At 39.6% G+C, this 59,404-nt stretch overlaps 5 protein-coding genes across 10 annotated transcripts; 2 read left to right on the top strand and 3 right to left on the bottom strand.

Annotated features, from left to right (window-relative positions):
• Positions 1–3,261: 3,261 nt before the first annotated feature.
• endou (endonuclease, polyU-specific) lies at positions 3,262–7,727 on the bottom strand. The gene is made up of 8 exons (XM_039796730.1): positions 7,631–7,727; positions 7,396–7,518; positions 5,324–5,495; positions 5,002–5,207; positions 4,112–4,225; positions 3,928–4,034; positions 3,695–3,837; positions 3,262–3,614 (listed from the first exon to the last, which is right to left on the bottom strand). Exons 1-8 carry the CDS (start codon positions 7,686–7,688, stop codon positions 3,500–3,502), a joined length of 1,038 nt encoding a protein of 345 aa, XP_039652664.1. The 5' UTR covers positions 7,689–7,727; the 3' UTR covers positions 3,262–3,499.
• A 3,750-nt stretch (positions 7,728–11,477) lies between these two features.
• Positions 11,478–14,202, top strand: tsfm (Ts translation elongation factor, mitochondrial). Its single transcript, XM_039796314.1, has 6 exons — positions 11,478–11,628; positions 11,927–12,079; positions 12,200–12,328; positions 12,415–12,531; positions 12,854–12,935; positions 13,531–14,202. The coding sequence occupies exons 1-6, from the start codon at positions 11,581–11,583 to the stop codon at positions 13,923–13,925; spliced, it is 924 nt and encodes a 307-aa protein (XP_039652248.1). The 5' UTR covers positions 11,478–11,580; the 3' UTR covers positions 13,926–14,202.
• Positions 14,203–15,903: 1,701 nt separating this feature from the next.
• myl6 (myosin, light chain 6, alkali, smooth muscle and non-muscle) lies at positions 15,904–20,657 on the top strand. Its single transcript, XM_039798067.1, has 6 exons — positions 15,904–16,048; positions 16,359–16,386; positions 17,618–17,761; positions 18,341–18,514; positions 18,724–18,801; positions 20,266–20,657. Exons 1-6 carry the CDS (start codon positions 16,046–16,048, stop codon positions 20,292–20,294), a joined length of 456 nt encoding a protein of 151 aa, XP_039654001.1. The 5' UTR covers positions 15,904–16,045; the 3' UTR covers positions 20,295–20,657.
• A 1,045-nt stretch (positions 20,658–21,702) lies between these two features.
• On the bottom strand, positions 21,703–33,906 carry smarcc2 (SWI/SNF related, matrix associated, actin dependent regulator of chromatin, subfamily c, member 2). Of its 2 annotated transcripts, none has more exons than XM_039798065.1 (26): positions 33,789–33,906; positions 32,957–33,076; positions 32,778–32,863; positions 32,532–32,613; positions 31,918–32,010; positions 31,720–31,789; positions 31,568–31,637; positions 31,257–31,332; positions 28,504–28,748; positions 28,280–28,404; positions 28,109–28,162; positions 27,857–27,894; positions 27,628–27,758; positions 27,378–27,449; positions 27,152–27,265; positions 26,880–27,033; positions 26,643–26,759; positions 26,484–26,546; positions 26,114–26,372; positions 25,797–25,958; positions 25,628–25,689; positions 25,404–25,524; positions 25,150–25,313; positions 24,904–25,038; positions 24,442–24,808; positions 21,703–23,855 (listed from the first exon to the last, which is right to left on the bottom strand). In XM_039798065.1, the coding sequence occupies exons 1-26, from the start codon at positions 33,897–33,899 to the stop codon at positions 23,791–23,793; spliced, it is 3,156 nt and encodes a 1,051-aa protein (XP_039653999.1). In that variant the 5' UTR covers positions 33,900–33,906; the 3' UTR covers positions 21,703–23,790. The 2 variants fall into 2 exon arrangements, with proteins under 2 accessions (XP_039653999.1, XP_039654000.1); XM_039798066.1 differs by having other exon boundaries at positions 32,532–32,607.
• Positions 33,907–39,212: 5,306 nt separating this feature from the next.
• On the bottom strand, positions 39,213–58,576 carry LOC120556683 (complement C1q-like protein 4). Of its 5 annotated transcripts, XM_039796350.1 has the most exons (4): positions 58,109–58,576; positions 57,118–57,634; positions 56,165–56,833; positions 39,213–40,353 (listed from the first exon to the last, which is right to left on the bottom strand). In XM_039796350.1, exons 3-4 carry the CDS (start codon positions 56,702–56,704, stop codon positions 40,174–40,176), a joined length of 720 nt encoding a protein of 239 aa, XP_039652284.1. In that variant the 5' UTR covers positions 56,705–56,833; positions 57,118–57,634; positions 58,109–58,576; the 3' UTR covers positions 39,213–40,173. The 5 variants fall into 5 exon arrangements, with proteins under 5 accessions (XP_039652284.1, XP_039652283.1, XP_039652285.1 ...); XM_039796349.1 differs by having other exon boundaries at positions 56,165–57,634; XM_039796351.1 differs by lacking the exon at positions 57,118–57,634.
• Positions 58,577–59,404: the final 828 nt, after the last annotated feature.

The raw sequence follows: 59,404 nt of genomic DNA, 5'->3' as shown, positions 1-59,404 counted from the left end.
CGTTTCAAACTTGTAGTCTTCAGCCCCAACCAACGCTGACTCAAGTGACATCACTTGAGGCAATTTATCAGACTTCACACAGCTCTCTCTGCAGGCACAAAAATGCTTTACACAACTTTTTTCATATATGCGGTAATAAATAATAATAAGTAATAAAAGACCTATAAACAGACTTTGACGTCTAAAAACAAGTACCGGTACAAGTGCCTCAAAATAGTGTAGTACTTAGTTACCTTCCACCACTGGTATTTTTCAACAGGCCAGAAGCTTTTTGATTTTCTTTTATTATCCTATAAGTTTGTTCTGAAAATTGAAAAACATTTAAAACAGTGGTGAAATCATCTTTATATTTTACATATGCGGACTACCAAAAGTTTACTTGTCAAAGGCTTTAAAGGCCTCTCAGATAACTTCATCATATATATATATATATATATATATATATATATATATATATATATATATATATATATATATATTGGTAACAATCTACCCCTGAACCACACTAATGTTCTGTGACAAAGACGTGAACAACAACAGGATATCGTGTTGACCCTCATCATCACTGATCGGGGAACAGAGAGGCAGATAATTTGCATGATTTAGAAACCGAGCCCCACATGCTCTAGAGAGGCTTGAGGTATGTTACAAGGTAATCTGCACACCCAAACTATGTGCTTCTTATTCCCCATTCATTCCCAGTCCAACCACCTTCCCCACTGCTCCTCCCCGTGGGTCTCTGCCTTTCCTATTCCACACCTGCAGCCTGAAATGGGAATAGCAGAGCTGGGCCTCTTGCCTCCCCAGAGTGGGACTAGCAGGGGAATATGATAGCTGAGGCCTTGTGTCCCCATTGCATACACTCATAACACTGTTCATGTTAGTAAAATTAATTAGAATTTGTATTTAATTTTGTTTTAGGGGTATGAGTTGCATCCCAACTTGTTAAATACATTTGTCATGACAAAACTGCTGTTGTTCCTTTATCATTTTTCTTTTCAGTTTGACCCACTTACTGTATATCACCCAGTCTTTATGTTCCACAAGTGGTGCCCAAGGGTAAAACTGTATGTGTGCCATAATGTCCCCAGGTCCCTCAGTTCTGACCGCACATGATGAAGTCCTGCTGCAGATGGCCTTCTCTTAAACTCAGGCCTTCTCTGGCTCAGATGCTCATCTATTCTCCACTGGCTGCTCAGCTCGCTCAGCATGTTCACATTGCTCAGAGGACACTGCCTCACCTTTTCGAGGTATGTTCATGAGATGGGAATTGAGTTAATTATAATATAAAATATGAAGGACAGATAAAACTTCACTCCAGTAGACACACAAACATGACCTTCCCATGAATCCCCAGTGTATCTGTTTGTGACAGTGGGGGAAAATGGGCTTTGTCCATCTGTCATACTGGAAGTCCTCTGAGAGATGCCAATGTCACAGCATGAAGATCGTGTGCATGTTAGTGTATGTGTGTGTGTGTGTGTGTGTATGTGTGTGTTTGTATAGTTCGTGTTTATGGAAGTGGATGGATTGCATATGCAGCAATCAAAAATCAAAATCCCTTTTCCTCCTACAAGATCAGCAGCCTTGAGAAGGTCAGTTTAGTGGATCAAGATTGTATCTCTCACTCTGCATATGTCTGAATCCACTTCAAATGACAATACGGTCATCAAATTGTTCGGAAAGCACTCAAAAAACTCCAGAGAATGAATGTTGTTCTGTATTTCATGGTCCCCAATCAACTTTAGAAATGGCCGGCATCTAAGCCAGAACTTGAACCTCCCTCCAGCCCAGCACCGACCCTGGGGAGGCAGGGTTGATGTTGACCATGTGTCCTCCACTAACCATCTCATTGATGGACCCCACTACTGGGTAAAATAGACACCCCCTCTGCCTGAACCCCTAAACCCCCTTAACCCTTCCCTAAACCCTCTGTTGGCCCCCTGTTGTGCGTGCTCATTGGCTGACCGCCTTCAGGCGTCCCTTTTCCACGGGTCCATTGTCTGGCCCCATAAGCAGCTTTGTTTCTGCATGTGCAGCTGGGCTAGCCCGCGCAGCCATTAGCCACAACACGCTAAAGGGAGAGCGGGATAATATAATTACAAAACAAAAGTCAGGTGGCTCACGAGATCTGCCAGGAGAAGCCCATTTGGGGGAGATGCGAGGACACGCTGGCGGGTGGCCAGCTATAATTCGATTATGAAGTTGTGTGAGTGACAAAAGAAACAATTGAATCTTTTTTTCTTTGCCCCACTGTGGTTTAATTTGATTCAACCGGGGCTTTAAAAAGAAGGCAGTGTGAAAAGATAGAAGATTTACTCTTCTAATTTCTAGAGTCATCAGCTCAGAAAATGTAATATGCTCTGACAGATATAGAGAGATAGAGAAATTCTTCCCTGGGCTAACTTTATTGTTGCTGCAACACTATGACTGCATGTGAGGCCCAAGACAGATGAATTGCTGAAGGCCGCAGTTTTCCTGCGAACTGACTGGTCTTGTGCGCTTGTTTTGCATGAATGCACACAGACTGGCGGACAATGGGATCAGTGGCAGATCCATCTCCTGTAATACTTTCTTCAAACAGGGCTGCAAGTGTGTCCCCCTGTTCTGTCGGCAGACCAGGATTTATCCTGTTAGTCACCCTAGATGAGTGAAAGAGTAAAATCAACCCCCATCCCAGCTGGACACATGCTCGCACGCACACGCACACACACACACACACACACACACACACACACACACACACACACACACACACACACACACACACACACACACACACACAACACACACACACACACACACACACACACACACTGGGGAGTTACAAACAGCTTTATGGACAGCTGATAAGAACAGGTTTAGCTGGTGGCTACTGTTTGAAGCAGGTCAAGCAGAACAGGATCTGTTAATGTCTTTTTGTTTCTATAGTTCATACTGCAAAAGACTGCATTTTGTTTTTTGTTTTGCTGTTTTATAGGACAATAAGCAATTGTGTCAGATGCACACATGCTCTTACCACTGAAGGGTTGGTGTCAGTATTGTGCCTCTCAGGGTGTGTAAACGCCCATTTCTTGCCCCATTAGGCACAGTTTGATCATGCCCTTGGGAGAACACCACATTCTCTTGGTCTGTAAGACTGTTGAGGAGAGGTTACACTGCAGAGTAATCGACTGTCTGGTTTACTGTTTTATTTATGCAAGTGGATATGCATGTGTCAGAGTGGGCCACTTCTCAAAAGAAGCAATATGCAAAGATATATTCATTTTTCCTTTTATTCCTGCTTTATAGAAACATTTTGGGAATGAAAATAAGCGGTTTTATATCACCACATATTTTTTAAACTTTGAAACAGACAAGTTTAATTAAATGTATGAATACCTCTCACTAAGAGAAGTGCTCCTGTTGGGAATATAATTATTAAATTCATGAGTGTAATGAAACACAAGCAGACTCCTCCGTGAGTTGCTTATAATTTAGCAGATGGCAGCTTCAGTTCTTATGGGGTTGCAGGGAAGGCAGAGCCAATGTACTTCTTCCCATCACCATAGAAAGAGTTATCCCACGTGTACGTTTGGATAATGAGCGCCTTCCCTCCCAGGCTCAGACGACACCTGCGGATGAGAGACAATAAAAAAAGATTTAAATCGGAAAAGATTTACATGCAAGAAAACATCATATGACATGTACTCACTGTTTTCCAGGGCGAGTGATGTAGCAGAGGCTGTATAAGGCAAAGTCAAATTCAGGGCTGCAGCCAATCACTGAAGAACCGACCTGCTTGTAGTAGCCCTCCCACATGAACTGCATCCCCATGACATCAGGGTAGGTAGCCCACTGAGAGCAGGTGAAGAAAGAAAGAGAGAAAATGAAGGGAGTGCTAAACATGTCACAGCTTAAATCGACATATTGAGGTCTGATGCTTACAGGCCCATTGAAGCTGTGGCTGTAGTAGTTCAGCTGTCCTTTTTTCTCGAGAAGATAAAAGCGAATCCAGTTGTGGAAACCAGACACCTTTCCTCCCTTGATCTCTCCTAATACAGAATGTGTTTCTTAATAATCACAAAGCAAACCATCTGTGGTGTTTGTAAGAAATCTGCTTTGTCTGAACCTGCGAAGATGTGTTCAAAGCCGCTGGAGTCCATCTTGTTTTTGTTGCGGGAGTACAGACCAAACCACATCATCTTCAGGTCCTGAATGAACTCTTCCTCTGATGCATAGATGCCTTAAAATACAGAATAACATACACTTTCAACAAACTGTGAGGAAGAGACATAGAAAGAGACATGAGGCAAAGATACTGCTTGTGGTAAAAGGCAAACAAGGTACTTTAAAGACCCTGCTAGATTGCTGCAATTTGAGTCACTTCTTCTCTAAGTCATAACTCAGTCGAATCTAAACACACAGCCATGATAAACATATTTTTATATTCAGTGTGACTTAGACTTTCTGAGGATTTAAATATATCTTATGTCCATCGCGGATACATGTTCAGACATCCTTTAGAAATTACAGAAAAAAGACACTCCTTATAACTGGAGAACTCTCCTAAGAATCATCACATTTCTAAGTTTACTTCAGCATCCAATGATCCAGTGATAGTTGTCTTCACATCCGTGTGTACACTGCAAACAGGAACTGCTAATAGCTAATTAGGCATACTTTTAATGGTGCCAATATTACAAAATGTTAATAAATTGAGGCAAAAGAATTGGCTCAAATTGTAGCCCACAGCTTACTCACTCACTGATTCCATGGCAACATTATACATCTTGTTTGCATATGTCAAAGCATTATGGGAACTGTAGTTCCAAAACTAAGAGCATGATTTTGAAAAAATGCATTAATATTAAATTTCTTCAAATTGCGCTAACTTTTGGGGGACCCACAGTGTCAGACTTTAAATTCCTGTCTACTAGAGCTCTTACTGCATTACCAGACCTCTATGTGAGTAGTGCTCAACCATTGTCAGGATGTACTAAGACATGTGGACCTAGTTACCTTTGGTGTAGAGAAAAGCAAACAGCTCTCTGCCCAGCTCAGTGTTGGACATGGTCTCCTTGAGAAAGACGTCCTGCTCAGCCAGCTGCTCAGGACTGAAGTCCTCTGTCTGTCCAGTCATCCTGTCATAGTTGTCCAGCAAAGCCAGGAGAGCAGCGTAGGTGGGTCTAGAGAACAGAGCCTCCTCATTCAGGTATTGGAACAAGCTGGAAGCACAAAAACACAAAAAATGACACAGAAAAAGGGATAAATACTGTACATCAAGAGCAAAAAGAAGAGGAGCCGATGATAGAGGGCTGTGCTAATAACATCATCTTCTCACGGTGCAGAGGCAAGATCGTCTTTGGAGCTCGTCTGAGAGTCTGGCACCAGAGCCTGAGGGTCAATGACCAACTCTGAGTCTGAAGCCTTGTTTGAATCCAGAGCGTAGAGTGTCTCAGAGAGAGCCTTGATCTCAGCATCAGTGATCACGCTACCTCCACCTCCTCCGTCACCTGCACAACATCAGAAATACACACAAATCATGTCTTTATCATATTAGTGTTGTTAACATAGAATAGTGATTTATGCATTTCTGTAGGCCTAGCACATGTGGTACTACCAGTGGTGGAAAGTTATTAAGCGCATTTACTTAAGTACAGATTTAAAGTACTTTACTTGACTACTTCCATTTTATGTTACTTTATGCTTTTGATCTACAACATTACAGAGGAAAAAAACTCTACTTTTTAATTCACTACATTTATTTTACATCTATGAGTTACTTTTCAGATTAAAATTTTACATAAATTACAAACACCGTATAATCAATAAATCAATCAAATAGAAATAAATAAAATACTATTAACAGATATAATAGATTCTTGTGTATGTATTATTAAACATCCCTACAGTATATAACATAAATAGTTTGACTGAGCTCCACCTCGAGCAGCTACAACATTAAAATGCTGTTTAAATCAGTAATGATAATGTGAGTCTGAAAGGGGTCCTTCTTCATAATGAGTACTTTTGCTTTTCATACTTCAAGTCCTACATTTTGTTGGTAATACTTCTGTATTTTCACTTGAGTGAAATGTTCAAACTAAGACTTGTAATGGAGGCTGTAGAAGGGAGCAGGTTAAGCTGAGGGAAGAGCTAATTGAATTTCTTTCTTTTTTTTTTGCTTTCAGTGTGTTTTACAGCCCAACAGCGACACCTGCTGGTGAAATACTGAAATAAGCTTTTACCAGAGAGGTTGGCCACACAAGCCATCCGTGGTGGAAAAAGTATTCAGAACCTTTGTTTAGGTGAAAGTACCGATACCACAAAGTAAAGCTTCTTCATTTACAACACAACTAAATTAAAAGTAAAGACGTATTATCAACCAAATGTACTTAAAGTATCTAAAGTAAATGTACTAGTTTTTGCAAAGATATGTTGATATTATAATAAATTACATTATTAATACTGAAACATCAACATTTTGCTGTTCTAGCTGGTGGTGGTGGGGCTAATTTTAATTACTTCTTAAAGAGTTAGGTAGTTTAGTCCAGTGGTTCCCATCTTAGGGGTAGGGGACCAACAAAGGGTCACAAAATAAATATGAGGGGTCGTGAGATGATTAATAGGAGATGAAGAAATAATAATAATAAAAAAACAATGTCCTGATACATTTTTGGACTTTTCTCTAATCTTTGTTGATAATTCTAAGCCTCAAACGAATAAAACAGTCTGAGAAGTTTAGAGGGAAAATCTCTTTTTGGTGGAATTGCTAACAACTCCTGGATATCTGGTTAAGGAAACTGATCTTCATTGCAGTACACAGGGCTGATTGTTTGACTGCTGACTGCTTAGAGTCAGTGTCTGTGGGAAAGTGACCAGGTGTCATAAATAGATTAGCTTAACACAAACAGATAGAAGCTAGCTGACTGACAGTGGTGGTATACTGTATGGCACGTGAGACAGCTACAGTAATGTGACATGTGGTTGGTAGTAGAGTAAGACCTCTTTCTGCAGCTCTCCCTCTTCTCTGTCACACGGGCAATGCATGATCAGAACAGCCAATAATCTCTTTCTGAAATTACCTGTGATTGACCGAAGTCTCCCATCACGGGCTAACATTTTCTCAAGCCTGAATACTAAAGACCACTTGAATTACAATCTGATGAAAGATTATTATGGAATTTTCGACACCAAAAATAAAGTTCCTATTACAGCTTTAATTGTTAATATTTTAGCACTTTTATCCCAACCGTTTGGCCCACTTAATACTCATTACTTATTTATTGTCTTTATCTCATCTATGGCAGAGGAAATCTTTAAGCGTATTTAATTGCGGAAAATAAAGATGTCTATTCTCTCCTATACTATTTTATTCTATGATTAGTCATAAAATAAGATTTTGTCACTTGCCTTTACATATTTCAGTGTAGTCAGAACAACAGTCTCTGTAGCGCTCACAGGACGGGTTACACTGACAGGAGAAACTATTGTCCGTCCCATAACCACACCGACCCTGACATGAGTCCAGGGTGTCTGAGAATCAACACAACAGATTGGTATCTTAATGACAATACTATATGTAACTGCATGACATGGTTATATAAAGCTATAACACTAGGTTATGGTGATAGAAAAAATCTCTTACTGCTGTATCCCTGGTGGAAAAGGGTCACCCAAAGTGCAAAGACAGCAATGGCCTTCATCTTGGCTCAGCTGCAACCTGAAAACAAGGTGAACTGACTGTTAGCTTGGTTCACCTTTTATAGTAAGTTTCATGTGACCAATCCAAACGCAACACTCACATTAACCCTGCCCATACTGTCAGTCAGGATGTCAATCACTTCATCGTGAGCATGTCTCGTCGATCAAATGTGTCAGGTGTGACATTTTTACTTCTTAATTCTAAGCTATTGTTTATAATGGTAATGAGCATTTGTAAATTACCTCTTAACAATATTTTTTAAGTGTAACTTTCTCTCTGTATCTCTTCTCTGTGAAACTGCACACCTGCTTAGCACACAGGCGGTGCTTTCATGTTTTAAAATGAAACCATATCAAGGTGTGAGCTGTGATAATGACTGCCATCTGAGATGTTACACTGTTTTTTTTCACAATTAATATAATTTCTGTTACATTAACACTATGAGGTTCTACGTCTCTTTAAGTCTATTGCATTTTAAGGCTATATTGTCCAATACAAAATTACATTTATAAAATAAAAATACATTTACAAAGTAGGAGCCTTTCTTATTTCTCCTGCCACAGTAAGCAGATGCTGTATTTCACAGGGTTTATGCAAGATAGCTTAGAATACTCAAAATAGCTCACATGCTTCAGTGTCCCAGGTCACGTTGGGGACACATACTCCCACTGCAAATACCAAACAGCAGACATGTAGGTCCTTTAAATAATGTATAGAGTATACAATAAAATGTATAGCCTATTTATATTTTGAGCCTTTAACATGCTTTTAAACAGACACTGTCCAAACACTTTACAATTGAAAGCAATAAGAGGGAACTTGTTTTTGTTTTTGGCTTTTATTGATAGGACAGATTAAGTTAGGGAAGTAGGAGAGAGAGGGGGATAACATGCAGCGAAGGGGCCGCAGGTCGGAACCAAACCCTCGCCGTTGTGTCAAGGACTGAGCCTCTGCACATGGGGCGCACGCTCAACCAGCTAACCAGGTCCCCTGTTAATTGTGATTTGAGGGGAACACATGCAGACTCCCCACAGAAGGGCCCAAGAAGCAATACCACGTAAAAAATACAAGTACAAGTCCTGCATTCAAAATGATTAGCATCAAAATACACTTAAAATAAGAGTAGCCCACTGTCCTATTTTAGAATAATATATATTATATCACTGGATTACAATTAGTATTGATGCATTAATGTGTAAGCATCACTCAAGTTGCAACTGTTAAAGATGGTGCTCATTTTAATTAGGCCTACTTCCTACTGCTGAATAGCTTTTGAAATTTCCCGCTGGGGTTAATTGAGTCTATCTAATCCTTTAAAATATATCATAATTTATTAGTTGATTTATATGTATATCTGAATCGGCAAAGTAAATAGTAACTAAAGTTGCCAAATAAATGTAGTGTGGAGTAAAAAGTACAATATTGGCTATATAATATAAATATAGCCAAGTAGCCTATAAAGAAATGGAAATAGCCTACTTAAGTAGCTCAGAATTCAGGCGGTGCTTTCATGTTTTAAAATGAAACCATATCAAGGTGTGAGCTGTGATAATGACTGCCATCTGAGATGTTACACTGTTTTTTTTCACAATTAATATAATTTCTGTTACATTAACACTATGAGGTTCTACGTCTCTTTAAGTCTATTGCATTTTAAGGCTATATTGTCCAATACAAAATTACATTTATAAAATAAAAATACATTTACAAAGGAGGAGCCTTTCTTATTTCTCCTGCCAGAGGAAGCAGATGCTGTATTTCACAGGGTTTATGCAAGATAGCTTAGAATACTCAAAATAGCTCACATGCTTCAGTGTCCCGGGTCATGTTGGGGACACATACTCCCACTGCAAATACCAAACAGCAGACATGTAGGTCCTTTAAATAATGTATAGAGTATACAATAAAATGTATAGCCTATTTATATTGTGAGCCTTTAACATGCTTTTAAACAGACACTGTCCAAACACTTTACAATTGAAAGCAATAAGAGGGAACTTGTTTTTGTTTTTGGCTTTTATTGATAGGACAGATTAAGTTAGGGAAGTAGGAGAGAGAGGTGGATAACATGCAGCGAAGAGCCGCAGGTCGGAACCAAACCTTCGCCGTTGTGTCAGGGACTGAGCCTCTGCACATGGGGCGCACGCTCAACCAGCTAACCAGGTCCCCTGTTAATTGTGATTTGAGGGGAACACATGCAGACTCCCCACAGAAGGGCCCAAGAAGCAATACCACGTAAAAAATACAAGTACAAGTCCTGCATTCAAAATGATTAGCATCAAAATACACTTAAAATAAGAGTAGCCCACTGTAATATTTTAGAATAATATATATTATATCACTGGATTACAATTAGTATTGATGCATTAATGTGTAAGCATCACTCAAGTTGCAACTGTTAAAGATGGTGCTCATTTTAATTAGGCCTACTTCCTACTGCTGAATAGCTTTTGAAATTTCCCGCTGGGATTAATTAAGTCTATCTAATCCTTAAAAATATATCATAATTTATTAGTTGATTTATATGTATATCTGAATCGGCAAAGTAAATAGTAACTAAAGTTGCCAAATAAATGTATTGTGGAGTAAAAAGTACAATATTGGCTATATAATATACATATAGCCAAGTAGCCTATAAAGAAATGGAAATAGCCTACTTAAGTAGCTCAGAATTGTACAATACTTAAGCAAATGTTCTTAGTTACATTCAACCACTGAGAATATTAAAATGTAGCCTACCATAAAGTATCTAAATAATGTAATGGGATCATATCTGAAAACTTTCACAGGTTTTGGGGTGTATGCGACTCAGCTGGGTATTAGGTCACTGGTTCAAGTCCCCATACGGACCAAAATATGGTGGTCGACTGGTAGCTGGAGAGGTGCCAGTTCACCTTCTGGGCACTGCCAAGGTGCTCTTGAGCAAGGCACCAAACCATCGACAGCTGCAGCCCCCTCACTCTGACATCTCTCCATTAATGCATGTATACTGAGCATGTGCGTGTATTTCAGGCCTTTGTCTAATGTGTATTCTAACAACAGAGTGAACATTTTTTATTTAATAGCTTGTCTGATTAAATAAAGGCCTAAAAGTGCTCAAAAAATAATCTTAAAGAAAAAAAAAAAATAGCAAAATCCAGCCTAAAGAAAACAGAGATAGATATAAGCATGTTATTGGGAACTTGAAGAAAAAACTCAAACGGGATATTGAAAGGGAATGGCAGAGATATGGGAAAATGACACAAAAGGGAGACCAGAGGTTAAAAAAGCCAGGTATTGTTATGGATATAGAAGAGATTTTGTTAAAATCTGTAGGCTAAGGCTTGGTTGAATAATCATAGGAAAACATAAAAATGGGCTTAGTGAATGTGCGAATTTTATAACTGTTAAGTATGTTTTGCTAGAGTGTGTGTGTGTGTATATAATATATATATATATATATACACACACACACTGCAGAAAGCAATATTTGGTATAAGAGGTTGTCAGATTTAGGAGTTTGGTCATTTTCAATTAAATCTTGGGCAAAAATGAGAATCATCACTTGATCTCAAAAGCAGTTTTACAGAAGACGTATCGTGAGGTCAAGACTAATACATCCATGGGTCAACAACCGATAAGACCATAGTAGTATAAAGGATCTTTGACCAGAAAGTATAAAACAGGTCAAGACCATTGACATATATATAAGCGAAGCTTACCCCCTTGGTCAAGACAGCTGCATGAATGTGGCTTCGAAAACGCAACTGTACTCCCGCACTGTAGAGGACGCTGCACAGTAATAAGCAACTTTATATAAAGTCTTTCCGTCCCTACGCGGCTTCCGTACACAGCGTGGATTTCAATGACATTCTGAGCTATCATAAGTCAGTTCACTTTTAGAAGGTGTAAAGATGTCTTTAACCTTTTTATTCAGAACAATTACAAGAGACGTTGCAAAGGTGAGCACATTAAGCTTTACATTTAGTCATGTTTTTAACATTTTCCCTAAAGCTCGAGCTGTCATTAGCTGGTTTATTAGTTAGCTTCCTTACTTTATCTGATTTGTGTTGCTAATTCAGTTTTATTTCATGTTTGGTGAGATATCACTGTGGCTGGATATCTCTATAGAATATTGACTTAAAAATCGCATTTGTTGTGACAATGATGGTGCATGATGCGACTGTCTACTAAAGACAGCCGCTGGACTATTTGAACTAATGTACTGCCGTTACACGTCCTCCCATCTGTCCTCCTCAGGTCAGCGTTTGCCAGCATGTACAGTCGTTACACACAGGTTGTCAGCTTCTGGCAGCTGAAAAAGCCCTCCTGATGAAACTGCGGAAAAACACCGGCTACACTTTCATTAACTGCAAGAAAGCCCTAGAGAAGTTTGATAACGACATGGCACAGGTAACCCCTCCTCTCTCAATCCCTATCTGCATTGGTCCAACTATATCTATATGGTGACTACTGAAACAACTAGCAGTGTGATATGCAGTGTGTTATTTATGTAATTTGCCAACCCTTCAGGCAGAGACCTGGCTACATGAACAGGCCCAGAAGGAGGGCTGGAGCAAAGCTAACAAGCTGGAGGGTCGCAAAGCCAAAGAGGGTCTGATTGGCCTCTTTATAGGAGATAAAGCTGCAGTTATGGTGGAGGTAAGGTCAGATCACTTTCCAGTTTGTTGGACATGATGGCATTCAGCAATATCTGTTGTCTTTTTTTCCTCGTCTGCTTGATGCAGGTTAACTGTGAGACAGACTTTGTCGCTCGCAACGAAAAGTTCCAACAGCTGGTTAAGGATGTGGCATTTGCCACCTTGGCTCACCACCGGAATAAAAGCCAGGCAGGATATGTGAAGGTAAAATCAGATACTGACCGCAGGAGTTGCATTGGGAGAACTTCTCTGTTCACTGCAGAGCTGGAAGCTGGACATAATTGTTCACAACTACAACTACATTTTAGTGTGTTATAAACAATTTCTTCCATGTTTATATACTATTTATACATGCTAAGTGGGGAGTCTAACTGTATTTAAGACTACTGGAGGTCTATGCTGATAGGAAGGAATAGATGACTGTGTACAACTAAGTGCAACACTGTTAACTCAGGATATCAGAACGCACCAGCCCTGTTTCCTTTGCTCTGCTTTGCTTCTGTTAACATACTACATTTGTTTTCAGAGTGTCCTGGTAGGTGATGAGTTAAACAATCTCAGTGTGAATGAAGGAGCTTCACTTTCTGACCGGGTGGCTCTCACAATAGGTCAGTAAGAAAATTTTAATTTTTTTTTTCCTGAAGTGTCACTGCTTGGTTAATCTCTAAAACACTGTTGTTTTCGTTTCAAACTCATGCCCCTCCTGTGCTCCTTCTACCAGCATTTTGGCATTTTCTTTAATTGGGGTTTTCACCAGCGATGATGGCAGTGTAACACACATTTCTAAATTTAAATTGATGTCGTCTTGTACGTTCGTTTCCATGCATGCTTTTGTTTCGATACATAGCTGGGCAGAAACTTGTGCTGCTGGACATGTTATAACACAACGAGAAGCATGACCAAGTGGTTTTGGTTTAAAAATAGGCAATAGTTGAAAACACTTATAGTGTCAATACTGATATTCTAACATTACATTTAAATCAAACATGCCGTGTTGCATTAGAAATGTTCAAATTGTTGTCACTTAACAACAAAGAAAATAAAGAAGAAGAAACAAAAACATCTTTGGACCTCACAATAACTGTCAATGAACCATTCAGGCCTCAACATTTATTATCTACATCTAGAAAATAAGGTATGTTTTGCTGAAATCAATTTATTGCACAATTCATTGCTAAAACATGTTTTACTCTTTCCTCTCAGGTCGCCTCGGTGAGAACATGTCAGTGAGGCGGGCGGTGGCAGTGGGTGTCCCCGCCGAGTGGCACATCGGCTCATATGTACACGGTGGTGTGAGCGGCCAGACTGAAGTGGCAATGGGTCGGTATGGCGCCCTTGTCGTATTTCAGGGTGGAAAGGAGGGAGAACGGGAAACTCTAGGACGTAAGCTGGGACAGCATATAGTGGGAGAGGCCCCTGTGTCTCTGGGCAACATGGATGACCTGCCTTGCGGTGAAAGTGAGACACGCCTGCTGCCTCAGACCTTCCTGGGAGACCCCAGCAGGACTGTGGCACAGTTTCTCCGGGGTCAACAGGCTCGAGTGCTGGACTTTGTCCGATTTCAGTGTGGCGAGACAGCCGGTGAAGAAGCAAAATGAAGGGAGGGAAATCATTGATCTAAAAGGATTCGTCATGTGTCTCTGTTTAATATGAAATGCAACTATTCAACATTCAGACACTCACACAGTGTCATCATGAATTAAAAGCAGAATATGTAGGTCCATGAAATTACTAATTCAACAATAAAAAAAAGTAATTTCATTTTAATGTGTATATGGTACTCGTTATTCTAACTTATAAGATCTACATCAACATCCTCTTAATCAGGTAACTCACTGACATGAATCCACCTACTGTCATAATAAACTTGATGTGCAAAATTATTTTGACCACAACATAGCCATGAAACTTATCGCTAGAAAATTTCAAAAACGGCTGTTCTTATGAAAACAATGTACACATTACTGGCTTAAACACCTTGTCTTTTTTTAGGGTTTTAAAAGGGTGTTATGTCCAAGGACTATGATGTAATCAGAGATGTTGCTTTTTGTGTGAAAGGTGGTGAAGACTTAAGGGGTCCAACTTGTTTGTAACCTCATGTACTTAGTAAAGTTAGCTGTTACCTCACAGTTTGAGCATACTTTGTTGTAATAGTACACTAGGACATCTGTTGAGTTTAGGATTCCCCAAGGGCTGTGTTGTCAAAATAATAACTAATAAATCAAGTTCTTTATTTGTTATTATGTGCACAACAATTTCAGTAAAGCAGTCATTGTTGGCAATATTTATATGGATATGTATGCATGTATGTACAGTACCAGTAAGTATAATACCAGTGTGTATAAAGTGACAGCCTCAGGTATTGCTTTCTACAGTAATAATAGTAGTAGTAGTAGTGTTAGGAGAAAATCTCTAAAAGACGTGTTCGTTTGATTTCTGAGGAGGAAGGAGAGGCTGGGTCGAATTGAAAGATTAAGCAAAAGGTTTAATGAACAACACGATGAAAACGACATGACAAAAACAAATGATACACTGCAGCTGACAGCGGACTGAAATGACATGCCTCCTCTTCAGGAATTACATCAATCAGTCCTGAATCATTCTCAGGTTCCGAATTATATTCCTTTGGAATTGTGGGCGTTTCCCTGAATGGAAACTGTCCCAGGTTAAAGACACACCTCTGATTTCAGGTTTACTCCAGTTCACAGACAAAGGTCGTTTATCATGGTAGTGCCGATTCTGTTCAAGATTACAGAGTTTGCATTTCCTTTGTTCTAATCAAGTCTGGCCCCGCAGGGAGTGGCTCCCCAAAAGTTGTTTAAACAATAAGTCTTCTGGAGCATCTACATTCATGCTAAATAACAGACATGACCTAATTAATTCTTTAGAAGCTTGAGAAGGTGTGAGCCAGTCAAATGCTGATTAGGCTTAATCAGTATTGAAACATTCCTTCACTCAGTCACACAACAGTTTACATTTTTAAGTTACATTTTTTACCTAAAAGTATATTGTACTAAAACATAAGCATGGTTTTAACTTGTTTATCTTCAACAGTAGTAGTAGTAGTAATGGAATTGTAGTCTGTGGTTGAAGATTACATTTAGATTACCTGTGTTAAATCATTGCTATGTGATTATTACAGGACCAACACATGGAAATGACCCACAAAAATAGTTATTATTACAAGTTTTTTATTAGGTACTATTTCATGAGTATTTTTTTTATTAGTAGGATAACCCCTTGAGATGATCATCTCATTTTCGAGGGGGTCCTTAAAACAATTAATCAGTAAATACAAAACACAAAATACATGCACACACACAGCACTCCCAAGCCTGACTGCTCCAACACCCCCACCCCCCTTCACCCCCCCTCCCCATACACACAAGTAAAAACACAGTACATTTACATACATCCCAAATGTGCTGCTATTTATAGTAGATGCACAAACAGGAGCCAACACACACAACAAATAAAAATACATCCACAAGAATCGTTATTTCTATGTTTGGTTATTATTTAATCAGAAAAATAGAGGGTGTGGGTGGCATGTTGTAGCTGCACCACTGCAAAAGTGCGAGCAATGCAACTGTGAAATCGAGCCATGTGATTGGCTGATGTTGTACAAGCTGCTGTGACATCATCAGTGATAGTCGGTGTCCTCCTGGAGAAGATACGAGCCCCTCGCCCGTCTGTCATCCAACCACTACAAACAGACATGGTGAGTAAATATATTGTTCCAGACTAATCTATCGAAATAGCTACTTTTAAAAGATGTGTGATAAATGAACGCGTTGTTTTTCATTGGAAGATTTTGAAAACATCTATACCAGTTAAGGTTGAGCATTAGCTGCGTATCTGTCCTGGCCTGCTTCACTGGCCGCTTTAACGTTAAGCCTTTATAGCCACAATCCTTTACTTAACTGTAACGTGACGTTAGCATTAATGGAGGATTAACTTAAATCATTTGAATATCACACTAACCCCAGTCTTCTATTCCCCTTTTGCCGTTTTAACCCTGTCTCCACCAGTCTGACTTCACAGAGGACCAGATCATGGGTGAGTTAACATCTGATTAGCAAAAGAGATTTCTCTATTTAATTTTTTTTTTAAATGGTTAAGGGTAGCCTATATTAACATATCATCGTCGTAATATAAATAGCTTTATGAATTCGTCACTTTGACCCTGTAGCTCGACTGTTGTCTCGTCAAGCCTCTGGACTCCTTCAGGTAACTCTGACAGACTGGGATGTAATAAACTAATCATTTTCTAACTGTGTGAGGTTCAATGTTACTAACCTGCAAAAAAAGTAATCTACTGTAATTAAGCATGTTGGTGTTTTTGCATGCTGATGCCGAAATATACACTTTAAATGTCTGGCAGTCATAATAAAGACAGGTTGGGTTTTAGCAGAGCAGTGGGGATCAGGGTGTTGGCCCAGGCTTCTTAAAGGTGTGGCAAATGTCACTAAAACTATTGTTTTGTGGCCCTTAAAGAGCAACAGTTTGTTCGAACACATACACTAGCTACTAAACCAGCTACTTAGTGGTGATGTTTAACATGACAGAAGTCTTGTCATAGTTGCAAACAATGTGTGCTTTTAAGGATAGTATTTGCTCCGACAACCCCCCACTGCCACTGACAAGATCAGCCACAACTAAAATAGACCAGTTCAACCTACTACATTATCGTTGCCTTCACTAACTGGTTGGTGTTGCGTAGACGATGAGACGTTTTGTAGATTATGTGTTTAAATAAAATATATTATGTGAATAAATATATTTGAGTTTTTCCTTTTAAAGTGTGTTTGCTTCCGATCCGATACAAGGTAATACCCTGACCAGTAAACCTATTATTAAAAGCTGCTAATGTCCCGTCAGGTACGGAAGAGCCATTATGTGTCATCATTTATGAGGTAAATGAATCATCAATAGGCCCCAGTATTTCGAATAAGTACTGTGTTTATGTTTTTGTTACGTTCACGTTCCCAGAACGTTGTGTTATTATCACAACAGGGTCAGCTGATAGGAAACCTCCCTACGCAGCAGTGTTGGGAACTGCTCCTGCCATGAAAATGCAAAAACTTAATTGCATGTGTCGAGTGTCAAAACCGCTTGTGCAATGGTATCAGCTGTTCTTCTACACAAAAAACTTTATTCAATAAAATTACACATTTTCCCTTTGGTGTTGTGCATATGTGTTTGCTTGTGTCTCTTAACATTTGTTAGTTATGTTTATTAATTTACTTTACAGCTAGATCTAAGTTCTACCTCTCTGTCTCCATATTAGAGTTCAAGGAGGCCTTCCTTTTGTTTGACCGGACGGGTGAGGGGAAGATCACCTACAGCCAGTGTGGTGATGTTATGCGGGCCCTTGGACAGAACCCTGTCAATGCTGAGGTGCTCAAGGTCCTGGGAAACCCCAAGTTAGAAGGCAAGTCTCTGATTCACCAGCCACAACTAAAAATAGACCAATTCCACCTACTACATTATCGTTGCCTTGGCTAACAGTTAGGTTGGGTGTTGTGTGTATAATCCCTCATTGCAGCCTCAGAGAATCGGTATGTGCTGAACTGCTGTTTTTGGCTTGTTTGGGATACATATACAGTATGAGCATACAGAGCATTTCTTTTAATATTGATGACCCATAAAAGCCTTGCTCCAAGTTCACTCCACAAGTAAGTCCTCCTCTGTTCTTAATGAAGTTTGTAAGGTCCTCTGAGATGGTGCTCTAATGTTGACATTAATTACTATGTATAGAGGTGTGTGCTATGTGCAAATGTGGTACTATTTGTATATTTCAAATCAATGAAAATATGAGGTTTTTTAATAAATAAACATTAAGCCTAAAGCTCTGATATTGTAAAAAAAAAAAAAATGCAGTTCCATTGTTTGCCTGTGCTGGGAATAAAGAGAGGCTCTCTGAATTATGTGCAAGCTTACTGACATCCATACAAATCTGCCAATGTCATAAAAGTTTCAAATAAAACATTTTTTGTTGTTTGACCTGCAGAGATGAACTACAAGATGCTGGATTTTGAACAGTTCCTGCCCATGCTTCAGGCCATTGCTAAGAACAAGGACCAGGGCTCCTTTGAGGATATCGTAGAGGGTCTGCGTGTCTTTGACAAGGAGGGAAACGGCACAGTGATGGGAGCAGAGCTGCGTCATGTTCTCACTACACTAGGTAAGTCAACAACAAACAGCAAAACAAAAAGAAGATTTGTCATTATTAATCCTTATCTAGCTGAGCTGGCCTATCTCTGTCTTCTTGTCATGCAGAGTAAAATCCCTTCAGGCACTTATCTTTGTCAAGAACAATGTTAAGCAGTGTGCTGTCTCTTTTTCTTTATTGCGTCTTAGAATACATAGTATCTCTTCTTTGTTTTATTCCAGGTGAAAAAATGACAGAGGAGGAGGTGGAGACTCTTTTAGCGGGACATGAAGATGCCAATGGCTGCATTAACTATGAAGGTAAAACTGCACAGATGCACTCAGATGACTCTTTCAGGTCCTATACAGTGCAATGTGCCTCACGAAAATATGCAACACTACTGCTGTGGATGTATAAAACAACGAGTGTCATTGTGTCTTAGTGTCACATGCTCGCTAGTCTCGCTTTGCCCGATCTTCCTCCACAGCGCTGCGGAGGAGGGTCTGGCTAATCCACACAGCATTCAGGGAGGGGAGAAAAACGTGCTCTGGTTTATTGGCATTTCATGTAACCAATCGCAATCGTCTTGGGCGGTGCTAAATGCCGAGTGGAGCCACGATGCCTCTGCAAAATAGCCTCGGGAAGGAACTTGTTTTGGTGGAACGTGTATGTTCAAAGGTTGTTTTAGTTGTGCAAGAGAAAACTCAGATTGGACAGATAGTCTAGCTAGCCGTCTGGATTTACCCTGCAGAGATCTGAGGAGCAGTTAACCATGATAGTCCTCATAAATCGACCCGAGTTTAAAATTACAACACAAAGAAAGCAGAAGGGGATGGACATCCAAAAACGGACCTCCAAAAAGAGTGACATCCGGCGGACTCTCCGGCAGAACAAGAGCAATCCCAGAAGTGGAACGTCGTGGATATAGACCACATGCTTGCTGACTCTGTGTTCGCGCCTCACAGCCTTTGGCCACTACATCATGTCCGGCTGAGCCGAGGGTATGAGCAAACCCCTGAAAGCTCTCTGCAGCGCTGATCTCCTGACTCCGATGGAGAAACAGCTCACTGCTGCACAGTGGCTTTGCATTCATCTAGGTAGTGAGTGAAGAAGAGAGACCGTTTTCATGTGTCGTAACCTGCATTGGGAGTGCAGCGTAGCAGTTATAGTAACTTTCTTATAACCAAAAGATGTTTGGTCTAGTTCAACAACAGCTGTGTAAGTGAGCTAGAGTAATTCAACCATGGCCTCCTACTAAAAGTGACAGCAAAATAAATAAAAGAAAATATAATACCAGAACCAGAACAGCTAATGGACACAACAAAAATGTAGCCCCTGCAATTAAAAAAAAAAAAACATTCATCATATTTTTATTCGGCTCCCATGATCCACAATGGCAGATGGGTGTACAAAAAGTGAAACCGTGAAAATACAATCAACTAAAATTCAGCAAAGAAAAAGTTGTTAAAAAGGCTGATTATGTCTAGCTCTATGACCATGCTACACCTTTATATTTGTCTGAATGTATTTGTTTTCTTTCAAGATCTCTGACCTCCTGTTCGTCCCTTCTTTTTTCCCATTTGCTTTTCATTCATTAATATTGTACATCAGGCCACATCTGATAATCCTAAAACGTTTCAGGTTTTTAGTCCTCTTTGCTGGCAATGAGAGAGCTTGTATCCCCGAAGACGGATGTTGTTTGTGAAGTTTGTTCCTGCTTTTGTCTGACTTTCTTCAGGTTTGATGCTGATGTTGTGTTTCTCCTTCTCTCTCTCTCTTGACAGAACTCGTCCGGATGGTGATGAGCGGTTGAGGATTTCAGAGACACACTTCCAATTTTACTCCTGAATGTTTTTGTATTGTTTGTCTTGTCTTGTCCTCTATCCACATCATCCTACCTCCAACAAGTCTTTTTTTGACATCTTTATTTTATTTCAAAAGTGCCTTTTCTGGCTAATGTGAAGAAACCCTTTCATCTCATTTTCCAAACATTATTCAGGTACAATCAGCAGTAAGGTTCCCTGGATGATTTCACCTGATTTCACCCCTTTGTTAATCAGCCCAACTGTCTTGTTGTCAAAAGGTTTTTGATTTTGTTTGGCTAGATATGATAATGTGACATGTTAAATCTAATAGTATTGAATAAAAACCCTGGTTTCCAGGATTAAGCCTGTGAGTGTTCTTGGATCAAATATTTCTTTATAGCTTATATATATTACACATTTTTAGTCTCATTACAAGACAGTGTTAGAAAAATATTAATATTTGAAAAATATCAGAAAATCAGTGAAATCTTACAAAATGCCATTAGAAAGTCTGGAAAGTATTAAAATGTCAGTAGTAGTAAAATATCCTAAAAATATTGATCGATGTGTAATGCAAAAACTATAGATTACATTGTCATTATAATAATGATGAACTATATGAACATAAGTGACATGCGATGCAATGTGATCTATATCAAAGGGAAATTGCATCTATATGAGAAAATTAAACAGATCAGACTTTATACAACAAAAATTGAGTGATTTATTATATAGAATAAAAAAAAGAATAAAATTTGCATGGTTCTCATCAGCACTTGGAAATTGTTCAGTTGCCATAGTTATCGATGTTCAAACTTTGCAAGACTCCTAGCACCCATAAGACCTTGATTTTAGTCAAAGTAAGTGGACCTTGAGTCCGGATTGTTTTGTGAACTGTTTTTTTTTCTTCGAAGTCATGAATAAACTTTTAAAGTAAATACATTTTAAAAAAAGTTCCATTTTGAATATTTAAACCTGCAATAATTACACGAAGTGTATTTTGGGCCTCGGTGAGGGTGAACCAAAACTTGTCCGTTCCAATATAGCGTCCCAGTAAGTCATGGCAGTGAGCCCTCATACTGTACACAATACCAGGACACTGAAACTGAAGCACCTAAATAGAATTCAGCTAGCATTCATTTTAATATTTACACCTGTGCTTTTCCTACTGTGACATGTCAAAATGGCTTCTGTGTTGCCTGTAAAAAAGTATTAACAAATCTTGATTTCTACTCCACCTACACTTGGTAGTCAGTGGAGAGATTTAGTGTGATATATCTTTAAATCTCTGTTCTTCAGCATCCTGACAAACATGTAAACATGTATTAATTTGTATATTACCTTATGTGTGGTTCTTTTTTGTGTTACCAGTCTGTGAAGTTGCTTACAAAAAAAACCCCACGCCACACAATGACATCCTCATCACATCTTTATTTTTTTCCCAAACATTTTGTAATCAAAACCTGAACCTTTTGTTTTACCTTTTTTCTAATACAAACTGCCAGAGTAACCGTCAGCACAAATGTGATGATTTATTGAGGAAAACTTGATTTCTACTGTATAATAATCAATGCAATTGCTGCTACCTTCAGCATAGTGAAAAACATACAGAAACTGAACATACACTTATTTCATATCACAAAATCCACACAATGTAGTAATAACACAGATAAAAGAAGTCCATATATGCTCACAGCTGTGGTGAGGTCTGCAATACTGGCTTGACGGACATTAACTGTAAAGTTTCACCTTCTGACTGGATTATATTTCATGACACTGACGTGGCGTGTCGTGTGCAGAACGAAGCCAGTTTTCTTTTTTTTTTTATTCTTCAAACTTTGTGACACACGACGAATGGCACTGGAAATAAAACTGAACGGTAATGTGGTTTACAGATCCTAATGGCATGCGTTCACATACACACATGCTCACAGTCACATCTCAAGACGGATCCAACAGACCTGCCTGATTCATACACAACAGTGGAGAGGGTAAATATAGGCTACAAAGGTAACAATATACAGTTACAATGTTGACATATCAAAGAAAGAAGATGAAAAAACGGACAGTAAAAAATATAAAACTTGATAGGATAAAAAGTGAGGATATTGTTGCAGATATTAAGGACACAATTCTCCATTGTCAGCTGTTTAAGGTGCAAGCGCCCTTGTTTTTTTTTGACAGCATTCACATTTCTTCCATGTGTAACTTGAAATGCACCAGCAAAAACAAGCTGCTAAAAAAAATCCTCTTAATTTCCCAAGCAACCACAATAAAACTCATTGAATAAATGCGAGATAAACATGATTATAAAAACATTTTGGTTTAGCAATAAACACAAAGTCAAATTATGAAAAAAAAAAAAAAAAAAAACTTATCCGGTCACTGTTAGAATTATTATTCCCAGACTTTCAGTCTTTTGAACAAAACTACATTCCTCACAAAACTACAACCTGGATGTTTTTGAGTTGATCCAGATTTGAAAAACATGAAGGTCATCGCTGACATGTTTTTCTCTAAGTGCTATTGAAAGGAAGGACATTATTAGAGAGGTCTTTTCAGGATGATGATCTAATGCTGTCAGTACTTTCAAATAGTATCATTACAGGCCAGCACAAGGTGCGTTTGTAACAGAAAATCCAGTTTACGGTACATTGTCTCAAACTGCATCCGAACCAACTTAATTTCCAACTGGCTTTCGATTCGTTTTCATTCATTACAGACAATTCTCTGGAGACATTGAGGCCAGACCCTGTCGAGTGACCGTTTGTCCATGTAATACAAAAAAAACAATTGAGAGGAAAAAGTAACATTCCCAATCAAGTTTCCAAAAACTTCAGCATGAAAAAGTATTTAAGACAACAAAAGGACGATATAAGTGCTAAAGTTCAATTTCATGGATGCTTCAAGTCTTTCAATGAGACCTTGGGAAACATGTTAAAAGTGCATTTTTGTCTTACATACTGTATATTTGAATTAGTACCTACAGTACAAGGGGGAAACTCTGGAGAGACAGTAAAGCACGGGACTTCACAAGCTGTGACAAACTGTTGCAGAAAAAATAAATGCAACAATTTCCAAAACACTGAAAACACAAGATGAGTCTTTTCTCTTCTTCTCCTTGAGTGGCAGCATGTTGGTTAAGACCCTCTTAGTTCACCAGATCTCTGTTGTTAAGCTTACAATTAGGAAGTGAAATGTTGCTGTCCGATCGACCGCACAGCTTCTGTTTGAAAGTACATTTTCTTCATAGGCAGATTCAATTTAAAAGGGACTTCTTTTTCAACAGAGAGTCAAAGTAGAGCTGGTTTGATTTAGATGTAATTTTTTTTTTTCTCACATCAATTGTCCTGTTGAAAAAAATAAAAATAAAAAACAAATAAAGAGCTGAACATGTAAAGTGTGTTTCTCTTCCTTCGGTTTATGACTTCTTCATTTCAGATGATACCGGCAGGGTTTAAAGTGGTCAGAGTCATTCGGATTCTCAGGCAATGTAGTTTTCTCTCACTGTGGAGGTGGGACTGGAGCTGAAGGGTGGAGTGTTTCCCCGGGAAGAGGGGCGGTGGGCTCTGTGAGGGGTGAAACAAGGGAAGAGCAGAAACATGGTAAGAAGTTTAACAACTTTTGGACACATTTTTGTAAAAGTTTCTCCTTGTTTTTGAGTGCTCAACCAAAGTTAACAGGACAAATAATTAAAATAAGGCTGATAATAGTGTGTGTGTCAAGAATTTAGAATATTATCTTGTAGATGGTCTAATTGGCTAAGTTATATTTAATTCAATAAAAAAAAAAGCTTACAATAGAAAATAAATAGCAGACAAATATACTGTAATAATTTAATTATCACGTTTTATAAAATGTCCGGTCGAATTAGTGCTGGTGGCAATTGATTAAACCATTGGATTTGTCAATTGTCATTTTCATAATCCCTTAATCGATTAAGTAAATTATAAGGCAAAAATGCCAAACTCTCTCTCCTTCCAGCTTCACAAATTAAGGGATTTCCCACATTTCTAAATGTATGTCTTTGTACCTTGAAGATATTTGGGTATCGGATTATTCGTTGGACATAACGAGCATTTTTAAGATGTCACTTTGGGATTTTTCACTATTTTCTGATACAGCTGCTACATTGTGCTTTAACTTTAAACTCACCATGGAGTACAGGAGTAGTGCTGGAGCTGGAGCTGGAGTGGGCAGCGGGGGTCGAGCCTGGGGGGCATGGGGGCGAGGTGTGAGCACCCTGAGGTGGTTGGGACTCAGGGGCCGGGGCAGAGGCTGGAGGTGCGGGGCTGGGGGCCGGCTGCAGCGCTGGTGTGCTGGGAGCTTGCTGACTTGCGGTCGGACCCTGGGGTGGGGGTGCTGGAGCAGCCTGGTTGGCATGAGGGCCCCCGGCCTGGCTGTGCTGCTGGTGCTGAATCTGCTGGAAGTGCTGCTGGCGGGCTCTCATCTCGGCGTATTTCAACTGCTCCATGTGGAAGGACTGACGGTCAGCCAGCAGCTGCTGACGTTGGTACTCCAACTACACACACAAAAAGTGAAAGGTTAAAGGTTTTGTACTGTAATTAGGTTGACTACTCTCTTGATATACTACATATCCCAGAATCCCTCACTCACAGCCTCCCTCTCTCTGTCCATGATGGTTTCCAGTTCTTCAAAGTGTCGCAGTTTAATCTCCAGCTTCTTCATTTGGGTCTCCACCAGCAGAGCCACAAGAGATTTGATCTTCCTCTCTTCCACTGCAGCCAGGTGCTACGGAGAAAGTGAAGGAGAAACTTAGATTAGAGCAAAGTAAAAGAAAAGAAGGGAAAAAAAGGTGATGAAGGATACAACAAGTTGAGGCCTGGTGATAATTAACTTTACCTTGGCTTTGACAGCAGCAGCAGCGAGTGCAGACGCAGCAGCAGTGGCCAGGTTTCCCTCTCCCACATCACGCTCCACCTTAGCCTTCCTCTCTCCTTCGCTCTCTGCTTCTCTTTGTCCTTCCTCTGTGCCCTCTTTTCCATCCTTCTCCTTCTCCCCATCACCTACGAGAAAAAAGGTTTCAAGTTTAAATCTTTTCCCCCTTTGACAAGAACACTGTATTTCCTGTATCTGACTGCAATGCATTTTCATACCCATCTCTGACTCTGTTTTGTCAGCCTCTCTCTCTCCTTCTTGTTCTCTTCCTCTTTCTTCTTCCTTCTTCCCATTCTCTGCCTGCTTCTCCTCTTCCTCAGTCGCCCCATCTTTGCTGTCCTGCATGGGAAAGCAAACATGGCACAATGAGCTTCGCCACAGTTCATCAGCAGAACTCACAAATGAAAGACAAACATTGTATTATAACGAACAAGTATGATACCTTGGCCTCCCTCTTCTCTTCACTGGGTTGGCTGTCACTCTTACTTTCATCACTGCTTTCATCTAGAGAGAGAGAGACATTACACTTTTTCTTTTTCAGTTTAAAGTGTGAATGTGTTTTCTTTCTTGCAATTTTGCATGCTGTACGTGTGTGTGTGTGTCCATCCTACCAGGTCTGTCTCCCTCCTCTAGGCCAGTGCCTGCGATGCCACTACCCTCCAGGCCATACAGCGGGTCCTGTCGGCCACTGACCCTCGCTGCCTCCTCCACCCGCCGCACATGAGCCTCAACAAGCGCTGCAGGAACCTCTTCCTTCATACGAGAAAACTCCTCTAAGAGAGAGAGAGAGAGACCAGATTGAGCTTATTGATGTAAAGCAAAACACTAATGATGACTAATGAGTAATCAACAATGACCAGGAAGATTTAAATTCAAATGTAAAAACAAATCTTTCAGTAAATCTAATTCAAAATAAGGTCCTTCTCACCCAGAGCAGACTTGGCTGCAGCTGAGGCCACGCGTGGGTCGACGACAGAGGCGAGGAAGGCCACTGTGCTCATGACAGGGTTTCCTGCCTGGCTGAAAGGTACCGGCTGGTAGGCCAGTGGTCCTAGGGACGAGGAGTTGTCCTCCAAGTAAGGGTCTTCAATGGGCAGCCTCAGGAAGTGCAGGATGCACTCATCCTGGGTACGGCTGCCCACATGTTCTGAAACCTTGTTCCAGTCGTCCTTGTACATCTCCAACCCCTGAGGGAAGTGAGGACTACATTTAGCTCCGCATTTCTACTGTCTTATTTTCACAATAACGTCAAGAATTATCTGCATCATCACACAACTGATTTTATGGGTCATTTGTACCTCAAGCAGTAGTAGTGTTTCTTGTTCTGTCCACTCCCTCATAGAGCTCGCTGTACTCTTGCTCTGTGCACAAATATCACCACCACTTTGTTAATATGAGAGGTCATTGTAAATCACAGTAAAATAATCATAATGGCATGCATCATCTTAGACTTGTACCTTTGCAGAGCCAGTCTTCTTGCTGTACATGTCAGTCCGCAGCCCAAAGTTTTGCAGATCTGCTGGTTTCTCCTTCACTTTATCTGGGAAGGACATTATCTGCTGGGTAGCAGGGGTCTACAGGTGCACAGCGACAGGAGGACACATGTAAAATAACACAGAATACGTGTGCATGTGTCTATGTGTGTGTGTGTGTGTGTGTGTGTGTGTGTGTGTGTGTGTGTGTGTGTGAGTGACCTGGGACGTCTTGGGCTGCAGGGGTACCAGACTGGATGGAGTGTCCGCCAGGACATGAAAGTGAGAGGTGGGTGGGGGACCCATGGGTGTGGGTCGGCTCTCGGAGTCCACCTGGTAGTTGATCAGGCCCCACTGCTCCAGGAAGGCGTGAACTCTGCAGCAGAAGAAGCACAGAGTGTACAACACTGGCAGCAGTTTGACTAAAACATGTGACTGTGTAGATACAGGCGGTTGAAACTGAGTCGAAATATTCCCATTCAGCCCCCACCTACCTCATGATTGCACACACGTCTCCTGCCAGGTTCCTGCGGCAGGCAGTGGAGGTCAGGTACTCCTGAGGGTTCAGTCGGTAGGTGTCGATCATGAAATTCCTGTACGCCAGGTAACTGAAAGAAGGAGGTGTGTAGAAAAACAATTTACTGTTGAGACTGCTTTTTAAATGTGTGTCAGTGCAATAAAAACATCAAATGTTGCATTGTGTACGGATCAAATTCTTACATCTCTGGGGTTTTGGATTTGTTCTTCCCATTGAAAAACTCTGGCAGGGCTCGGCGCTCAATGGCATGAACACTGAGGGAAAACAGTTACGCCATTATGAGGACAAATAAGTACAAATGACTCACGTTGAGACTAGCTGATTCAACCAATCAATGGGTCTCCGTTTTTTCTTACTTTTCTGAATATTATAAATACATCGCTGACATGAAGATTACTTGTGACATTTTTCAAAAATGTTTTTTTTTCTTACCTGTTATAGTCAAACCAGGCAGCGTAGCTCGGTATAATAATGTGATGAGTTTGCTCAGTCACATTGTCCTCGTGAAGGTCAGAGCCTTTCACTGGTTCACCCTTCACGCTCGGTGAGCCTTCCTCCTCCTCCTGTTTAAACACAAGCACACATGCTCATGATAAAATATGGGTTTTACTGTGCTCACTATCCCCACCACATTTTCTTGCACTTTTACAAACTGCCTCACCTTGCCTGCTGTTTCCATGGACTCATCCTCTTGCTCGTCTGTTCAAATAACAAAAAGAATGGCAAGTGAATATCCATGAAAAAGTAACAAATCGATGTCTTATAACCTGATATCATAAACATATTACAGTGGATCACTCTTGCTTTTTGCCTTCTTTGTTTTATATGCATTAGAACACTGCACAGAAGGAGGTTTTTTTCTTTCTTGTAATAGTAGTTACAGGCAGCCATGGTGACATAACGTTCTGCTCACCCATATCTGTTCCTCCCTTGACTGGAGTTGAATCAGAGTCCTTCTTGGTGCTATCTGCAAAAAGAAAGTATGAATGTCAGCCAGTAACAGACAACAACTACTTTAAAGTCGGTGATTAATTTTAATAGTCATATACAGTTATTTTTGTGTATATTTTGAATATATGTGTACTTGTCTTAGGTGGGTTTCCCTCTTCAGATGCTGGAACAGGTGATGCTTCATCCAAGTCTTTACTTAGATCCTCCTGTTCCTCCTCCCTTTGGCCCCGTTTAGACTTGGTGTATGGGGTCGTTGGCCTGTCCAGACATTATTTTACAATACTGTACATCATTATATCATTTTTTAACAGCTGATGAGTGTGACATCATTGCATCAAGACACGTGTGGTCACCAACCCTTTTTTGGTATTCTTCTTCTTGCTCTCCTGAGGCGGAGGGGTAGGGGAGGGCGACGGCGACCTCTTCCTCTTCTTGGCGCTGCCAGGCTTCTTGTCCCTCCGCTCGTCAGGTGTGGTCACCTCATCTGTCAGGGTTTTGGCTGAGATCCTCTTCCTCTTAGGGCAGCCCTCGCCCACTTCATAGTCCTCCTCATTCATCCACTCGTTATACTGGTCCAGGTCTAAAATCCACTTGGCATGGACCTGTGAACAGAGACCATCCTGTCTATGACCAACATTTTCAGTGAGCATGTCAGCTGCCTGAGTGAAATGTCACCAACTTATTCCACATTTTAACCAGGCAGTGTTGCATTCTGACACACATTTTCTCCACAGTATGTAAGCCCACTAAAGGAGCAGTCACTGAATGAAGACATATGCAGTAAATCTTAATTACGTCACTTTAAAGTTGTAGTCTGAGGGAGACATTTCACCTGTGAGCAGAGCTGTATAGTAACGAAGTAGAACTACTTCACTACTGTACTTAAGTACTAAAAGGCTGTATCTGTACTCTACTGGAGTATTATTTTTTTCTCCTACTTTTACCACTTTTACTTGAGTACATATTTTCAATGAGTTTAATACTTTTACTCCGATACATTTTTTATGTGCTGCATCGTTACTCGTTACTGTTGTGAATTCCTCACGCCACGGAGACTGGGTAGGTTACAGTGTGTGTAGTTACGTTAGTTACGTACGATAATTACGTAAGTTACGTAATAAATTGTTTTGGGGGAGAGAGAAAAAAATTTTTTTTTTTTTTTAGGAAATTGTTGTGGGAGAAAAAATATTTTTTTGGTTGTTTAGTTTTTTTTTTTTTTTTTTTTTTTTTTTTTTTTTTTTTTTTTTTTTTTTTTTTTTTTTTTTTTTTTTTTTTTTTTTTTTTTTGCAGTGAGTCCTGAATGTTAACCATTTGACCCTGTGATGTGAAGCTGCTAGTTTATCTGTATGTTGCTAGCTCATCACACATTTTATTTCAGTATTTGTTAATACGTGATTAATAACCCACTGTTATATCACATAATAGAAGTTATAACAGCTGTGACATTAATGAACCTTTTGGGGTTTATTTCATAAACTTCCTTCATATCCAGCAATGTACAGCTTGTGACTGCCTTAATACCAAGTAAAAGTTGAACTCCAACAATATGATATTCAAAATTTGACTGCTCTCTTTAATAACTACATAACACAATACTTGTACTTTTACTTTTAGTACTTGAGTAGTACATTTTAAAATAAACTACTTGCAATACTTAAGTACAAAAAGTGTTGAAGACTTTAGTACTTCCACTTAAGTGTGGTGCGTAAAGAGCACTTCCACCTCTACTCAAGTCACTTTTTTGATAGAGCACTTGTACTTTTAATCAAGTATGGGTCTCTAGTACTTTATACACCTCTGCCTGTGAGTAAACAGAGACAGGATGATACCATCTTGATACCAAACTAACCCAGTGTGCTGATTTGTGTGTGAATACAGCTCGAAACTGCTCTAACTATCATGTCCTAGTGAGCGCTGAATGCCTTAAATTATGCTCTCAATACACAATAAGAGTGTCTGACACTGCTTTGAATTTATGGTTCAGCCAAGTGCCAGAGTAAGCTCTGTTGCTCGAAGTGCCAGTTTGCACTTCATACTTGGATGTTTTGCACAGATAGAAAAATATGAGGAGATAACTGTTGCCAAAACAGGGAGCCATCAGCTCTGTGTAAATACAGTCTCCTGACAGGTTTGTATAATAAAGGCTGAGGCGCATAAAATTACTTTCCATCATTACAGACTAAAGTCTTTCATTTTAAATCCTAGCTAACATAAAGACGTTTTCCAAAAATTGTGCACAAAAAATCATGCACAGGCATCTATAATTTTCCATCTGATGTAACGATGCCTCATGCACCCATAAAAAACAGTACATTTGATTTGAATATGTCACTTTCAAAAGTCATTTAGGCTGAACAAAGGGCAGGAACAAGCAGATATGATGATGTACTGTAGTTGAACAGTGTGAAATTTGTTTAAAGGTCCCATGGCATGAACATTTTACTTTATGAGGTTTTTTAACATTAATATGCGTTCCCCCAGCCTGCCTACGGTCCCCAATTGGCTTGAAATGGTGATAGGTGTAAACCGAGCCCTGGGTATCCTGCTCTGCCTTTGAGAAAATGAAAGCTCAGATGGGCTGATCTGGAATCTTCTCCTTATGAGGTCATAAGGAGCAAGGTTACCTCCCCTTTCTCTGCTTTTGCACACCCAGAGAATTTGGCCCACCCATGAGAGAGAGACATCATGGCTTTCAAACGAGCAAAGTGGCAGTTGGTCAAGGCCACACCCCCACCCTCCACCTTGCCCCCCCCTCCCTCCTCCTCAATAGCTACAAACACAGAAATGGCACATCCTAAGGAAAGCTCATTGTGGGACTGGCTCTAGTGGCTGTAATTCTGCACCAAGGCTGAATTTCGGGAAAGAGACTTCAGATACAGTATTAGGAGACCACTAAGGTCTATATAAAAGCATCCAAAGAGCACCATGTCATGGGACCTTTAATAAACTTAGGGGATATGTAAGCAGATATTTAAAAAAAATATTTGATAAAATTAAGAGAGAATAAAGGACACATTTTAAGAATTTGGAATGGATGACATAAAAATAGAGAGACAAGAAACAACAACAAATGTTTCTAGACTTTACCAACAAAGAATGAAATGAAATACCTTCCTGGGCTTTTCTGGGCTGGGAGGATCCTCCACAGCAGCCTCAATCTCACTGGCTGGGATCCATGTATCATAACTAAATGGTGAGAGGAGACAGGTCAAAGGTCAAGGCAAGGGAAAGATTACAAGTTTGGTCTTGTAAAAACATCTCAGGTAGACCAAGGTGTAACGTGAGAAGCTTTAAGAAAACAAAATTAGCAGATCCAGTCTACAGTGTGCAGGAATTGTGTTGTTCGTCCACAAAAGGATGAGGCAACAGTTTTCAGTAAAATATTGAATGGTGTTCATATCTCTGTAAACTCAGTACCAACCCGTCAGGAAAATATCCCCAGTGGAGCAGCACTTGCTTATCTCTCTTCATCACAGGACGCACCCACTCCTCTGGACCAAAAAGAGAAAAGGATATCAGCACAAACAGAGTCTTAAAAAAAGCTGTGCTTAAAAACAACATGTGGATCCTCACCTTCCTCCATGCTGGTGGGAATAGGAACGACAACATGGGAGCTGGAGGCCTTGTCCTCAGTTACTGAACCCTGCGATAGATAAAATTACAAGGAAATATAGGTTATGTTTACAACATAAACATACTTTTTTAATCTGACTCAGTTTTGAGCATGTTTTAAGACTAGTTTAAAGACCTTTAACAAAACAAAACACACACCTGATGTCTTTTGATGATGTCTTTCAGCTTCCCAAGCAGTTTTGGCTCTATGTCAGAGCTCAGGTAGATGACTGGTCTACTCAGGCAATTGTTCTGTAATGAAGAAATGCAGCAGATGTGTGAAACTCATAAATTCAAATAGGCAGGAACATATATATATATATATATATATATATATATATATATATATATATATATATATATATATAAATGTATATATATATTGCATGTCATACAATCTTCATTAAAACAAGAACTACTGTATGTCTGTGTTGTTTAACTCTTCATATTAGCAGAGCTAAATTATATGACTACTTGTCAAGTCCCATAACTGGGGGCCTTTCATTTTTTATATCTGTGAAGCACAGGCAGCGTGATTCTCAGACACTTCCCAAATATGATGTAATCACAAGAAACATGCAACCTTATCAGTTGTATTTTTTTTTGCAATCATTTAGCTCTGGTGCCAGCAGGAAAACACACAACGAAAATGTGTCAACGGACTCCTGCTGGAGCTCACAGTTGATGTCTTAAAAACAACAATTGTAATTATAGCATATGGTGGGAATGTTGTAAAAGTGTGTAAAGTGAAAGAAGCTCTGAGGCAAACTCACCTGCACTAAGGACTTCTCAATCGTCATGAACATCTCGACATTTCGGTCCATCCTCGACGGATTCTGGAAGTCAAACCTGCGCCTACCAGGAAATTAGACTGGAGTTACACATGAAACGGCAACATAGCCAAAATACAACTCTAACTAAACTCTAACTAAAAGAGTACTCAGAGCATAGATAACACAATTTATTTTTCAGTTGGTTCATTTAACAAACATTTACACCAGCTGGAAAGAAAGTCTTACCATCCTTGGTCACTCTTGAACTTGTAGGCAGCAGCCAGGATGTGGCAGAGAGCCCCTCCTGACTTGAAGTCCAGAAAACACTTCATCTGCAGACACAAAACAAAACCGTTTCAAAATGCCAACGTAGGGGAAAAGGCATCTTTATGTCTGTGTGAATGACAGAGTTAAAGGAAACATACTGGCAGCTTGGTGAGCGGAGGGTTGCTGACATGCCGACCGAACACCTCCTCCTGGAACTGGAGCAGCTGGACCACCAGGCTGGACAGAGACTTGTTGGTGGGGGGCTCGGCCTGGATGTACTGAGAGGACATCAACACAGAGAGTCAGTCGGGCAGAGCTGAGCCACAGAGAGGACACATACAAGTTAACTACAGTGTGCTGATAAGTGCTATGTGTGATCAGTTAAGTCAAAAAGTGGAGGGAGCATTACTATCGTCTTTATTATTCAGGGTAAGTCAACCGCTATATACTTTGTAATATCTGATATGGTGATTACATGGTAAACATCGGCGTTTTCATCATTATTATTTAAGTATTTTTAACGAAATAATGCAATTAATTGGCTAAATCAATGTGTCTAAACACCAGCACACCGCTCAGTGTTATTCCAGACGGGCCATGGCTTCAGTCAGCGCCGCGCGCCACAGAGCCAACATCTGGATCTGAGCTGCATTGCCGTTAGCCGATTAGCTAACTAGCTAGCTAGCTGACTGGCCGGCTAAATCAGCCCTTTTGCAAAATATCATCCTCGGAGGACTGATTATGTGCTGCTTTTGCATCGGTTTAGCTACAGTAACGTGAAGGGATGCCGCCATTCGAGGCTGCATCTGTTGCAGCTGTTGGCTCAGCATCCTTTTGTATCCCGGCTCGAGTGAATCAAACAGCTGGACGTTCAGCAGCACCCTCCCTCCTCTCTTTGTCACTGCCTCTGCCCAACACATAAGTGGCCACATTTCAGGGTAAAAAATGTAAGCTGTGAGTATGTATGGATACAAAACATGCGGTCAGTACCTTTTTGTAATTCTTTCCCAGCCAGACGCGGACATTATCAAACTGAGAAACGGTATCAGACGCTTCGAAATATTTTACATTCGGGCCGCCGTCTTTCTTCCGCACCGCCATCTTTGACTGCAGACAACTAGTCGACGCCGTCTGCCGCCCAGCGGCCAAAGTCCGGTACTACTGCTGGCATGTGTAATAACAATTAATGTACAGCAGGTGGCGCACTTATACAAGGAATGATTTTTACAATACTTCATCATGTGAGAGATTTGAAAAGTAGAGGCATACACTACTGGTGGAAGTAGTATTCAGATTACTTACTTAAAAGCAAACCCAACAAAACCTTATTTTAAAATACTTAGTTACAAGTTAAAGTCCTGCTTTCAAAACGTTCAAGTACAAATGTTGACAACAAAATGTAGGACTTCCGTTATAAAGAGTGAAAGTAGGCCTACTCATCATGCAGAATGGCTCCTGTCAGTGTCATATTATACAATTATTGGATCATCATAATTGGTGTATTAACTTGGATCATCATAATTGGTGTATTAACATGTAAGCAGTACTTAAATGTTGTTCGAGGTAGACCTAGTTTTAACTGCTTTAGGATCTCCTGGGCAGCTATGTAGTTTTAACTGCTTTAGGATCTCCTGGGCAGCATAATAGTAATATTATCATATTTGATAAAAGTAATTGTATGTTTTAAATGTAAAATAATGTCACTATTAGCCGTCAGATAAATGTAGTGGAATAAAAAGTTGCCTAAAAAAAAATTGAAATATTCAAGTAAAGTGAAAATGGAAATTTAAACTCATAAAAAAAGAAATACAAAAGCCTAAAAGTACATATAATTTAACAGCTTTTCAGATCTTGCTGCGTCTGTACTCACTTGAAAAATGTAACAACTTTCTGAATCAACGGGTAGTTTGACACACCACAAGGCACTACTAGTGTATACTGTATGTGGCAAGCATGACGAGTACGACGAGAAGTACAGTAATTCGCAGCCATCTCAGTGCACTTCAGTCTGTCACTTTGTGCTTCCTTGGTGAGTGATTTAGTGGTTGATGGTCACTGCCTTGAATAGATTACAAAATGTGAATCACCAAAATAAAACACTTACTTGTAAGTCTCAAAAAAAGTAAAAGAAAACTTGATTTTTAAATTGGCAATGAAGGATCTCCCTAGCAGGATCTGAGTAACTGTGCTCATGAGACACTTGGAAATAGAAGGCAGGCAATGAAATAAGAGCCATACCATTGAAAACCAATTTTAACAGAGGTTCTGATTCAGTGGCAGTGAGTGCATATTGTATTTACTAAAAATATGGTTTTAATAATATATTTGATAATCATTCATGTGAATCAGGTGTGTACTGTCTACTAGGACTGCTATCAATTAATTATTATGATTGCATAACCTGAACTAAGAAGGGTGAAACAAAGTTGATTTCACAGTATTTCATTATTCAAGAACGTCCACTATGTCTTTCTAATTATTTCTGTATTTAGTATTATTATTTTTTAATTTTATATTATTTACTTGATCTATTCAATTCATTCAGGAGAGCCATGGTGTGATAGCAGGAGGACAGTGAGATGACTGATGTCCCTAAGGGTCATTTGTCATTTATTTCTGGCTGAATTAAACTAGTTTTCCTTCTTCGGCCTGGTGGTAACTACAGACAATGTGCGATATATATATATATATATGTGTGAGTGTGTATATATATAATTAATATTATATATGTAATATTGATATATATGTACTTTATTTACAATTACTACAACAATGACTGCAATGACAGCAATAACAAATGCAAAACAACAAATTATAATCCTTCCATCCTAATATTACAGTATAGAAATAGGCCTATCACAACAAAATCAAAATGTGTCAATATATATATGAAAAAACCCTAAAGGCAAGCAGTCCCTAGCCTGTAGGGAATTATATTCCATAAGATTCAATATCATATCATAGGATGGCATTTAGTATTAAATCCTCCATTCCATCATAATGAGCTGATCAAAAAAAATACTGTTATATAAAAGTCATAAAAACTGGAAATTCAGCAGACATGAGAGAACAGAAATAACTGAGCAAAATATAAATATATATCAGACTGTTTTCATGTCTCTGACCTTTTTACTACAGTTATTCAGAGGCTCAAATTAACCTTCATTAACAGAGAATAGGTGTGCGTGTCTGTTTGTGTGCGTTGCGTGCGTGCGTGCGTGCGTGCGTGCGTGCGTGCGTGTGTGTGTGTGTGCGTGTGTGTGTGTGTGAATCTACATGACCCAGGCTAATTTGTGAAAGTCCAGAGACACCGTTGACGAGAGCAGTGCTCCCGGAACTGGTATTCCTCAGGCTATGTGTTTGTATTTGCTCATGAATGTGTCTGGTGTGTGTGTGTGTGTGTGTGTGTGTGTGTGTGTGTGTGTGTGTGTGTGTGTGTGTGTGTGTGTGTGTGTGTGTGTGTGTGTGTGTGTGTGTGTGTGTGTGTGTGGTGCACCCGTCTGTGCTGAAGGAGAGAGAGTGAAGCCTATTGATTATTTTAATCCTCCTATTTGTGAGTCTGTGATCCTCTCAGCTCAGCCTTCCACAGGGGGATTGCTAATGGGGCTGAACGTTTCCCTCCTCAGCCCTCTCTCCCTGTCCAATTAACGTAACGCTGGAATCTGCGAGAAGGGAGCACTGGGACTCAGAGGGTGGTGGGGGGGTGGACATACTGCTGAGATAACCCTACCAACACCACCCAGTCCAACATCTCCCAAACCTTTCATTTGCACCACATACAGCAAGAACCTCCTCATCCAGAAGAGTGTTACCTCTCACCTTTAATTAAAGATCCATCTGCTTGTTTTATTCTGGTGAGGTGAGAACTCCCTTCAGCCAGTGTTTCGTTTTCGCAGGGTGGCTTTGCAAAGGGTAATCAGCAGCAGGTGAGCAAGTCTTATATTATAATTGGAAAGCTACCTTGAAACAAGCTGCTGCAGCTGTATTTCTGTCTGATCGCAGACATTTCAATACATATTTTGCCAATTTGTGTTTTTGAAGCTAAAATTCAGAGAACCAAACCTTTAATTATGGACTTGTTAATAAAGGAGTTGTTTTACTTCACAAAACTGACAATAGACCTGAAAAGAGAGATGGTGTCAGTGTCCATAACGTCACAAGACGTTGTTTTATACAGTTTAAGAAGGATTGGCTCCACTTCTCTAAAGAGAGCTACATCAGATGTATCCAACACACTAAGTGCCAAAAAGATGAAGCCAACATCTCCCAAAATGTGTAATGACCCAGAGTGCTGAGCTTTTGATATACTACCGTATGTGATATTATGTAACAGGCCTTACTCACGTTAATAAAACCATACTGTAGACAATTATTTTGAAGGCATCTAAAGAGCTTTACAGACTCTCTCAACTCCACCAGATCTTTGTTAATTATTGTTTCATTATTACTGCAAAAAATGTCTGCTAACAATGTGAAAAAAGTAAAGAAACACCAGGGGTGTAATGCACATTTACTATCTGTATTTGTGTCACATTATTAACATTATATTTTACACCATGTACCTAAATTAATCAAATAATAACGCATGATTCGTATTATTTGAAGCCCACCATAACAATAACAAAAAGTAAGTCTAAATAAAAGCTTCAGGTGGAAATGAATAACGGACTTTGAACAGGAAATTTAAAAACTGGGTAAATACAAGTCAGAATTGCATTTTGGCCATATTGCATTATTCTCCTTTAAAAATTGAAGGTTCTGTTTATAATGAGAGGAGGCCAAGATGAATGTAAAGTTGGCCTTAAATATCATAAAAGATAAGGTGTAATAAAATATAACTATTGACAAAAAATGGGCCATAATAGGTCATTGCCCCATATTGCAGAATAATAAAAAGGTTGTGCAGGGAAATGAAGTTGGTTTGAAGTTTCTAATTTACTATTTTACTTCATTTAATTTAATTGCAGCACACAGTTTGACATAAAAACACAAACAGCAAGGACAAATCAGACAAAACCTCTATCATTGTTTTTCCAGGATGGTCCTGAAATGCTGGATTAAATGCTCAATCTATTTCATGTGTTAAAGATGTGTTTATGTTTACTGTATATCAAACTAATCTATCAATATGCCATGTATATCTTCTACAGAATTGTGAAGTCATTCATTGTTTGGGTACTCAGGTTGCTTTATTTCTTTCTTTGCCTTTTTTCCCCTCTTTTTTGCTTTACCGTGTTTATTGTGCTTAGATGGCAGAGTGCATGTACATTCCACAAAGAGTTGTAAACTTGAGCACCTTAATACAAATAACAATAATGAATAAGAAATAATTTCCACAAGTCAGATAATTTACCGCATTATTCTTTATCAATGGAGGAAACAAAGATATGACTGTTTATTGTTGGCTCTTGTTTGAAATCCTGGAAGATATTTGTCAGCTGTTTTCATATCTGAACCTCTGAAGTTTGACAAATGCTAATACAAATCTTGAGATCTTTGTAATGAATAAAAAAAAGACCCTGAGCAGTGAAAATGTATCACATCAGATGCCAACGCCTGCTGAGTTCTTGATTTTCCTGTAAAGTACAAGAAGAGAATAAAGAATAAAGAAAGCACTGGTTTTACTGGATTCAGTGACAGCAAAATAATCCTGTTTTTTATTATTGTGTTGCATGGTCTTCAAGGGCAGAGAAAAATCTATGCTGATTTCACACATAACATATATACACAACTCAGCTTGCAAAGTACAGCGACAACAATGAATCCACACTGCTTGTAAACAAAGGTAACAGCTCCAGAAAACACACACAGTAGGATGCAGCATGGTGCAGAGATTATGTAAAGCCACTCAGGAGGGTTTTTCAATTACAGATCCAAATTTCATCGGTTTACAATCATGCTATTAGGTTTCAAAGCTAGACCTGTGTGACTTGTTGGGCTTATATTAAGCTCTCTTCTTCCATGGCACTAAAACTACAATAGATGTGCTCAAAGGAGTATTATATTGTACCCGTCTTAGCATTATATCATAGAATTGTTAAATATAATAAATTGGTTACATTGTTATAACTTTTCTGGATGCAACTTTTGAACACAGTGACATGCTTCTGTTGTTCATTCCCACAGGTGTTTACCACCATACAGAATGAACCGTGGTCAGTTTTTGTAAAAAAAAAAAAAAAAAAAAATTGTTGAAAAAAAAAAAAAAAAAAAAAGAAAAAAAAAAAAAAAAAAAAAAAAAAAAGTATAAAAAAAAAAAAAAAAAAAAAAACAAAAATTTTTTTTTTTTTAAAAAATTTTATGTTTTTTTTTTTTTTTAAAAAAAAAAAAAAAAAAACAATTTTTTTTTTTTTTTGTTTTTTTTTTTTTTTTTCAAAAAAAAAAAAAAATAGTAATATTTTTATATATTCTAATTACTTCGGGCAAGAAAGCAAACAATCATATTTCCCAAAATGTCAAACTATTTCAGCAAAGTCATGTAGCAAACTATGGATGCCAGATGTGAGGGTGACTGAACAGATAAGGCTGTAGAGGAAGCCTCAGCTCATTATCAGGACATGATGAGGCTCTGCCATGAGCTCTGGCTCAGGTTAAATCTCAAAGCTAAACCTCAGTATCAATATACTGTGTATGTTAAGGGACTGTTACCGACAACTTGACAGCCTGTCCCTTAACAGTAGCCGGGGACTGTGCAAGTCAAACTAACAGCAACGTGATGCTTTTAAGCCTCGACACAAACTGAAGGGTAAACACACGCGTTTGCTCACACACCGGCATGAACATAGACACACAACACACTGTTCATGGTGTTGGCTGTATTATCAGCTGCGATCAATATATTCATGACTTTTCTCGTTTGGAAATGTATCTCACAGTAAAGGCGAGAGGCTGTAGCCAAGTACACACACTTCGATTTACAGTCTACATTCAGAGATCATTTCAGTTGATTTCAAACCAGTGGCTGAAATGGTCATCTTGTCTCATTGTAACAACAGATAGGAGAAGTTCAATTTATATGAGCAAGCCTTTGTGTGTGTGTGTGTGTTTGTGTGTGTGTGTGTGTGTCAATGTAAAAACAGATGCGAATCAGGTGTTTTTACCATACTTTTACCCATACTTACACATAGCCTACTGTACATGACAGAATAATGATTACACAAGTGTGTGTATCAGATTGCTAACTGGTAATATATACAATACTATATTCCTTTTTACACAAATTTGTTAACTATGATCATGTTATTACATGTTTTGTGTACTGAAGAGCGTTGAAATGACAAATTACATAATGGAGTCATGGTGGTGTTAGATGAAGAAAGGAGAGGACACTTTTTGCTTGATTACAGAAAGAGACTATATAAATGTGAGTATACTGTCAGTCAGGGTAGATGAGGAAGCCAGAGAAGGTGCTGTATTTGTTGGTGTTTCCGCCGTGAACTTTGCCCCCATCGAGCTGTACGCACACTTCGTCCCCCACATCCAGGTGCAGGATGACACTGTTGGAGGCGTAGTCGTAGTTCTGGTCTGCATCTTGAGCGATTGCACTGGCCCTCACCTGAGACAGAGATAAAAAAAAAAAAAGATAGATAGATAGTTGATAGGCTACAAAGATGGAAAGAAATAAAGAAATACTATTGAGAAAGTAGATCATTTTAAGCCTTTATTATAGACGTAAATAGAATGAGGGAGAGAGATACAGTATATAACAAAGTTCCCTGCTGCGATTCACAGTCGGCATCTTACATATGTTGTGCTGATATTAAATATCTATAAATCTGACCATCTTCATACCATATATGACAAAGAGTTGATGCTTCTACTCAAGGTTAGTTTTAACTGTGTGAAAAACCTCTTCAACAATAAAGACCTTGATGGGAAAATGCAACTCTCCACTGACATAATTGTTTCAGGCTTCGCAGCTTTTTGAAGAGCAATTTTGCATCCAGTTAGAACATCTGCACATTTAAAAAGAAAGAGGAGGTTGGATAAAGTTGAACGGAGGAGAATGTGGAGCAGTGTTTTGAATTTTAAAATAAAGTGGTGATTTGTGCTGTAGGCTCATGCACGGATGTGTGCTTGTGTGAAAAAAAAACACACCTAAACACTTCAAAAACACTATTGAGGCATTTCACATTTGTTTTAGATTCTTTTTCTTGACATTGTTTCAGAACTTTCATGTCAATAAAGCTCATTAAATTGAAAAAATAACTATGAATTACAATTAATACATACATTCTAAATACATAATTTAAATAACTTTTTTTTTACTTTCATGTATCTGTGATCATGGATGTATGTACTTCCATTACTGTCAATTGAAGATGAACGATTTTCATTGGCTAGTTTCTAATTTCCTTAGGGAAAACAGATTTATTAATCTCATCCATGCGTCTCTGCAGGCCTCTGCTCCCACAATCCTCTCTGCTCTTATTTAAATCCCTGGTCCTCTCTTGTAGCCCCCAAACATTAATCATCACCTGTAACGGAGGCATGTTCACCACAGTCGTCTAATTATTAATCTGTGGGTTGAAAAAAGTAAGTAATATGGATTTCTATGTGTTCAACGTGAAGAAAGTTAATATTATGCAATCCAGTTATCTAATTCAGATTGATTAATAAGAATAATACCAAATACAAAATACATTTCTTCAAATCTAGTGTTTTATACAGGCTAGTGATTTTAATAGTTTTATCTTTTTCATTTTATCACAGTATCCAAGCCAAAACCAGTCTCTTATCTAGATGTGACCAGTGCCATTTTATTTCCTGTTTCATACTGTGATCTTGGTGTAATGTCAACAGTACAGATGCCCGCCGGCCCACTGGGTAGATAGATAAGATGTGCAGTGATCTTTGGCCTTAAACCTCCATCTGAGAACACAACTTTCTTAGCCACAATCAATTTTTCCAGAGGATTGTCGCTCTCACACCTGATCCACGTGTTGCAGAGAAGAGGCTGATGAAGATTGCAAGGATGGCATCAGGGAGGACATCACTTTATTTGTTGAGCACTACAGCAAAGGCAATAAGCATGCAGACATACACATACTGGCTGCATATATATGGACATTTGTTTGTTGCAGCTAAGCTACAAGAGTTGTTAGCCAATGCCATTAGCTAGTAACAGTTGCTGGCACATTTTGGCTATTATTTAACAGGTATTCAGCTTTGCAAGGCTGGCATATTTTCACCTTTTAAGTTGGTATGGTGAACGTGTTAGCAAACAGTTGACAATGTCACACTTTGAAAAAAGAAGTATTATTTTACTTTACGGAACAATTTAAACAAATGGAACTACCTCACGTTTTATGTCATGTGCATAATTACGTCATATCTGTACACACGGAAGTGAAGTAACGTAACAAATATGCTGATTTTACCCCAAGTTTTGTGCGTATACCTAACCAAACTGTGACTGTTTCACAACGTTAACGACTTGTTTAAAACCACAACCGTTACGTTAAGGTCTGAGGACGGAAAACGCTCCTGTGGGATGTATTATCTGCCACCGCTAGGTAGTGCTAATTGAAGAAACGCTCATATGGGTAGTATAAGAGGGTAGAAACAAGCAGCGACCTATGTGGTCACATGGTTTGGAGGACTTTTTGGTTATTATTCACATTTTGATTATAGCAGCTTTAAATTTAAAGAAACTAAATTACATTAACAACAAGTGAGTCAGAGGCTCATGTTACGCTGAATTCTAATTATTACAGGTTTGACAAACATAAACTTTATATTTAAGTAAAAACTGAAAACTGAAATATTTGTTTAAATGGCAAAAAAAGGAAAAGAAAAAAAATTATAATATATACATAATGCTAAAAATGGACAATATGCATCGGCAAGGACAAAGACAGTTGAACAACACCATAGGCTCAAAATTACCAACAATGTAATCACCACCCCTATGACACAGTTACAACAAGACATTATGAGCTTCATAAAACTGGCATTAATGTCTGCCATGCTGCAATTGCTGGTATTCAAAACCAACGCACTAAAGATGCATTATCTGGTGTGAAGACCACAGAACCTGGAGCCTGACACAATTTTAAAAAAGTAATACGGTCTAATAAGTAATTTTTCACTCTTCTATCTACATCTGGACAGCTTTATGCGTGTGGATGTCTGATTAAACATTATGCTGGGTCTGTAATGGTATGACCAGCCATGTAAGAAGAAGTCGTTACATCTGACAATTACCGTACATGTTTACATAGCAGCTAACACAAATATGATACCACTGAAAGCAGTTCTAATGATGCCCTCATATTCCAAGATCATAATGCTCCTCTACATGTTGCTATAATATGTGGTAATTTCGTCCCCATGTCGTTAATTCCTGACAGTGGGCCTGGGTAGCCCACACAGTTAAATGTAAGGTTGTGTGTTTCGTACTCAAAGAGTTGGCTTTTCTTCATTTAAACATGGGTAAAGAGCTGTTTTGATGGCAATAGGGCAACCTTATTCATTTTGTACGTGCTTCTGTTAGGTTCCAATACCGTTTTGCTCCCAGTAAGCAAATCTGCTTATAATAAATTGCACTATCATTGGGTAAGTAACCAACTGTTCAAGCAGAAGATCCATTTAATAGTGGAAAATAAAGTACACAAGCACATACATATTAATGAATGCAAATATGATACCCTCACTCCATCCTTGTCTCCGGCTTTGGGTCCATCATCTACACCAGTCATCAAGCTCCCCTGACTCTCTTGTGATTGCTAAGACAAATCAAATAAGACAAACTACCCATTTCTCCTCATGCTCCATTAAATGATGAGTTTTCTTCCACCCATTTTATCAATTCAACTTAATATATTTCTCCATACAAGCATTTATTCCATGTAGAGAAGGTGAACATTTGTACTCCCCTCCTCGAGACAGAAATTAATCAATACATTTCCTTTGTTTTAATTCAACTCACATCACTCCATTAATTGTTGTCTCTCCCTCCACACCTCACGCCCTTTCCATCACCCCTCTCCGATTATCTACCCTATCGTTATCTCTTCATTCTGGATGCATCTATCCATCTTTTTGTGTCCTTACACGCCAATGAGATGCAGGTCACGCACACATTTTCTCTCCCCTGCCATGGCAGTGTTGGTGGGAGCAGCAACTAAGTGTGTCCCTGTCCGGTCTAAATTGGATTGATTAACGGCGAGTTTCTGTGGCAGGTCTCCTGAGGACCCTCCCCCCTTACAGCATCCCTCACCAATCCCTCCCTCCAGATGTATCATGGCGGGCTATTCATGTCTGCAGGCTACGGTAATTGTTAGTCGGAATAGCCATGGCAGCTTCCCACTTAATAGGTCCAACTCCTCAATAACTCCATACAATCACAATAAAAGGGGGCACAAGATAGGCTACAATGGTCAAATGGGCCCATGAAACACTAGCAGGAGGTCATGATAAGACCCCCACATACACACACACACACACACACACACACACACACTATGTCTCTCTCTCGGTCTCTCTCTCTCTTTCTCTACATCTTGATAAGAGCAGCTCTCTTTGTTTTATATGAATCTCAAGTGAACACCTAAGATAAACCACGCAGAATATGAGACATTTTGTTGTTTTATACTGTTGGACTGTTTTGCTCTGAGGGACTCAGCAGCTCCCCTGAGGAGACCTAATAGGTTTTTCGAAAAAATATAACAGTAAAGAGATTCTGACATCTTGCACGTCTAACATCTGTCTTCATGGTTGAACGGCAGGATTCCCCTGACAGTATCAACTGAGTTAGAGTCTGACAGGCTGCTGTAACTTGCTACGAACACAGCACAAGATTACAATTAAAACTGGTTTACATCTCTGCGTGTGCATAGACAACATTAAAGTATGTGATTAAACTGCATGCAGCACATTACAGTAAAGAAGACTGGGTTCTGCCTACCTGTATCACCCACATACTGTAAGTTGCAGCAGTGATATTCACACCACCTTATTGAAATGGCCTTTAAAACATAAACATCAGCTAATTATATTTGCCAGCCAAAAGGACACAAAGTTATTTATGGCTTTGTATGGTTGACTTCCTTATGAGACACGTAGGTTTACTTAGCCTTGACTCCACTAGACAGTGGAGATGCTGACATTTAATGTGTTATGTTTATGATTAATTCATGGTTGTATATACTAATCCAGTGGACAATTAAGCTATTTTATACATTTTATGCACATATTTTTAGAAGCATGGCATTTAAAATAGCATCACAGCCATCATCAATTGTATTGCCATAATTGGAATATGAGTTAATCATGAATTAATAGTCATCTGAGTCATACTCAGTAAAAGAAAAAATAAGAGAGAAATATCGCCAGGTTAAACTATTTGTTTATATTAAATATTTCTTGACATCAAATAAATAATGTGTGTGTGTGTATAGAGTATATTATTTGAGTTATTGTAAAATGGATCATCAGTGGTGGAAAGTGCATATTTAGTCGTTTTGATTTGATGCTACTTTATACTCCACTACATTTATCTGACAGCTGTAGTTACAAGTAACTTTTTCAGATTATGATTTACATGAGAAATATATTCTGAAATTACAGTTCATTGATTTAGATTAAACTAACAATAAATAAAGTAAAACTAGCTCCACCCTAACCAGTACCAACAGTAAAATGCTTCTTATGCATTCATGCATCAGTATTGACAATCTAATAATGACTGGCCTATAATAACAACAATAATAAGAATAATAAGAATAATAAGAATAATAAGAAAAACATTCACAGGGGCATTTTTTTCTGTGCATACTTTAACTGTGATAGAGTTCACTTTAGGTACACTGTACAATCTGACAATTTACACACAAAAATAGGAAATCAATTGCTTAGAAAAAAACTAGGTAAATGTACCCATATATTGCTATTATTTTCAAGGTGTTTACTTTAAGTTCATACTTGTTGATAACACGTCTGTGCTTTTACTTAAGTAGGTTTTTGAGTGAAGTACTTTCACTTTAAACTGATAATTTTGACTTTGTTTTGGTGCTTTTCCTTAATTTAATGATCTAAATACTTCATCCACCACTGTGGAATATATTGTATTACATATATTTTTATGGCCTGAGCCTAAGCTGGTGCATTGTAGAGATTTGTGACACTGAAACCAGCCCAGATGAATCTGCAGGTTCGGCTGTCAGCAACAATCACAGTAAAACCTTGTTTTCCTGAAGCGCACAGGAGGTGGAAGCGCCGGGGCTTTGGGAGCGAAGCAAGAGGGAAAGGCAAATCAGGATTATTGTCAACAGCGGCGGAGATTGATAGCGACAAGGGAGTGAATTTCTGTCTGTTGGCCAAATGCTGTTCTGACTTGATCTGCTGCTGTTGGGCAGAAGGGAGACCCGAGGGACAAAAGAGAAGATTACACTGCCTCCACTTTTCATTAGGGGGCAACATTAAATGTGGAGAGAGAGACTGAGAAAGGTGTGAGAGACAGACTGCGAAAGAGAGGAAATTGACAGCATAGAAATAATTCACAGACAGTGCTAAATGCTCAGTACAATCTACATTTTCAGCTGTGTGCCACTGATTTGTGTGGCATATTTAAGGGCTAACATGCTGTATTTCAAATTTATTTAGCCAGAGACTTTTTTCACTTTAATGTGTATTGACCCAATATCAAACTGCATGTTCGTAATGTTTATGCCTGAGCTTTGTCTCAGAGACAAATGATGGGAGGAGGGTGTAGGCTTAAGAGAAAAGAAGGATATGTAGTGAAAAGGAGACTGCGAAAGCAGAAATTTGGATAAGGACACACAGACGGGTGAGCAGCTGCATGCACTTTTAATAGTCTAAGCACAGGATTCGGGTAAAGGAAGCCAAAGTTGAGAGGGGCTTTGAGTGATGGGGAGGGAGCCTGTTGGATAACAAACTGATCAAGCATGCCTGCTTCAGAAGAGGGGGGTATAAATGAGGTTGGGGAGGTGGGCTCTCCATGTAGTGTGTTATTTTTTCAGTTTAGTTTTGTTTCACAGTGGTGCCTTGATCCTTTGGTAATAAAACTGACAGGATTCATTCACTGTGATGTACAGACCTCTCAGAGCGGAGCGAGGCGATTGAGACGGCGTCTCTTAAACTTACCTGTGGGACCTCTAAGAGTGAACTGGGAGAGAGAAGAAGGGCAATTGAAATGGCCCTTTTTGTTAAAGCCTTTGTGTTTTTTCTGCCTCCATCCATGTGTACCAGCCTGAGGTATCCTATTTCTATTATGCAGGTCGACACGTAACACTTTCCTGCACTGGACACTCACACACTAATTGGCATACTAAATGTTAATATTTTGCCATGACACTGAAAGACCTAAGGTGTCAAGATGTTGATTAAAACGTCTCTAATTGGCTCTAGACTGAAACCTTTGAGGGTATAGGAGATGCCTTAATTGGATATAAATGGGTTCTTTGGACGGCCTACCTGCAGAGCATCAGCCTCAGCTCTAGAGTTAAATTATAGTGTTCCTCTTTGACATAGTTTTTACTATCTCACATTAACTGTGTGTGTTTTACAAAAGTATGTGTACAGGGACACACACAGCAATACTCATTCATCATATCAAATCTGTTCACAGGTCAGAAGTTAATATCCCTCTAAAGTCTTATTCACACAGGACTAGGTTTACTAGGGGACCTTATGGTATTTAGAAATTAACCCCCACCCCCACGTTTGTGTTTCATGGAGCACATTCGCACGGGATAAGCTAAGTCAGTATTTCACTTGAATTTACTGACATTATCCCCCACATAGGATGGCAAGGATCTGTCAAAATGTTTATTTATAATTGCCAACACAGCCAATATAGCTCTGAATCACAGAGATGCCATTTCACACGGGAATAATATTATCACACAACCTCTGTGTTTGGCAAAATATGGTAGGTCATTTTCAGTGGAATTTTTACTTGACAAATTACAGACATTGGCAGATTTGTATGGGATTCAAATCTCAGACGACCGCCGCAATAATTACAAGTTATTAGAGGTCCCCAGGTAATACTAGTCCTGTGCGAATGGGGCTTAATTCTGATATACATATTCTTAAAATTTTAATAATCCAATATGCATTTTATCATTTTTCATGTTAGCTCTGTTACTATCAAACTGCGGAAAAAAATGCAGTTTATGAAAGAGACAAAATCCTGCTTCCTTGATGAGGAGCAATAATGATATAATGGCGTGGCAAAAGGAAAGCACAACAAAGGCACGACGACAGGCAAGCTGAGTCGTTTTAGTTGGTAGAATATAATGGCCTCAGCCATTATAACAGAAACATATAGTCAAATAATGGCTGTGGGCATGAACATGCGAATAATGTGTGTGTTCTGAGAAAAGACAAGAAGAGAAAACAACGGCAAGCTGCAGGGTATGAGAGGAACTGTTGCTCTTCAAGAAACGCTGTGGTGGACTATTATCCTTTATTTCAAAATGTTCCCCCATTATAATGTGAAGCCAGTGTGTCTGACACTAAAGCAATGCACCACACGGAAAATTTGTCTTGATTATTAATTATTCTACCAGCACACGCAACCATTGGGGAAAAACCACGGCTCCTAAAAGGCAAATAATAAAATATATTTCAAACTGTCTAATGAAATTCCACGAGGCCCATACTGACACCTTGTCTGATGTACGGTAATCAGCAGCTTCCACCTCTCAGAGGAGCCAGATCACACCTACCAGGGGAGTCAAGACATTCCATTCCTCTAATTGAGTCCATGCTTGTCATCACCACAATTTTTAAGTGGTATAATAATCAAATTAGTGCATATCTTATTAGCTTAATTTCTTACGAACCTTGGTTATCAGTTTGTACTTTGCTACTTGTTGCTTGAGAGCCAGCCTAAAAAAACTGTCTGCTAAAAAACAACATATGCATCTTTATCAGAACCTACACATCTATAACTCTTAACATGGTCACCTTAAAGGGGAACTATGCAGTTTCTTTTTAGCTTAATTTACCTTAACTGAACAGCTTCGGAGTCATTGGAATGGTTATATGACTTTTTTTGGGTTGAATGGTGGTCGTCTCACTCCCCCCTAGCGCCTGTGAGTGGAAAAACCACCCTTGCAACTTGCAACGCCGGCCTCTGTGTCAGGAAGTATCGCATGATATCAGGTCTCACGATGTAACAAATTTCTTCACGGCACTGAACACATACGCCCATTCAGGAACCGGCTAACAAGGTAGCGATGGGAGTTTTTCACACTATCATTATGGATGAGCCAGCTAAAAAGAAGAAGAAAGCTAGGAAAGCATTGTCGGAGGAACAGAAAAAGAGGAAACGGCAGACTGACCGAGCGAGGAGTCAGACACAAGTAAACATAGGAGCTGCCAAATATCTATTCCAAAACTGTAGGGGAGCTCTGTATAGAAACCTGCGAGCAAAAAGGGAGAAAACAGCAAAGAAATGGTCAAAACTGCATGGCGCCTCTTTAAATGCATCTTTACTCCAGAGCTTAATTCTCCACCTTTCCCTCCAACCTTTACACCTTACACCTTTAAGGTTGAGCCACATGTCAGAGCATTTCGTTGGGCTTTTATAAGGTGCAGCTTTGTCCGTCTCCTCCTCCAGTAGGTCAGATCCAACCTAATGCTATTGTCACATAACAAGGTCAGCGTGTGTCAATAGCAGATTATATGCTGATTTGGTAACACTTATGTCATGTGATGAGGCACTACAGACCAACCAACTGACCAGCCCAGTTTCTCCAACACTGAACCAGCTATAAATTTTCACCCTCCCTCGCCATGCTCATCACTGTAAAGGGCAAAGTACATATTGGTGGTGAATTATATATCCATTGAAAAGGTCATCTACCTCAACACCAATCTTTTGATGAGTTATGGGACACGATGACTGAAGAGGATTCCTTTCATTGAGTGATTCATCTCTGCAAACTTGGTGCAAACTTGCACATCAGCTACACATCTCAGCTGGCAACATGAGACTGATTAGTTTTATATATGTCAGTCCCTGCAATGATCTCTCCTCAGGATGGATCTTATTCTCAGCTCCCTTTGACATTGATCAACACCACACATATCTGTCCGACAATTGTTGCACACACACACACACACACACACACACACACACACACACACACACACACACACACACACACACACACACACACACACACACACACACACACACACATCCACTCCTAAAAGGAATATTTTAACACAGCATGTTAGCTTAGCTTTTCGTAACAGTTTGGCACATAACCCCCCCCCCATAAAACGGCAAATCGTCATCTTTACACTTCGTTTTTGTACGAATGAAACAAATGAGATATGAGATAGATAAATATTTATTGTCCCATGAGGGAGATTTGTTTTCAAACATATGATATGTAAGGGTTAATGCTAGATGAGGTGTCCATTATCAAGACATGGACATCGGGTAGGCCAGAACTGCCCGATGGTTGCCTCCGCTGGAGTCCAATCATTAATTATTAGTCAATTTGCCAAAGAACATTTTTCAAGAGCGTTCATTTATATTTTCAGGCGTTTTGCAATGAAAATCTAAAGTTTTCTCAAACAATAACTATGTTTCCCTCGTACCAACTGAGGGTTTGACTAATAACTGGAACAGTCATTCCCATCCCATAAGGTTCTAATCGGTTCTATTGCAATGGAAACATTGTTCACTGGTCAAGTAAATAAGACACACCATAGATACAACCTGACAAACGGGAGATATTTCTAGTCTGCTGATCTCATATAACCCTTTGGCTCAGACAGATATGAGCCAGAAAGCTAACGTTATGCAAGCAATATTCAAAGTCAATAACATTGCGTACGGTGGACAATCAGTAAATATAATTTGACAGTATGTTTAACAAGACAAGCTAGCTATCCAGACACACTATTGTCCCCAAATTAATTGTCAAGACTTTCACGAACAAATGATACATCTGCTGTCGTCCGCAGCCTGAAGTAGCGAGTTGAACAGCAAATGGGATGTGAGATGATCGCTGTGAAACAAAGTAAGTTCAGAGGGGCAGTGTAACTTACTTCTTTTAGCTCATTTGTTGTGTTTAGAGAATGAGGCACTGAAGGACTACACTCAGCGTTGGAAATAAAATATTCAGATTATTATTTCTTTAAATCATTATTGCACTACATTATTTTTAATGTAGCACATTTATTTGGAACAGTAAACAGAATTGAGTATTCACCCAGACCATGGTATAAAACGTGTTAATTAGCAGTGTTGTGCAGTAATACAAAAAAAGTGTGTTACTCTATTGTAACTACTTATTGTCAGTGCGAGTAGTGTAAGGGATTACATTTTAAAAATCAGTATTTACAGTATATCTTATATTATCATTGCTTATTGCACCGTTACGTCAACAGCTTGTTTGCTGTCTTAATGGGAGTTTGATGAAGGATTTTTTATCAGTTTGTCTCTCTGTGCTGAGTGATGTGTTATCTGGTTTGCTAAAATTGCCCATTGGTAAAATTGTGTTCAGAAATCACCATCAAGTTGTTTAAAGGCACCTTTGTTGGAGATAAAAAAAGAAAGAAAAATGTAATGGTTAATGAAATTAATTATTATATTTATTAGAATTATGAATGAGCTTTAGAGGTTCTGCTAGGTGGGTTTTGTTATCTTTGGACAGAGCTGCTAGCTCCTGTGACATTTTACCATAGAGACATGAGAGTGTTGTTAATCTTCTCATCTAACAGACTGGTTGATGTGGTTAGCCGCTACAGAGCTCCGGGAGCCAGCTAGAGAGCTCTGTCGTATCAGCGGCAGTTGGTAGATGTGTTTAGCTTCCAATAGGTGACTGTGAGCTGGCTACAGACAATGCCAGATGACAGTCCGCTCAGGGGCCATGGGAGTGGAGTTAAGCTGAGAAAAAGTGAGCATCATGCGGCGACAACAGTTAAGTTTAGTCACCAGAAGGACTAGTTAAGTTTAGGAATTCTTTTTTAGTTTGGATTAAAGAACACACGTTTCCTGGGTGAAAGTATTTTGTTTTCGCTGGGAAGTGAACTCCGCTCCCCGGCTTGAAAGCGTTATGTTTTATGTTGACACCACGTTGTGCTATTTAATTTTGAGGTTATTTTCCATTGAATATTGAAGATCATAAATAAGTGTTTTTGCATGCCTGGCCAAGTGGCCCCATACATGGTATTGGAATGGTATTGGTATGGATTGGATTTAATTCTTGCATGTTTTGTTTTGTTGTGCATGATCAAAAAACATTCCCCACTCATAATGAGTAAATCAAATCTAAAACCCATTCAGAAAGATTGTTACAGTAATAATGACAGATTAATGTCTTAAAAAGTCTGTAAATTGACAAACCTTTTCAGTGTTATCCTGGTTTTTCTCATTGACCTAGCTCGTTCACTCTGCTACAAGAGCACTTGAAAGCAATGAAACTCAGCATTGAATTGGGTTAAATAATTTAGTTGATGGAAAAGACAATTAATGCATAAGGAGTCAATAGCCAGTACACTGTAAAATATTACAGACCCATTTAGTTATTTCCACTTATTTCTTATTTTTAACTGAACAAGCTTATACAAGTTGTCGATTTTGAACTCAACTTTATGAGTTTTTGAAAGTTAAACTTGCATTTATTCGTTGGGTTGACTATTTAAAAAAACTGTATGTGCTGATTTAACTTAGGTATGTAAGTTAAGTTATCAACCAATGGCAGTCAGGACTGCAACTGGTTCATTGGCTGGCCAATTCCCATGATGCAAGGCGGTAAATAGAGTTTTGTTAAAATTTGCTGAAAAGTTTGCAGTTTGTTCGAAATACAAATGTAACTTTATGAATTACGTTTATTAAACGTGTGTTTAGAATGTAGTATTTTGTTGCCTGGTAATTGTAATTTTTGTGCTGGATTACTTTTGTAACCATGAGTTAAGTGACTGTTACGTTTGATAAGAAGAGCTGGAGTATTACAGTGTTAGACGTTGAGCAGTAAAAGGCTTTCTTCAGCCATTAATCTGCAGCATGTCACTTCACTAGCGGCCATTTTATGTCAAGTGACACAAGATCAGCAGTGAGGCCGCTATTTTGCACGAGCCCTGGGGTGGCCCCACCCACGGTATCTCTGCTATAAATGTGGTTATGTTGTTTTAACTTGAAAGTGTGAGTTGAAATAAAGAAGAAAGGTATGTCTGTTATACTAGGCAAGGAAGGTTTCTTGCATTATTAAAGAAAATAAATGATTTGTTTGAACTTAAAGTATGAAGTTAAACCAAGTGATACAAAGTTAAATCAACTAAAAGAACAACTTTAACAAACCTAGAACACTGTAGTTACATCAACCTCATTAACTTTAATTTCTAAGTTGAAAGAAAGGCAGTCTTCAAGTTGAGTGAACTTCGATTTTCAAGGCAGCAAGGGAACTTGCATTTCCAAGTTAAACTAACATGAAATTTATTACAGTGTATGGACGTGTGTGTGTGTGTGTGTGTGTGTGTGTGTGTGTGTGTGTGTGTGTGTGTGTGTGTGTGTGTGTGTGTGTGTGTGTGTCTGTGTAAAGGAGGGGCACAGGTGGAGGGGTAGAAGATCTCATCTAAAGGCTATGAAAGATTTAACAGCAAGAGAAGACAGGAATGACAATGTCTGTGAGGGCAACAAACGCAAGTCCCCCAATTCAATCTGGCATTTAACTGTGTGTCTGTCAATGAAACAGGGAATAACTGTTTTTATGGACTTGATCAGTAACAAAAATGATCTATAATATAATGATGTGTGTATTTGGGAAGTCTATATAACCAAAGCAGTATGAAAAATTTGATTTTGTACTGAACTTGAAATTATATATATTTTATCGTAGTTGTTAGCTCATATGTTAGTTTGAATTCCATGTATTCCCAGTAGTAGGCCCCATGATGTTGTTGTTGGTGACGTCGTAGCGTTGTTGAATTGCGACAAATGGTGGGAAAGCTAACAAGGCCAGCTGCATGACCTTGTTGCTGCACTAGTGGCTCCTACTGACTGGGCCGGGGTGGACAGGGCCAGGGGTGTAGCGTAAACTTCCCTGTGAACTCATTATAGGTAGGTGAGATAAGAGATAAGAACCGGCAGGTGATGCCATGTGTCTGGCTGCAGCTTTCCACACGCCAACAGTACGGTTAGGCTGCATTCACACCAAGTCAGACGTTGCAGCAAAAACCCCAGTCCTCCCATTCATTTGAATGTGGGAAGTGCATTTAGGCTGCAGTGGTGACATTGGTAACAATGGCTGCATGTGGCTCGGGAAAGGGAAGTTTGGGGTCCCCTGCTGGAGCTGCTCCCCCACAGCGACCCGATACCGGATAAGCGGACGAAGATGGATGGATGGTGGGGATGCCAGAAAAAACGCAGTGGCCCTGCAGCGACAAGTTCAAACAGAATTAACTTTTAGGGAGAAACGCAACCTGACGTCACGCTGCAGTGGCCAATCACACAAAAAACAATGGAGTGGGGAGCACAATGGAGACACAAATTGACCATTTAAGTGACACTCCCACACAACCCTGCACTAATTGCCGCAACACCTGATTTGGAGTGAATGCAGCCTTAGCAAGAGCGAGTGAGAAGGACTGCAAAGATTTCATAAAAAACAGGGACCAGGGTGCTGTAATGGTTAAGACCTTTTGATTAGATTTAAGCTTGTGAACGTTGCATGTCATATGTTTCCTTAACCTGACATGCCTGGCGCGCCTGGTGCACCTGACAAGATGGATTTTCATCCAGCTGCCGTGCAAGGTAAATGTTTCCTGTCTACATAAAACTACTTAACTTAGAAGTATCATACTAATTTTGGATGTTCACATAATGAGAAACAACTTGAAACTGGTCATTTTTCACTTTAGCTTAGTTAGGAAGGTTTACTGCATACTGCTGAGCTGTCCCCTGTTGGAGCCTTTTAAATAATGTGGTTCTAAGCATATCAGTGAACAGCTGCCCGGCAGGGTTATGGTCTGCTCAGTAGCAAATTGCTGTCTGTTCATATAAATTATGTGTAGAAAACCCACTATTGTACTATCAAACACTCAGCCTACTTTGACTTGTAACAATGCAAAATGTTTTTTTTCTTTTCTGGTAATCCCCAGGACGTCACTTTTCTGTTCTGCAGCACACACGTCAGAATCAGGGCTCCTTAACAGAGTGAGGGCTTAGTACTTCAAACTTGTCACGGTCGGATCTCCAGATGGAAGCATTCAAGGCTTTCTTCCAGGCATTTGTACTTGTTTATTTATTAGTGTTAAAGTCAGAGTTCCTCAGAGGACAGTAGCCAGCTGTTGAATTTTGGCTGTGTTCCACTGAGACGTGGAGGATTGTTATCCTCCTGATCACTTGGCTGTCACTCTCTCTCTCTCTCTCTCTCTCTCTCTCTCTCTCTCTCTCTTTTTTTTTTTCTCTCTCTCTCTCTCTCTCTCTTTGTGCGCAAGTTGTACAATCAATTACAGTTTGTTTTTTTTAAAGCTGTTTTTAGTCCCACCTCTGTTTCTACTTTCATCCTGCTTTCATTTCCTCTTCCTTGTCATAGTAAGTGAATAAATCAACAAAAGACTTTTGAAAGTTTTCTGATTAAACTGCATTATTTAAGAGAGGTTTGATATAGTAGTTCTTTTGCATACAAGAGTTGAGATACAGCGTGAGTTATTTTGTTTTAATTCTGCTCTAAGTAAACAGCATTTTGATTCTTTTTGGTATATTTTGTGGAAACTTTGCTTTAACTTTTCTTTGTCTAAAACTTCATCGTGATGCTCTCAATGCTCTATTGTTAAGAAAAAAAAATTTTTTTCAACATGGGAAAAAAATGGCGTGGTGGTCAAATTATTTCACACCAGCAACACCTGTTGACAGCATGAGTTGTTTCAGAAAATGCCCAAAAGCAACATATGTTTAAGTGACAAAGCCCTCTAGCGTCTGTAGGAGTTATCCTGTCGGTTAGAAAGAAAAGGAGGAAGTTGTGTAATAATGTTTTAGAGCCCTAAAGTCTGAAGGAGGAGGTCGAGGTGGACGGAGGGGTCGACATTGGATTTTGACTTGTGAGTCTGCTGTTTGCCTCCCGCTACCTATTGACAGCAAACGTTGGTTTCTGGTGACCCTGACCACGATCGTTCCCTAACCTTAACCAAGTGGTTATTATTTTAACCATGGCGACGACAACCTTGGCGACGAAGTATCAGTTTACAAAATATTTATATGTGTCGTCCCTGCATTATAAAAGTGTTTGTGTTATTGTGTCCAGAGTTATACTGAATCAAACAGAATGTTTTTATCATTCTGGTTGAGAATTGGTTTCAAACGTTTTCAAAACTTTCAGATCACAATATCAGAGAGACACTTACATACACACAAAACCCCCAAGAGACACGCTCACCTGTCCGTTCTTCTTCAGGTCAGCCCACATGCTCGTCCCATCACCTCCTCTCATCAGGACGTGGTAGGTGAAGTAGTAGATGCCAGGCAGAGGGCAGGTGAACTTGCCGGTGCTCGGTTCGTAGTAGTTCCCTACGTTGGTCACCACGTCATCAAACTTCAGTATTTCACTCCCTTCGTGTTGTTTCCGGAGGCCTGCGTAGAAGGCGATTTTGGGACTATAGAAGGATGGGCCGTAGCCACCGGGTCCAGGTCCTGGTGGACCAGGTGGGCCGGGCTTGCCGGGCTCTCCGGGGGGCCCTTTAGGACCTGGAGGTCCAGGAAGTCCAGGGCTCCCTCTGTACCCCTGTTTGCTCCTGCGGTTTGAGAAGTCTGGGGGCTGAGGTGAGACAGCTGTCAGCTCTCCCTGTGGGGGGGTGAAAGTGTCACACACCATCTTGCAGCTCCCAAGCATCTCGTAATGCGTGCCCCCTCCTCCGGACCCTCCTGCCTTGGTGGTGTGGACCAATAGGGGAATGGCAACCAGCAGGACCAGGACCATGGCCACACCGACTCCAGCCCCAATGACACGTTTCTTGCGGCTGAGCCGGGAGGCGGCCAGCGTGAGGAGGTCCTCCTCCCCCTTAGCTGGAATGGTTGTGCCGGCCAGGCTGAAAGCTGAAGAAAGTAACTGGATCGATAAGATGGAGGAGGAAAATATGTGATTGTATGAGGAAGAGAAAGGAAATGGGGGACTAGTTTAGGAGTGGGACAGGCAAGTCTCAGACAGGAGAAAATCAGAAGTCGGGGAGAGAATGACAAATAGGGTTTTCCATTTCTTTGTGTTCAGCACGTTGGTTTTGTATCCTTTTATTTTTCAGTTTCCTCTGGTTAACAATGTCAGAGGGCTGTCAACCTATCTAACAATAATACATCATTTTGCAAGACAAAAACAACATAAATATTTAAAATCACCGTTGAGATGTTGGATTGGAGGCAACTGCTTTTTTTTTTTTTTCAGCTCTGTGGTTGTGGAGGCTCCAGTGAAAAGCTTTCAGTTGCTCGGGCAGAGAGCTGTCAGGTGGGGTCTACAGTATTCCCACTGGAGTTCATCTCACCCACCACATTTAAGGAAGGGCACTTTACTTGTCTGTCCAGGAATGAGAAGAGAAGTACGAGGAAACTGCTAAATCTCGGCTCTTTTCTCCCTTCCTGTGTTTTGATGGGCTCACACCTCTCTTTCTCTCTCTCCTTCTCTATCTCTCTCTCTCTCTCTCTCTCTCTCTCTGTCTGTGTTGTTGGAGCCTGGATTATATTTATCTGAGCAGTCTACTCCTCCATTCAAAGTACAGATTTGTTACAGGTCATAAAGGGGCAAATTCTGAGAAAAGGGCAGGCCAAATTGCATTGAAAGTGGAAACTTGTTTTAAAGGCAGCTTGGCTGAAGCAGAGAACATTCTTTATATCACAGAATCACAGGAGATCCCTGAATCTACAAGGAAAAACACACACACAGACACATACAGACATATAATTAAATAAGAACTAACAAAACCAAATCCCTTTCTTATAACACATAACTTTTAACAGAAAATGTAAAATGAACAATCATTTTGCCAATAATGAATATTTCAATCTGTATTCAGCCATTTAAAAATACTGAAAAATGTAATACAGAGAGGTTATTCATAATGCATTTTATGTAAATGTATTTTATTACACGTCACAAAAGTAAAGACAGTAGCCTCATATAACAATAATCAAAGCTGGGGTCACATACATGTTGATTATTACAGGCCTACATTCATTCTACAAATACTCGCATTATAATACCAATAGCTAATAATTCCCTTTTACTTAAAATGGTCTCTTCAATTTTAAACACTAGTCCAGATGTATAGGCTACACAGAGCAAGAGCAAATAGGATTTCCCCAGCAAACTTTTGAGAAACTCAGATCAGCTTACCTAATCTTTTTCTTTCTTTTCTACCTGGTTCTCAGTGTTGTCGTTTTTTCCATGCTGCAGGTTAAGAAACGTCGCAAGAAAACTGGTCCAGGACCGGAATGAAATCCTTCCAAGACAGAGCGGTTTCACTGTCGCATCGGGTGAAGTTGCGCTCCGGTGCAAACTCAAAGTCACACTAATATTTAAACTTGAAGCATATCATACGGGACTCCTGCTTTGTGGCTGGACCGCGCCGTCCAAAATGATGAAAGCAACGCTCACAGCAGTCCGACACGGACGGAATAAAAATAAAATAAAAACATGAATAATAATGCAATTCAAAGTCGCGTCGCACACCTTCAATTAAAAATCACACATTCTGACGAGTTACTTTTACAGACTTTCTCCCGGCGGAAATCCCGCTGCTGAGCGACTTTATTTGCAGAGCAACAGTTCACTCACTTGTTGTATTTTCCGTCCTGTGCTCTCTCCTCCGCATCTACCTAGTGCTGCTCCCCCGCCCTCTCTCCGCCACACACACACACACACACACACACACACACACACACACACACACACACACACACACACACACACACACACACACACACACACACACACACACACACACACAAAGATTCACCCTCCCAACCTGACCTTTTCGAAAAATAAAAATGACTACATCTGTTTAATAGTTAAATCAATGATCTGCGTTTTCCATTCAAATAGCCTATTGAAGATTTATTTGCACCACAGTTATATAGGCTATAGGCTACAACCAAAAACTGATTTTAATAATATTAGTAGTGTAACATGACATTGCTCCTGTCAATAACTGTAACATAGGGATCATTTACATTTTTTGTTGTTGTAATATAGCCTTGCTTGGCCAAATAAAGTATTAGATTTTCAAGTATGAGTAGCCTAACATGTAGCTACTTGTGGAGTTGTGTTTGGCTTAACAGCAGGTGTGGTGAGACTGAAGTGTGAGTACAATACAGCTGAGAGACTGACACAAATCACGCAGGACGTTGAAGTGAAAAGGATAAGGTGAAAGGAGAGTGGTGTTCGCAGGGTTGTTGTCAATGTCTGTGTTTCTGTAGCTTTCAGACCTCGTTAGAGATGAAAGATGAATTACTGCTGACAACACCCCTCCCCCTCCATCTCCTCCTAGTCTTCTTCTTTTCCTTTTTCTCTCACTGACTTCACATGTATAGCAATTATAAATTAATTGATGCTCAAATTAGGCATTGTTTGTTTTTGTTCGGCAGTACTAATGCCTGTTATAGAGCAGGGGTTCATCCAAAATATTTTTTC

This window comes from Perca fluviatilis, chromosome 4 (genome assembly GCF_010015445.1).
Source record: "Perca fluviatilis chromosome 4, GENO_Pfluv_1.0, whole genome shotgun sequence".
In the NCBI taxonomy this organism is placed as follows: domain Eukaryota; kingdom Metazoa; phylum Chordata; class Actinopteri; order Perciformes; family Percidae; genus Perca; species Perca fluviatilis.
This window is presented reverse-complemented; position numbering and strand designations above follow the sequence as displayed.

Bases quoted from the DNA above. Each gene is read 5' to 3' on its own strand.
- endou (XM_039796730.1), bottom strand. From the start codon at position 7,688: ATGAAGGCCATTGCTGTCTTTGCACTTTGGGTGACCCTTTTCCACCAG. The intron at 4,226-5,001 runs GTAACTAGGTCC...CTGTATTTTAAG, and splicing joins TGCTTTTCTCTACACCAAAG to GCATCTATGCATCAGAGGAA. The intron at 3,838-3,927 runs GTAAGCATCAGA...ACCTGCTCTCAG, and splicing joins GCCACAGCTTCAATGGGCCT to TGGGCTACCTACCCTGATGT.
- tsfm (XM_039796314.1), top strand. From the start codon at position 11,581: ATGTCTTTAACCTTTTTATTCAGAACAATTACAAGAGACGTTGCAAAG. The intron at 12,532-12,853 runs GTAAAATCAGAT...ATTTGTTTTCAG, and splicing joins GCCAGGCAGGATATGTGAAG to AGTGTCCTGGTAGGTGATGA. The intron at 12,936-13,530 runs GTCAGTAAGAAA...CTTTCCTCTCAG, and splicing joins CCGGGTGGCTCTCACAATAG to GTCGCCTCGGTGAGAACATG.
- myl6 (XM_039798067.1), top strand. The intron at 17,762-18,340 runs GCAAGTCTCTGA...TTTGACCTGCAG, and splicing joins GGGAAACCCCAAGTTAGAAG to AGATGAACTACAAGATGCTG. The intron at 18,515-18,723 runs GTAAGTCAACAA...GTTTTATTCCAG, and splicing joins TCATGTTCTCACTACACTAG to GTGAAAAAATGACAGAGGAG.
- smarcc2 (XM_039798065.1), bottom strand. From the start codon at position 33,899: ATGGCGGTGCGGAAGAAAGACGGCGGCCCGAATGTAAAATATTTCGAA. The intron at 27,266-27,377 runs GTAAGAATTTGA...TCCTTCTTTCAG, and splicing joins AAATCCAAAACCCCAGAGAT to TTACCTGGCGTACAGGAATT. The intron at 25,314-25,403 runs GTATGAAAATGC...TTTTTCTCGTAG, and splicing joins CAAAACAGAGTCAGAGATGG to GTGATGGGGAGAAGGAGAAG.
- LOC120556683 (XM_039796349.1), bottom strand. From the start codon at position 56,704: ATGGTCCTGGTCCTGCTGGTTGCCATTCCCCTATTGGTCCACACCACC. The intron at 40,354-56,164 runs GTGAGCGTGTCT...TCTCTGTCTCAG, and splicing joins ACCTGAAGAAGAACGGACAG to GTGAGGGCCAGTGCAATCGC.